Source organism: Lampris incognitus, chromosome 1 (genome assembly GCF_029633865.1).
Source record: "Lampris incognitus isolate fLamInc1 chromosome 1, fLamInc1.hap2, whole genome shotgun sequence".
NCBI classification, from domain to species: domain Eukaryota; kingdom Metazoa; phylum Chordata; class Actinopteri; order Lampriformes; family Lampridae; genus Lampris; species Lampris incognitus.
Genome location: NC_079211.1, coordinates 95,434,110 through 95,496,524, shown reverse-complemented (window position 1 = coordinate 95,496,524; position 62,415 = coordinate 95,434,110). Strand labels below are relative to the sequence as shown.

The 62,415-nt window shown below is 43.9% G+C and overlaps 3 protein-coding genes across 4 annotated transcripts; 2 read left to right on the top strand and 1 right to left on the bottom strand.

Annotated features, from left to right (window-relative positions):
• Positions 1-3,665: 3,665 nt before the first annotated feature.
• On the bottom strand, positions 3,666-36,311 carry rab3c (RAB3C, member RAS oncogene family). Its single transcript, XM_056287692.1, has 5 exons — positions 36,269-36,311; positions 32,742-32,966; positions 19,251-19,369; positions 4,082-4,206; positions 3,666-3,856 (listed from the first exon to the last, which is right to left on the bottom strand). The coding sequence occupies exons 1-5, from the start codon at positions 36,284-36,286 to the stop codon at positions 3,666-3,668; spliced, it is 678 nt and encodes a 225-aa protein (XP_056143667.1). The 5' UTR covers positions 36,287-36,311.
• A 375-nt stretch (positions 36,312-36,686) lies between these two features.
• On the top strand, positions 36,687-41,875 carry si:dkey-190g11.3 (uncharacterized protein LOC567059 homolog). 2 transcript variants are annotated; one of them, XM_056294362.1, is made up of 6 exons: positions 36,687-37,296; positions 37,924-38,108; positions 39,427-39,531; positions 41,248-41,388; positions 41,467-41,517; positions 41,671-41,875. In XM_056294362.1, exons 2-6 carry the CDS (start codon positions 37,935-37,937, stop codon positions 41,839-41,841), a joined length of 642 nt encoding a protein of 213 aa, XP_056150337.1. In that variant the 5' UTR covers positions 36,687-37,296; positions 37,924-37,934; the 3' UTR covers positions 41,842-41,875. The 2 variants fall into 2 exon arrangements, with proteins under 2 accessions (XP_056150337.1, XP_056150346.1); XM_056294371.1 differs by having other exon boundaries at positions 36,687-37,377.
• Positions 41,876-44,990: 3,115 nt separating this feature from the next.
• On the top strand, positions 44,991-51,262 carry plk2b (polo-like kinase 2b (Drosophila)). The gene is made up of 14 exons (XM_056296608.1): positions 44,991-45,269; positions 45,437-45,544; positions 45,668-45,784; positions 46,014-46,143; positions 46,404-46,587; positions 46,933-47,131; positions 47,315-47,462; positions 47,683-47,777; positions 48,096-48,228; positions 48,506-48,586; positions 49,070-49,229; positions 49,437-49,566; positions 49,745-49,855; positions 50,158-51,262. The coding sequence occupies exons 1-14, from the start codon at positions 45,090-45,092 to the stop codon at positions 50,347-50,349; spliced, it is 1,968 nt and encodes a 655-aa protein (XP_056152583.1). The 5' UTR covers positions 44,991-45,089; the 3' UTR covers positions 50,350-51,262.
• Positions 51,263-62,415: the final 11,153 nt, after the last annotated feature.

The window sequence follows — 62,415 nt, the reverse complement described above, 5'->3', positions numbered from 1 at the left end:
GAGAGAGAGAGAGAGAGAGGCAGAGAGAGTGAGACAGAGAGATAGTGAGACAGAGAGAGAGAGAGAGTGAGACAGAGAGAGAGAGAAAGAGAGATAGAGTGAGACAGAGAGAGAGAGAGAGAGAGAGAGAGAGAGAGAGAGATGAGGAGAGAGAGAAGAGAGAGAGGAGAGAGAGAGACAGAGGAGAGGAGAGTGTGAGGACAGAGATGAGAGAGAAAGAGAGATAGAGTGAGACAGAGAGAGGAGAGAGGAGAGAGAGAGAGAGAGAGAGAGGAGAGAGAGAGAGAGAGAGAGAGAGGAGAGAGAGAGAGGAGGAGAGAGACATAACAATCACTTAATGTTATTTCTACTTTGTTTTTCAATTTATATACATTGTAACTTATCAACAGCTTTGGCAACACAGATGAACAATTTGTCATGCCAATAAAGCGAATTGAGAGAGAGAGGAGACGGGAGAGGAGAGAGGGAGGGAGAGAGAGAGAGAGAGAGATGAGAGCGAGAGAGAGAGAGAGAGAGAGAGAGAGAGAGAGAGAGAGAGAGGGAGGAGAGAGAGAACAAGACACTCCATGAACAGAATTTCTTTTATTTCATGTGGTCTCAAAAACACACCTTTTACAACGCTTGCTCTCCAAGAAACAAACAGGCTAGTACAGCAGATCCACTTCCTGCCAGGCCACAGTTTACCAACATTGTGATGGGACCGCAGCGCCTGGCGTCTTCACTCGCCACCTGTACGTTCTACCCCATCATTGCTACTCTGAACATTGACTTGAACTTTATAGATTTTGTTTTTCTTTTTGTTAATGGCTATTAGCGTAAAATGACATCGCACACGTCTCTGCGCGCAACACACGCGAGGGTCCTTCCAGATAAAGTGTGGCCCCCTTCTTCCGCTTACATCACCGCGGCATATGGCATGAGCTAAGTTGTTTCCCTGACTATCTTTTACAACAACACTGCATTTCGACATGATAACACGGGTTCGACCAACAACCAACAGTTAGCAGGAAAAGTGTACAGTACGTGAATACATTTGTAGAAAAGGTATACACTAACGATACACCATACATGTATAGGTACTTTATATGATCACCATGACACACACGCACACGCACACACGCACACACACTTGCATACTCACGCACACTAAGTAACACACTCAGTGGCTGCAGCTAGTGGACGAACACACTCCTTAGAGATTGTACATTGTGTGCAGAGTGCCGGTCAGTCCAGCATCATCAGCATTTGGCCAAACGGACACTTGCCTACTGCAGATATAGCTATTGTACTTGGGGGGGGGGGACAGGAGAGAATATGTACAGGAATTTATTCATAAAATATTGCACTTATTGGCCCATTGCACCTCACAGCAAGTGCTATGATAATGCTCTTAAGTCTGTAACACAGAGTGATATATACACAAGTCTTAGAATATAAAGCTACGTAGACGAGTCAGCGCTGACTTCATGCAAATTTTTTTAATTTTTCTTTTGTGGAACTTTAAATCTAACTATGCCAAAAAAAAACAAACAAACAGCTAACAACGCACAGTGAACAGCTAGGGTTTTTTGGCACAACTGTGTTTTTTTTTTATGAGGGGTTTGATCAAAAGGAACCCGTGGGTTTGATCCCTTTTATCGGAGGCCAGAGTGTTATCAGCAGGACCACCGCGTCCCCGCTTGGAGGGGGCGAAAGACCCTACCTGATGTTTCCTAAACTTCTCAGGGACATGGAAAAACTTTCTAGAAGGACTTTACTTCACACTGTTGATATGAACCACTGGCACGCTGACCCAGCGGTGAAAAAAAACAAAACCCAACATTATCTGAGTATATGGCTGAATATTCCATGCCACAGCTAATCACTCGTTTTCCGTTCTCTACCATGTTGTGCCGTGAGATCTTTATTTCCTAAAAAAAAAAAAAAAGTTTGATCACATATATGACATGGGTGTGGATGTGGCCGTAGCAAAACCGATGGTTGTTCAGGCTGAGGCTTTAATAGAAGAGGGCCTGGGTAAGACAGCACAGATGACTGGAGTTTGGCAGCATGCTAGTTGCATCGCACTATAAAAGGTCACCTCGGGGAGACTAAGCACAAATCACTATCGGCTCTTATGCTTTACACATATACTTCAGAGGACTCACACGCGCACACCTATAGACGGCAAAAATGTGTTATAATACACCAACATTACATATATATTTTCTCTCTTTTTTATCATTATTCATTCTAAAAGTAAAGATGGCAAAGGAAGTAACGGAGGCCGGTGTCGGAGAGGCTAAAAGGCCACTTATCTTTTTTTTATCCAAGGTAGAAGATTTTAAGGTAACAAAAACACACACATCTACGGACCTACAGACGTAACACTCACAGTCATGCAAAACCACACACACGCCACACACACACTTACAGCCACGCCACACCCAAGCACGCAGTACCCAGTCACACTACACAGAGGAAAGCTGCTGTGTCCTATACAGTGCACTAAACCAGTGTTTCTCAACCCAGTCCTCAAGGACCCCCTATCCTGCAGAAATTCTTTGCAACCTGAATAGGTACCTGTTTGTAGTTATTCAACCAATCAGCAATGCATTTTGTCAGACGTTGCACACCTTGCATAATTAAGTGCTGCGAGATGATTGGTCGAGTAAGTACAAGCAAGGCTACCTATGCAGGGTTGCAATGAGAATCTGCAGGATAGGGGGGTCCTTGAGGAGTGGGTTGAGAAACACTGCACTAAATCATATATTTGGCAGCTTTAGGAGAGCAAATGAACTTATAAAAGACTGACTTGCCGAGTCTACTCCCATTAACAATGATTTGTGTGTGTGTGTGTGTTGTGTTTTTTTTTTTAGACTTTAAGACTAGAGGTTTCTTTTTAAGGGCAGCTGTACAAGCGTGAGTATAAGTCTATGTATGTACTAAAACTATGCTCGTTTTCGCAGCATCGTCAGAGACGCTCGATCAACAAAGCATTACAGGTGGCAGAGGAACGGGACGACCGACCGCGACGTCCCCGACAGCTATATTTTAGATATCTGGTAATGTTACACGTTTTACAACAGCCGTGTCTACGGTGTCCATTTCGCTAATCTGGACATGCGATGTACGGCGCTAAAAGGGGTACTACTTCAGAACATCGCGAGACTCCTGCTTAGAGGGAGGCGTGGGGGATCCTGGTCCAGAGGACGCGGCGCCGTCGTGCGTGGGGTGACAGCGCCGCTCGTGAACACAACCCCGCGCTCTCTGCCAGCCTATAAGATCGCAGCTGCCCCCCCTCCCCTCCCCTCCCCTCCCCCCCCTCCCCCTCTAGCCTGAAGCCGGCCACTAACAGTTGCACCCCGGCTGTTGGAGGAGCGGGGCGCTGTCTGTCAGCCTATAAGATCGCAGCTGCCCTCCCCCCTCCCCCCTCTAGCCTGAAGCCGGCCACTAACAGTGGCACCCCGGCTGTTGGAGGGGCGGGGCGCTGTCTGTCAGCCTATAAGATCGCAGCTGCCCCCCTCCTCCTCCCCCTCCCCCTCCCCCCTCTAGCCTGAAGCCGGCCACTAACAGTGGCACCCCGGCTGTTGGAGGGGCGGGGCGCTGTCTGTCAGCCTATAAGATCGCAGCTGCCCTCTCCCCCTCCCCCCCCTCCCCCTCCCCCTCTAGCCTGAAGCCGGCCACTAACAGTTGCACCCCGGCTGTGGGAGGGGCGGGGCGCTGTCTGTCAGCTTGGCGGTGGGAGCCCCCGTGGTGACGGCCGGGTCGGTGTCCAGGCTCTCGGACATCTTGTCACAGATGAGGTCAACCAGGCGCTCGAAGGTCTGCTTCACGTTGACGTTGTCCTTGGCGCTCGTCTCAAAGAACTCGAAGCCTGAATGCGAGAGAGCACACGAGAGGGACAAAGATGACGGCGAGCGTGGCGGATCGTCGCGTGACGTCGTTTAGCAGCAGCGGCCAGCGTTGCCGCTTAGTTGCACACAGGGGCCAATGAGTGAGAGCCGTGCTAAGAAGACACCACAAACCCCACCCCCACCCCCACCCAGATTATATTCTGGTTTCTGTCGAGCGATGCCACGCATTGCTATCAAAGACTTACCCAGCTGTTCTGCCAGCAGTCTGCCACTGTCCACAGACACCACCCTCTCTTCCTCCATGTCACACTTATTCCCAGCCAGCACCACCTGTGCATTGTCCCATGAATAGGTTTTGATTTGGGTTGACCTGCACACAGTTGAAACGACACAATAGGGACAAAGGAGAAAAACAGATCAAAATCACATATTAGTATTTCCGTGTGCTCTGCGTTGAAAGGGTTGTATTTGATTAGATATTGTGCTTGAGAGACGGACTTGAAAAGGCATTTGCAAGGGGTGGGAAATGGACAAATTGCAAAATGGTGACACTAAACTGCGGTGATTATGGCATTGTATTGAATTCGGGGGGGGGGCAGCCCGGCCGGACCGTCACAGCCGGGACGCGAATCCAGACCTCCCGCACCACGAGCGAGAACGTTAACCAGTCGACTAAAGGATCCGACACGCTGGCCAAGGGCTAACAAGGCTATTGATCCGAGATCGTTATTTTGAGCCACTTCCTCCGGGAAGGGCCTCCCTGGCCGGACCGTCACAGCCAGGGCGCGAACTCGTGTACTCTGCACCGCGGGTGACAACGTTAACCAGTCAACGAAAGGGTCCGACCCGTTAGCCAAGGGCTACCGAGTCTATTCATCGATGCATGTTACACCAGTGTTTGCAGCAGCCTAGCGGTTGGTTAGCTGGCTGCCACGGGAGATTGCGCTGTACCGGTGTCGTTTCGTGTGGCGAGTAAACGGGATTGACTCGACTCGATCTCTCCGTCTCCTCAGCGTTATTACGAAACCCACTGCTTTTCTGGGCACTCTGTCTCTGATTGGCCAGCACTCGTACCCGTTTTCCGCGAACTCTGCCTCTGATTGGCTAGTACTCGTCGCCTCCGTTGGTTAAGGTTAGGGATAGGGTTAGCCAATCAGAGATAGGGTAGGGGCGGGTCTTCCTAGTCTTGCCCAGAAAAGCAGTGGGATTCATAATAACGCGTCTCCTCATCCCTGCACTCCCACCATGTTATGTTTGGCGGACATTACGGTGGACTATGGCGCAAGGGCTTGTGGGAATGTGTTGCTACGTATATAAATACGTGCTCTGGCCCATTACAGCTTAGTCCGCCTCTATGTGGCTCATCTCAGTGGCTTTAGCCTTTCTTCAATCGGGCACAGACAGACAGTGATGTTGTTGCTGAATGTTTTCACAATGTGCTGCTGCATTGGAGAGTGGAGACTATTTGTAAGTAACGTGTGTAGGTGGTTATCAAACACATTTTCTTAAGGAATGTCATGTTAGAAACGTTTTTATCGTTTAAACGTGCGCTCTGCTAGTTAGCAGTTGCAGTTAGCTCAGTTCACTAATGACTTTTTTGATCTGTAGTTTGTTGGGGAGGTTGAGCTGTGTTTCTATACAGTACATTGCTGCTTCATATTTTGGCAGGACTTGTGCATTTATATAGTTACTAGAAGAACCCCGCTACAATGTAGCGGTTTGGTTCTCCACCGGTCTAAATCTCCCTCCTCTTCATCCTGCCAGCTAACCGCCTTCCCCCTGCCCCTAAACCCCCCCCCCACTCCAACTCCCTCCCCCCACATGCTCAGATTCATCTGAAATGCCGAGAAAAGTGGTTTTTAGCCATTTTTTAGAAAATGCATAATTATGCATATTTATTATAATTAGATTTTAATTTTCTGCTATTTTTCAGGTCCTCTCTGGAACAATACCTACCACCCTCCAAAAAAATTATATAGGATCATAAGTGCATTTTTGAAAAAATGCATATATTTTGCATAATGCCAAAACATTTCTAAGGCCCAGAAAAAAGTTTATATAGGTGAAAAAAATCAAAGATGCTCAGAATCATCTGAAATGCCGAGAAAAGTGGTTTTTAGCCATTTTTAGAAAAATGCACATTTTGCATATTTATGCACAATTATGCATAATTTTAATTTTCTGGAATTTTTTCCCTTACTCTCTGAGACAATACCTACCACCTCCAAAAAGAATTAGGATCATAAGTGCTTTAGTTTTCGGTCCCGCTATCTACACTAACACACACACACACACATTACGAACATATATGAGTGCTGTGTGTAATACTTACTGTCAATATGACTATGTTGGAGTTTGTGTACCGATTTATTTGATCAGGAACGCTTCATTTGTCGTTTCACTTCATGCACTTGCGTACATGAAATGAAGCGAAATGCCGTTTCCTCCAACCCACAGCAGTACAATACATAGACAAAAACGCATCCAAAAACTACTGTAAACTACTAATAAGACATGTTAGCCCCTAGCTAACGGGTCTGACCCTTTAGCCGAGCGGTTAGTGACGTCGCCTTGTGGTGCAGTACACCCAATATCGAATCCCGCACCGGCCAAGAAAATGACCGGTTACATTGGTGACAGCGGTGGGATCCGGAAATGTGCAGATCCTCAGAAGTCTCTTCGGAGCGCGGGAATAACAAAGCGCGAGGGCGCACTTCCGGGAGAGGGTGACGACTGTAAACTACTAATAAGACACGTTAGCCCCTAGCTAACGGGTCTGACCCTTTAGCCGAGCGGTTAGTGACGTCGCCTTGTGGTGCAGCACAACTCGTATCGAATCCCGCACCGGGCGAGAAAATAACCGGTTACACGAGGAACCAAGACTTCAGCAAAATGCAGGAAAAGTCGAGCCTTGTGTGTGTACTGGAGGCCTTTCGGATGTTAACTGGCTAGCTTTGCACTAGAGTACCTGCTGCGAGGGCAGTGCCTGTAGTAATGAATGAGTGACTGCGTTTCCAAAGTCCAAAGCGCCCTACTAATCTGACATCACAGTGCTTAACAATACAATAACTGCATTACATTACTGCATCCAAACAATCACTTAAAATATTTTTTGGAGGGGGGGGGGGTCATGAGGTTGAGACGCTGATTACAATTTATATTTTCATTATTATTTCAATTTAAAACTGAGGGTTAGCAGTTTTGATTTTAACAAACTGGCATTTTACTGTGCTTGAATGTTTGACATGGATACCGACTAAAATATGACAGAAATTGGTGATGGATCCCACGTCTGAGCGTTGCATCATGTTCTGTGTGAAGGGATATCTGACAGTGCAGGTTCGCAGCATGAGCTATGGCCCACTGGTGTACTCCGATGCTTTAACAGAAACATTTATTCCTGCACCCCAATGCCAAGATTGTGTGTGTGTTTCAGTGCCAAGATTAGGTGTGAAACGGTACAAAAAAATTACATTTTCATTCAGATTTATAAAAAAACCAAAGCCGCTGAAGTGGAAACATGGAATTCTCCAACCACCCAACGTAATCCGAGAAAATCTCCACCGTGTTGCAGTCTGCCGGAAAGTAGGGCACCTAGCATGGCACCCCAGCAGCTGAACACAGACAGACAGACAGACAGACAGACAGACAGACAGACAGATTGAGAGTGGTGAGAAAGACGGGTTGAGGGAGAGCGAGCAGTGTGGTGCTCGAACTCCTGCTGTCTCTGTCCAACTCTGACTGGTTACACAGGTTCAGGTGTGGGTCGCTTCACATCCGTCTGCTGATGATATTCACTCTGACACCAAACCTAGGTGAAGTCAATGGCTGCCCTGGGTCGCTGTCAGCATCAAGTCTTGCAGTGCTACACGTGCACATTATACGCGAATACAAGTCGACAGGGAATCTAATGTTTTCAGGTGTGTGTGTGTGTGTGTTTTCTGTGATGTGAGGAGAGAACGGGACAGAAAAAAAGGAAAGATTAGGCTGTGTCAGGCTGTATACCTGTACAGGATCTCATCATTTACCCACGAGGCTATTTTCAATTTGTTTACAAAGGTTTTGTGGGTGGTTATGGCTACCTTGCGTTAGGGCAGCTTATAATTATGTTTCCCCGCTTCCTCTCTTTATCACAGACAGGAAATGAGTATGTCCGAAGCTTATTCAGGCATAGTCAGGGAAGGAGCCGTTGCCATAGGAACTGCTATTTTTTTCCTACAACCTTGTCTCGTGGAACAAGGCGCAGAGAACATGGAATTGAAGTCGGTGGCAAAAGCAAAAAAAAAAAGCAAAAAAAGGAAGGGCTACAGTTTTGTGAAGGAAAAAGACAAGCTCTTATTCTGTCTGTTACTATGTGATTTGCACATGGACTGGTGGAGTAAGCTCCCAGTTAACTTAAGGATTTCAAAGCCGCCAGCACAAGAGCCGACTTGAAATAGACTTGACGAGACAGTCCCCCTTCAGTATTACGTTAGCGTAGAAAAGTCTCTCTCTCTCTCTCTGCTCAGCACTGGCTTCTTCCATTATTGCATGCAATGGAAATAAGAGATGAGCAGACATGTAGTACTGCCTGCTGGGGTGGGCGCAGCAAGTCGCTGATGGTTTCATCCTTCCATCCATTATCTTAACCGCTTAGCCTGCTCTCAGGGTCAGGGGATGCTGGTACCTATTCCAGCAGTCATTGGGGGTCAGGCGGGGAGACACCCTGGTCAGGCCATCACAGGGCCCCCACACACACACATTAATTCCTAGGGACAATTTAGTATGGCCAATTCACCTGACTTACCTGTCTTTGGAGTGTGGGAGAAAACCGGAGGCCCCCGGAGGAAATTCCCGCAGACACAGGGAGAACATGCAAACGCCACACAGAGGATGACCTGGGATGACCCACCAAGGTTGGACTAACCTGGGGCTCGAACCCAGGACCTTCTTGCTCTGAGGCAACCACGCTAACCACTGTGCCACCCTGCCACCCCTGATGGTTTCAGTCATGCCCAAATGAACAACTGAACCTCAAATGGGCGTTTGAGGATGTCAGATAGTCGTAACTAGGGCTGGGAACCGAACTTCGGTACTTTTATGGCACCGATGGAATTGCTTCAGTATTACCGAGTATTGAAAAACTTCTTGTCTTTCGGTACCTGAGGAGTTAATCTCATTATCAAGAGCTAATGATGCTGTTGGTGATTGGCTGTCTAACGTTACACGGCACGCGCCCAGAGATGGGCTCATGTGATGCATGTGTGTCTGTGATGCTGATTACAGAGTGGGTCACAACAGTGTAAAAATGCCAAAGAAATCAAAAGTGTGGCTTCATTTTACCCGGCAGGATGCCGACAGTGCACAGTGCAATATATGCCAAAAAGTCATCATTGCCAAGACCGGCAACATGACGAATTTGACGAGACACTTGAACATGCATGGAATAAATTTAAGAGCAAAATGTTGCTCGGTATTTAACTGCATGCAGAAGAGCAGGTTGCAGCCATCTACAAGTCCACCAGAGTCTCCCTGAAAATCTCTGCAACCGGATTCCCCCTCGTCCGGGGTTACTGAGGATGGCGCATTGTCTGGGATTTTAGCAGGTAACGTTTAGCAAACATAAAAAAATTTGGCTAACTTGTACATGGTTGTTTACTAAAGTTAACATTACTGCAATAGGTGTGCCACGGTCACTTATACTGGGACCCATGTAACATTAGATATTGTTTGTGTGTAGCTTTAGTTTAGGGCTATAAGATAGCTAGCTAAATCAAAAGCTGAAATGCATTAGATTGGCAGTAACTGATACAAGTTAGCTTGTTCAAATGTGATTATTCATTAGGTCGGCTGGCTAAAAAGCTCAGCTGTCTTTTTCTCTTCAGCCTCTGCCCCTGTCCATCCTGGTGTGGAGACAATGCCAGTGAGTTTCAATCCATTCATACTGGCAGAAAGAAGAAAAATTTCCATGGAAACAAGATGAGTGCCACAGGGCAGTCACCAACTTCATTGTTAAAGGTTTGCTGACTTTTTCTGCAGTGGAGGCTCCATGGTGGAGGTAAGTGAGCTGTAAAGGGTGTTGTAACTTAAAGGTAGTTGGCCTATAGCCCAGGTAATCTTTTAGCCTAGATAATGTTTTTTGACTTTTGTAGTAAGTAGGCAATATTAATGCAACCACATTAATACAACTATTGCTGATGTTTTGTGTTCTAATGTCAATTATAGGGAGATGATAAGAACCCTCAACCCCAAGAATCAGTCCCCCAGCAGAGACATGCTGTCAAATACACTCATAACTACATGGTATGCAGTAGAGAAGGAAAATGTCAAGAGAGTTGCAAGACGTCAGGGATGTGGCTGTGACTGCTGATGGGTGGACCAGTGTGGCACAGGGCCCACTACTTGACAGTTTCAGTCCACTATATGAAAAAGGGTTCCATGAAGGAGAAAACCCTGCATACAAGGGCAGTGTACACATCCCAGACAGAGGATGTTAGAGCAGAGGAGATAGGAGATATTCTGGATGAATTCAGCGTAAAGGACAAAGTAGCTGCCATCATTGCAGACAATGCAGCAAATATGGACATGTTGCTGATTACAGCGTGGGTCGCAACAGTGTAAAAATGCCAACGAACTCAAAAGTGTGGCTTCATTTTGTCCGGCAGGATGCCGACAGCGCGCAGTGCAATATATGCCAAAAAGTCATCATTTGCAAGACCGGCAACACGACGAATTTGACGAAACACTTGAACATGTATGGAATAAATTTAAGAGCAGAATGTTGCTCCATGTTTGATTGCATGAGGAAGAGCAGGTCACAGCCATCTAAAAGTCCACTAAAGCCTCCTTCAAAATCTCTGCCACCGGATTCCCCTTCGTCCGAGGTTACTGAGGGTGGTGCATTGTCTGGTATTTTAGCAGGTAACGTTTAGCAAACATAAATAATTTGGCCAACTTGTACATGGTTATTTACTAAAGTTAACGTGACTGTACACATGGTGGAGCGATTCCTGGAGCAGTTTCCTGCCATCCAGGCAACGTCCATGGACCCTCGGATCAAGAAATCAATGGAAAAGGACAGGTATTGTAGAGAAGGGTGGACATTAATATTAGCTTATTCCATTATCAGTGTGAACTATTGTGCTCATAAGACTGTATTCTAGCTAATAAAACAATGTGTACATTTTTTCAGACTGGAGAGACTTCCTGATAATGATTATAGAAAAGCAGAACAGTTTGTCAGAGTTATGAAGATACTTTATACTTCAACCATCTACATCTCTGCTGAAAGGAGTCCAACCCTGGGTCAGATTCTGCCCATCTTGGGGAAACTCCAGCACCACTTCACAGTTACTGATGAGGACTCCTCCTTTACACAGACCATCAAGGACAAGGTCTGGGGTGACTTCTCAAAACGATACCAAGTATGTCGTGAAATCCTATTGATTTCTCAGTTGTTTTCATTAGGTATACTCAAAGACCTCACTACTATACTATGGTTTTGTCTTGCAGGACGAGAGCATCAGTCAGTTCTTGGAGGAGGGCACAGCCTTCGACCCAAGATTCAAGACCAAAGTGGCAGATGGAGTGTGGACCAGACTAGAGGAGGAGCTGATGACTAGGACCTCACAACAAATGTTTATTGGTAATCTTGTACTACTCTTCCATTGTAGACCAATATGTCCCCCATAATCTATTGAATACAGAATAAAGGTGAACTGGCCCAGGCCCAGCAGTTGGAACAGGACCTTGGAGAGACAGCTGGTGAGCGTGATCACAACTCATCAGATGAAGACAGTACAGTTACAGTAGCAACACTGGTAAAATATATACTGACATCCTGTTTCCCCCCCCCCCCCACTTTATTTACAGTATAAAATTAACTTGTTTGCATCTACCCTGATAGTGTCTTATTTTTTCTTTTTTGTTTGCAGAAGCAGCCAAAGCTCTCTGCCCTTGAGGAGCTATTTGCTGAAGAGGACATGGCAATTGAAGTAAGAACACAGGACATTGTCAGCACTGCAGAGAAGGTTCAGGAAGAGATACAGCGCTACAGAGGTCTATCATCTACCCTAACATTCGGGAATCCAGTGACCTGGGGCCTCATTCATCAAGCATTTGTACATACAAATTTGTTCTTACATACCCATGGAATTTTTTAGCCCTCCAAATTGTCTGGCAGGCACCAGCAAAGCCTCGTGGTTATCTGTAATTCCTTCCCCCTAACATCTATTGTCTACCTCTTGCAACTTGCAAGCAGGGCTCGAAATTAACGATGTCCCGGGGACAGGGGCGGATCTACGGGGTGGCAAGGGGTGGCAGCTGCCACCTCTGGGACACAGTCTTGCCACCCCTGTTGCCACCCCATTTATAAATCAGATAATATGTTTTTAAAGTATATTTTATGTACATGCATGGTGAAGGTTAATGAGACCCGCACCAAACTCATCTCAAACAGAAGTCGCCGATTTAGAATCCCCCTCCCCCTCACAGGCGCAGATCTACAGGGTGGCAAGGGGTGGTAGGTGCCATCTCTGGGACACAGTCTTGCCACCCCAGGAAAAAATCTCTAGATCCACCACTGCCCAGGGACCATAAAAAATCCTACTGGGACACAAATATATTTTGTCTGGGACAATTCCGGGACAGTGGGAAAAAAATGTCAAAGTAAACTTCGAAATAGGCGTTATTTGCAAAGTCGTTAATTATGAGTATCTAGACGTTACTTTGTCATTTGAATAATTTGATAAAAACGCGTGAACGGTGAAACTAGAGAAGGCTTACGTTCTTGCGGCACCTCACCATGGGGCAGTCAATCGCCTGTTCGTGCAAATCATAGAATGCATTCTATGTCATCCACCCTGCCAGTGGCTGCTGCTTGACTTGTGCCAATGCAACATTCATAGAGCCAGAGCGATGGACCATCATCATCGACAGTTAAAAGAAGAAGAAGAAAGAAATGCTGAGGTGGTTGAATAAACAGCCCCCTGATGCAAGCCCCAATACCGCCGCCTCCGGAAACGATGACGTCCCAAGTCCTGGTCATCATTCATCATCTTCCCCTGTGGTAAGTTAGTTGTCTTAACTGTCAATGTTGGCTAGTGCTCAGCGATAGCTAACACTAGCAACTGAAATGTGCCTTACAATGCATAGCAGCTACAAATGTCCTAAAATGCGGCCTCGTGTTCTTTTGATGTTTGCGAAAAATTCTGTGAAATACAGTTGATCAGAATAAGAGGTGTAGCCTATACTCAGTGGTGGATCTAGAGATTTTTTCCTGGGGTGGCAAAGGGGTGGCAAGACTGTGTCCCAGAGGTGGCAGCTGCCACCCCCTTGCCACCCTTTAGATCCGCGCCTGTGAGGGGGAGGGGGGATTCTAAATCGGCGACTTCTGTTTGAGATGCGTTTGGTGCGGGTCTCATTGACCTTCACCATGCATGTACATAAAATATACTTTAAAAACATATTATCTGATTTATAAATGGGGTGGCAACAGGGGTGGCAAGACTGTGTCCCAGAGGTGGCAGCTGCCACCCCTTGCCACCCTGTAGATCCGCCCCTGCCTATACTATCATTTTTGTATTTTCTTTGTTCAGTCAGTCAGTCAGATCGGTTGCCGATTAGAAAGGGGGTCGCAAGGTGATTTTAGTTTGTCAGTCAACTCCGGTATGAGAATAATGTGTCATGTTAAGAGAGAGTAATGTTCCAGTTGTTGTAGTTTTTGTGTCTGGCTAATCGCCCAGTAGATTTTGCACGCAGAAGCAAGGCTACAATTGAATGTGCATGTCTGCATTTCTTTTGGATCGGGGCTCCCCCAACAGGCCGAAAAAAATACGCGTATTTCTGTTGAAACCAAAGACTAAAATAAATAATGCTGTAGAAAAATATCGAAATGACTAAGTTTATAATGCTCATGTACAAATGTTGCGTTTCACCACTTTTGTAATAACGGTGCTTCTACAATTGATAATGTTTTTGTCTTCTACATCTATATTAAAACAAAAGAGGGGTCTGGCTCAAAGACATCATCGGGGCTTTAAGACAAAGTTTTATACAACATTATACCATACTATGTTATATTATTATAACATGAACATGTGTTTTGTCTTAAAAACTAAATTCAGGAGCTGCGAGTGTCCAAGGATGGAGGAGGCTATGAGGCAAAGAGGAAGTGGCTTCCTGAATGGAGGCAACAATACCCCTTTGCCGAGTTTGATCCAGCCGCCCAAATTATGTACTGCTCAACATGCAGATCCTTCCCAGCAAAGGCCAAAGACAGTTAAATCCTGCTGCAAGAGGTAGAGGCAATAGTGACCAACATTTGAGATCGTCCTGTAACCGGGTTAAAAGACAGGTGAAATTAAACTTAAGTCCTCAAATTTATCTCTTACTTGAATGCTGATGTATATGAAGCCATGTGGGGCAATCTTGAATGGGAAGTTATGCAGAGGGTAGTTATGTGCTGCTACATTTAAAGGAAATGGTTCACTTTTATCCAGACTAATTTTACAACCTGATATGGCCAAATGAAGTGAGTATGTCCAATGTGGCTGGGATAGATATGGAGCGGTTGGATGGGTATAGAAGTAAATCATCGGCGTAAAGTGAAATCTTCTGTTCGGAACCACTCCTAATTACACCTGTTGTGCGAGGGTCTGACCAAAGCGTGATGGCCAGCGGCTCAATAGTGCTGTCGAACAAAAGCGGACTCACCCTGCAGCCTTGCCAGGTGGAGCAGTGTAGGGAGAACTGTTCTGAGCAGGTATTGTTAGTATTAACTGAAGTTGTTGGAGATGCATAAAGCTGCTTTACCCAGGCAACAAAATTCTCTCCAAACCCAAACTTCTCCAGTGTATAAAAAAAAAAGATACCTCCACTCCACCCAGTCAAAGGCTTTTTGCACATCAAGCGAAATCACAGCTTCTGGTACATTTGAGGAGGAGGGATTATATACTACATTGAGGAGACATCTTGCATTGAAAAAAGGCATGACTGTTTTGGATGAACTCCGTCTGATCTGGGGACATGATAATGGGAAGGACAGCTTCTAAACACGTAGCCAATAATTTGGATAGAAGCTTTAGGTCTACAGATAGCTTGCACAGGATAAAGGGTCTTTATATTTTCTTTAATAATAATGAAATGAAGGCTTGGGTAAGTGTTGGGAGCAATCTGAGTGAACGGTCTAATCCCGGGCACTTCCCTGATTGCATTGAGTAAGCAGCTCATCTATGGGATTGGTTCCTCCAGCTTCTTGGCTGCTTCAGGGCTTATCTTAGATATTTCTAGTGAGTCAAAGAAATTATCGAGAGAAGAAGAATCAGGGTTTTGTTCAGATGTATAGAGAGAGGTAATAGAGCTGTTTAAAATGTTAATCGTTTAAGATCTGTTGTTAGGCCCGAGTGGGTCTGAATTTGAGGAATCTGACCGGTGGTTGATGCTTGTCGTAATTGATGGGTAAGTAATTTGCTTGCTCTATCCCCGTGTTCATAATAAGCACATTTGGATTTAAATAATTGGTCTTCCACTTGAGCCGAGGAGAGAATGTCAAATTCTGCTTGGAGGGAGAGGTGCTGTGTGTGTGTGTGTGTGTGTGTGTGTGTGTGTGTGTGTGTGTGTGTGTGTGTGTGTGTGTGTGTGTGTGTGTGTGTGTAACTTTGTTAAAAGAAACACTCAACAGTAGGGATAGTGCTCAACAATTAAGGAGCAAAATAATCCAGTTAAGTAAATTCTCTATGTTGACAGCTGATGATTGCTTATGGCATGAAACAGGCTTGTACTGTCTCATAGATAATTTACTTGACCAACTGGATGATGGGGAGGCAGCATAGATGTCTAAGTGGCTTACTTGCATAGTCATATGAATATTTTTTTCCTAAGTTTCCCTCATATGCACGATATGAAATTATTTCCCCTCTTAAATATGCCTTCAATGTTTCCCATAACAGCGATGCGAAGAGTATTTTATTAACCACAATGAAAAAATCAATTTGACTCGATACAAAATTAAAAAGGTCCTCATTTGACAACAAATGAGTATTTAGGTGCCAAGGAGGAGGAGTACTGTCATATTCTTAAACACTCAACTCCAGTAGTACTGAGGAGTGGTCTGATAAAACAATAGCATAATAATAAGGTGTGGTGGACTTGAGAGAAGAAAGAATATTGTCTCCCAGATGGATTAAGAAACTGTCAGGGATCTGAAACATTAAATTCACCCATAAAAGATTGAATAGTCTAGGCAGACCTTGAGGGTACACTATTTCTGGTGGAGGAATGATCTAATTTAGGTTTGAACCAACAATTGAAGTCCCCCCTCCAGAATGAGTAATTTAGAGAACAGTGAGTGGGAAAAAATTCTCATTATCTCAGTCAGGGCCATAGATATTGGCCAGGATCAGTTGAATGCCATAGAGCTGCCCAATGACAAACACACACCTCTCATTTGGGTCCGTAAAAATATCAGAACAGGTTAAATTAATTGCTTTGCGAATTAAAGTGCTCTTCCTCTGCATTTCCCTTGGAATGATGAACAATATACTTGACCGACCAATCTCTTCCATAGTTTGACATGATCAGCTGATTTTAAGTGCATCTCCTGGAGGTAGACAACGTCATTGCCTTGGTGCTGGAGATGGTGGAGCACTTTGCTGCATTTAGTTGGTTGATTTAAGCCTCTATTGTTTCAGCTGCTAAACTCATCTTCATCAGGGTGCAGGGTTTTGTTGCGTACTGCACTCATGGTGTCAATTTTCCATGCAGCAGCTGACATTGTAGGTCCCCAAAGTACAAAAGTGTGCTTAATACGTGAAATATGTTATGTAAAATATTCGCTCAACAAGTGTCATAAAATTGTGCCAGTGAATAAAAATTTGTCAAAACTTCTCAGAGCAGCTAGGAGGACACGTCCACCATATTTTATGCCAACCCGGAAGTCCACAGTATATCATTCTTTTAATGTAAGCGACAAATCTGAAATGAACATTTTAAGGTGCAGATACACCGGATCCATTGACGGATGTCAAGTCGACGGGTCCTATTCATTTTTTGTGGAGAGCAGGAGAACCAGCCGCGCCGTGCATGATGAGCTGACAGGCCATTTGCCGTATCTGAATTTGCATAAACGAGACTCGACCTCAACTTTATGCAAATAAATCCGTCCAGCGCAACACACCCAGGTCACAAAACTCAAATCACACTGTCAAACTAGGCAGTGCTGATCAAATGTAAATCAAGATTATGTTACCTAATTGCCCATTTCTCACCTTAAATGTTTTCAGAAACATATTGTAACAATCACAGATGACTAGACTCGCTAGCCCTTGGCTAGTGGGTAGGACCCTTTAGTTGACTGGTTAGTGCAATTGCCCGTGGTGTGGGCAACCCAGGTTCGCGTCCCAGCTGCGGCGGTTCCCGGCTACCCGCTGAATATGCGACGTTGGTATCAGAAGTGGGATGATGAGACCGTGAGGCCATCGGAAGCGCATGTGCCCAGAGGCGTGAAGGAACTGGTATGGCGAAGGAGGAGGGTAGTGTAACAACCACGGATGACTAGACTCGCTAGCTAGTGGGTAGGACCCTTTAGTTGACTGGTTAGTGCAATTGCCCGTGGTGCGGGCAACCCAGGTTCGCGTCCCGGCTGCCCGCTGAATATGCGACATTGGTGTCAGAAGTGGGATGATGAGACCGTGAGGCCATCGGAAGTGCATGTGCCCAGAGGCGTGAAGGAACTGGCATGCTGAAGGAGGGGGGGTAGTGTAACAACCACGGATGACTAGACTCGCTAGCCTTTGGCTAGTGGGTGGGCCCCTTTAGTTGACTGGTTAGTGCAATTGCCCGTGGTGCGGGCGTCCCAGCTGCGGCGGTTCCCGGCTGCCCGCTGAATATGCGACATTGGTGTCAGAAGTGGGATGATGAGACCGTGAGGCCATCAGAAGCGCATGTGCCCAGAGGCGTGAAGGAACTGGTATGCCGAAGGAGGGGGGTAGTGTAACAACCACGGATGACTAGACTCGCTAGCCCTTGGCTAGTGGGTGGGACCCTTTAGTTGACTGGTTAGTGCAATTGCCCGTGGTGTGGGCAACCCAGGTTCACATCTCGGCTGCGGTAGTGCCCGGCCGCCTCCTGAATTTGCTACAATATTTTAGAGTGAAATGAGAAAGTTTGTGACCCAGCTGACATGTTGAATACAGACAAACGAAGACCAACATAACCAACCAAAACAGACAACCCACTGGCCGGCACGTTCAGTGGTCCGGTGCGTCCAGATGCATCTTTGCCGGATTCTGTGCATCTGCACCTTTAGGAGTGCAGTAATGATTCAGATACCTCCCTATTGATGTAATCCCGCTCCCCGGATGTAAATCGATGAGCGTATAATGAGTAATAACAAATTTAAATCGGAACACAACTATGTTTCACAGGCTCAAGATAAAATTCACCTGTGTTTTACAACAGTTTCCCCGTTGCACAGTCAGTATAGGAATGTGCTTCTGGTAGAGTTAGGCTCCTAACCTAGAAACCCAGTTTCTGTGCCTGATTGAATATAGCACTCCAGTACTTGTTTGTGACATGAATGCATCATCTTAAATCAACAACATTTGGGGTTGGCTCAGTCTTTTGCAGTCTGGCTTGCTACAGTATGTGACTCATGAATGGACTGTAGCCATGACCTTGACAGGTTTTACACAGAACCCTATGACAGAGAGCCATAACTGCCTACATACAAGCCCGTTGTACTCATAACAGGCAAGATGCGACATAATTCTGGAACAGAGAGAAGGAAGCAGAAGGATAGAAAGCAGAGGATGGAGGAAGAGAGAAATTAAGCTGACCTATATCAAACAGTGAAATCAATACCATACCATTAGGTGAGGAGATACAGATGGAGGGTATTGTCAACGGTTTGGCTCTGTTTTCTCAGAGGAAGAAACTAGTGGGTAGGATGTTGTCTCATTACATTACGGAGAGGAACAGTTCTTTGATACAGTATGCTGATCTAGTGCATGCAGTCGTGGGGATGGATAAAGTTAGTATTGACTATCATTAGTCTGCTGAATAAAAAGGTTGAGAAAAAATGTTCATGTAAAACGGGAAAGCATGGCACAGCAGGTAGAGTGGGACATTTAGTAATCAGAAGATCGCCGGTTCGATCGCCGGCTCCTCCAGACTGTTGAAGTTTCCTTGTGCAAGACACTGAACCCCTAACTGCACCTGATAGGCAGATTGGTGCCTTGGATGGCAGCCTCCACCATCAGTGTGTGAATGTGTATGTGAACGGGTGAACGTGAGGCATGCATTGGAAAGCGCTTTGAGTGGTTGGTAGACTAGAAAAGCGCTATATAAAGTCGGTCCATTTCCAGTTTATAAAATAAAAATCGATCAGGGCGATCACGAGCAATGCCTCCAGCATGAGTAGAGCTCAAAGCGACTCACCAGTCCTGCACGGCACCAAAGGACTCCTCGTTGGTGATGTCATACATAAGGATGAACCCCATGGCCCCACGGTAGTAGGCAGTGGTGATGGTCCTGTACCGCTCCTGGCCTGCTGTGTCCTACACAGAAAACGTCCCCATTAAAACAAGCATTGTTGTTAGATGGCTACATGACAGTATCACTGACTATCTCTGAAGATAAATTTCATTATTATTATTATTATTGGTTTTGTTGATATTGTTAAATAATTTGTTTTTTTATGTCCTTTGCAAAACTTATATTTTTCATATCTTCATTATGGGCATATTATAGCAATTGTCATGTTATCTGCTTCACTGGCTTGCACTGATAAGATACCAAAATGTCTTCTGATAGGCCTGATGGATTTTTTCCCCCTTTCCCCAGTTTATCACGTTTGGCTCTTAAAATTACAATCCTAAAGATTGTTATTTTAGTTTAATTTATTGACATCTGCAGCGATTCATTGTAATTTCCGTGGTAATTTGTGTTTGAGCACTCCAAATTCTTGAAACCAGAGTCGAAACAAGAGTTGCCATCGCTGTTACATCAGCAACATCCCCACCACCAGAAGAACAAAATTAACATGGGTTAACCCTGGACTTTAGCTGCTGATGAAAATGTTCTAAAATATGTTTGTAAGAGTCTTTCAGAAGGCTTTTTCTGGCATTTCTGCTTCTAGCCAAAACAACTATGCTACTTCATCGTCAAACCTGCCGTCTTTACCATTTGTCTTCTACACAGAAGATGTGAAACACTATCCACAATGTTATCGGGCAAATTCCACCTGATAGTAAATGTTAAAATTATCAGTTAAAAAGGCATTCATTGTTTATTCATTCATGGACTAGTTATAGTTTTAAAAACAACGTCAATAACACGTATCGAAATTGACATTTGTTTGCATGTAAATCATCAGGATTGTACATTAGCCTCAAGTTTTTCTGTAAAAAAAAAAACAAAAGATATTTGACATTTGGTGGGATGAACTTTGGGGTGACACATCCTGTTGGTGATAGGACTTGATAAATAGTCATTGGCAGCCGATAACATAATATTTGGAAAGTAAAACACCTACACAGTACCTTGGACATCAGTCTAACAAGTATGCTTAGAAATGTCTATGCAAATATCACATCTTTGAGTTGAAGTGGGTTAATCTACCATTTACAGGGTAATCAAATAAACGATGAAGAATTAACATTTTTACATTTCCTTTAAACTTTGAAATATCAAATTTTCAGCTTTTCTTTGATGTTGTTTTTCATTCCTATTTCGTGCTTTCAAATCTGCTTTTCTTTAATGCTGATTTCCACTCCTATTTCATTTAAATTGATCTTTAGTGAATTTTAGAAAATTGCTCTGCAACGTTGACAGTGATGTCAATGCATTATCATAATCAATATTAATATTATCATATTCTCTGTGACTTAATATTTTCTATAGCCATCATTACTGTTATTATTTTTTAGACTTTATCTATAGGTTTTAAATATAATACAAAATTATGCACAAAGATATCTCGTCAACAGTGTTATTTCAGACAGCAGACAAAAAAAGTACCGTTTCAGAGGGTATTACACATCCTAATAATCTCAGTAGTCATAGTAAAAATAAACAAGATAAAGAAAGTAACATACAGATAACTGTGTACTGTTCTGGGATATGCGTGTGCATGCATATACATACAGTGTGTATGTAAGTACATTGGGCATGTGTTTATGTTGGTAAGCATACGTGCAAGTATAACGATGTGCGGGTACATCTTGGACTGTGGCCTCGTGTGGTGTAGGCAGCGGTCGAGGGCAGATTGACATGTTGATTTGGTGTATTACCTTTTTTTCGTCCATACCTTTTTTCTTCTCTTTTTTATGCTATGTACGTTTTATGTATATACAAGTATTTTGTACTTTTGCTTATTTAATTCACTCATTTATTATTAGGGGTCCAAGCAGCGAAGCTGGTGGAACCCTATTGTATTTGTTAGGATTATTATTATTTTTCTCCACTAAAAGTGTGTGAGGCTCAGCAACCGTAAGTCCTACACCAACCAACGTTGGTACGTGGATTCCTATGGCCCCCCCACTACTCAGGCACCACAAATCACCTATGTCAGCCAGATGGTGGCGCTATAACAAAGGGTCATGCGTAATTCCCACACCATAAGTCAGATCAACACAAAACTGCACAGACCTATGCATCTGAATGTGCTCTACAACTTTGTTATTGGGACCACATATGTCAGCCATATAGTTTGCCCGCCATTTTGACTTGTATTAGTTTGGGTGCGGTTTCTCAGCTAAAAGTGTCTGAGGCTCAGCAACCATAAGTCCTAGACCAACCAAATTTGGTAGGTGCATTCATACGGCCCCCCACTGCTCTGGCACTACAAATCACCCATGTCAGCCAGATGGTGGCGCTATAACAAAGGGTCATGCTTAAAAGGCCATAACTCCCACAGCATAAGTCAGATCAACACAAACTTAATCGACCCATGCATCTCAATGTGCTCAACAACTTTACTATTGGGACCACCTATGTCAGTCATATAGTTTGCCCGCTATTTTGACTTATTTGGTGTGGAAGCGCTACTTTTTCTTTTTACGGCAGTCGGCTAGGACGCAGGAAATCAGACACCGTCTGGTCCAGTTTTGGAAACTCTGGCACATGTTTCTGAAGCAATGGAAGTGTTACGACATTTTAAAAAATTACGGTAATCGTCTAGGACACAGGCGACCCAAGTAATCCGACATTGTCATATCTAGTTGGAAACTCGGGTAGGCTGCTGTTTCTGAAGCAAGATTCTTCAGTCTTTATTACATTACCAACAGCGGTTTAGTGTCATGTTGAAACAGTAGTCTATTACAGGCTAGGTGTATAAAAGGCCCCTACGTATCATAGCGTTAATTATTTACGTTGGGTGAAGGTATATGATCATGAGGACAAAACCATTCAAATTGCTCCATAGGGGGCGCAACAGGGCCAATGCTTGGGCCCCTCCCAACGCCGCTTGCGGCTTTATTATTTGCTTGTTTTTCGCCCATAAAAAATGTATATATAGTGACATTGGATAATGGGGGAAATTAAATAAATAAATACATTTAAATATGTCAATAATAATAAAACTAAAATGCAATAATAAAACAATAACGCTAAAAAAATAAAACATCCATCCAAACGGTAAGTCCAGATTTAATGGAGCTTGTACTGTCTAATAGGAGACCTAAATCTAGACCCTTATGCTATGGGAGGGAGCTCAGTTTTAGTCTGCCTACATAAGATAGAAATGGCTGCCATAAACTACAGAACCTGTCAGTTGAACCTCTAAGAGTATACTTTATTTTTTGTAGGTGGAGAAACTGCATAAGATCTCTCATCCACTGAATAAATGTGATGGTGACGATTCTTGCTTCCATCTCAGCAGAATTAGGTGTCTAGCTACTAGAGAAGCGAAAGCCACTGAGTTAGCCTGTTGTTTGGATAAAGATAAGTCCTTTTGCACAACACCAAAAGTTGCTGTTAGAGGGGAGGATTCAAATGGTATTCCAAATACCTCTCTGTAAGTGTCTCAGAAACGGAGGCCCAATAAAGTGATAATCTTGGACAAGTCCAGCAAGTATGGATAAGAGGGCCTATATGTGATATACATCTGTTACAGTTAGGATCTAAAGCAGGGAAAATCTTAGAAAGCTTTTCATTTGAAAAGTGAAGGTGATGTACTATTTTAGACTGTATGAGCATGTGTCAAGAGCAAAAAGGAAGTATGGACTCTTTCTAGAGCAGACTTCCAATCATCCTCTGACAATTCAACTTCTAAGTCATTTTCCCAATGAGACGTGATTGTATCAAGGGAAGGGCAATTAATGGCTGAGAATATGTCATATTCTAGATATAACTCCTTTATTCTGGGGCTTTGTTTCTAGATCTTATATCTAGAATGGATTCTTGTGGCAGTTGTGGAAATTGGGATGTTTTATTGCGTATGAAGTTATGGATTTGTAGATATAGGAAACATTTTGATGGGGGAAGATGGCGTTTTTGGGATATCTGATTAAAGGAGGCAAAAACATTGTTGACATATACACTACTGTTCAAAAGTTTGGGATCACCCAAACAATTTTGTGTTTTCCATGAAAAGTCACACTTATTCACCACCATATGTTGTGAAATGAATAGAAAATAGAGTCAAGACATTGACAAGGTTAGAAATAATGATTTGTATTTGAAATAAGATTTTTTTTACATCAAACTTTGCTTTCGTCAAAGAATCCTCCATTTGCAGCAATTACAGCATTGCAGACCTTTGGCATTCTAGCTGTTAATTTGTTGAGGTAATCTGGAGAAATTGCACCCCACGCTTCCAGAAGCAGCTCCCACAAGTTGGATTGGTTGGATGGGCACTTCTTGCGTACCATACGGTCAAGCTGCTCCCACAACAGCTCAATGGGGTTCAGATCTGGTGACTGCGCTGGCCACTCCATTACCGATAGAATACCAGCTGCCTGCTTCTGCTCTAAATAGTTCTTGCACAATTTGGAGGTGTGTTTATGGTCATTGTCCTGTTGTAGGATGAAATTGGCTCCAATCAAGCGCTGTCCACTGGGTATGGCATGGCGTTGCAAAATGGAGTGATAGCCTTCCTTATTCAGAATCCCTTTTACCCTGTACAAATCTCCCACCTTACCAGCACCAAAGCAACCCCAGACCATCACATTACCTCCACCATGCTTAACAGATGGCGTCAGGCATTCTTCCAGCATCTTTTCATTTGTTCTGCGTCTCACAAACGTTCTTCTTTGTGATCCAAACACCTCAAACTTGGATTCATCCGTCCACAACACTTTTTTCCAGTCTTCCTCTGTCCAATGTCTGTGTTCTTTTGCCCATCTTAATCTTTTTCTTTTATTGGTCAGTCTCAGATATGGCTTTTTCTTTGCCACTCTGCCCTGAAGCCCAGAATCCCGCAGCCGCCTCTTCACTGTAGATGTTGACACTGGTGTTTTGCGGGTACTATTTAATGAAGATGCCAGTTGGGGACCTGTGAGGCGTCTGTTTCTCAAACTAGAGACTCTAATGTACTTATCTCTTTGCTCAGTTGTGCAACGCGGCCTCCCACTTCTTTTTCTACTCTGGTTAGAGCCTGTTTGTGCTGTCCTCTGAAGGGAGTAGTACACACCGGTGTAGGAAATCTTCAATTTCTTAGCAATTTCTCGCATGGAATAGCCTTCATTTCTAAGAACAAGAATAGACTGTCGAGTTTCAGATGAAAGTTCTCTTTTTCTGGCCATTTTGAGCGTTTAATTGACCCCACAAATGTGATGCTCCAGAAACTCAATCTGCTCAAAGGAAGGTCAGTTTTGTAGCTTCTGTAACGAGCTAAACTGTTTTCAGATGTGTGAACATGATTGCACAAGGGTTTTAATCATCAATTAGCCTTCTGAGCCAATGAGCAAACACATTGTACCATTAGAACACTGGAGTGATAGTTGCTTGAAATGGGCCTCTATACACCTATGTAGATATTGCACCAAAAACCAGACATTTGCAGCTAGAATAGTCATTTACCACATTAGCAATGTATAGAGTGTATTTCTTTAAAGTTAAGACTAGTTTAAAGTTATCTTCATTGAAAAGTACAGTGCTTTTCCTTCAAAAATATGGACATTTCAATGTGATCCGTAACTTTTGAACGGTAGTGTAAGTCTTTAATTAATTGTAGCTTGTCTTTCCCATAACTTAAACGTAGAATCAGTCAAAGACGGTGGGAACATATGATTCCTGTTAAATGGAGCAAGTTTCAACATCGATTGCAGACCAAACTTTTTCTGAAATCATATCCAACTTCTTAGAGAATGGTATACTAATGGATTATTACTGAAAAGTGTGACTGTTAGCGGGAGTGCCATACAGAGCAGAGATGCTAGTGAGGTCTGTTTGCAATACAGGGATTCTATCATAACCCAACCTGGGAGTCTGAAGCAGAGCTATTAAGCCAATCGAATAAATTGTGTATACTTGCAGCCCAATAGTAGAACTAGAAGTTGGGCAGTGCTGGGTCACCAGAAGTTTTGGGGGGTTTTTTTGCAAGTATTCGTTATGAATCCTAGGGGGGTTACCATTACAAATGTAAGATATCACTTTTTCCAGTACATTAAAGATGTTTTAGGAATAAAAACGGGAATCACTGAAAAAAATAAAGAATTAGGCAGTGTATTAATTTTTACAGAGTTAGTACGACCAGCTAAAGATAGTGGAAGGAGTGGCCATCTGCTGAAGTAACATTTTTTGTGCGTGCTAGTAAAGGGGGGACTGTTGGCTCCACATTTTTTATATGATCGGGTTACTTTTATTCCTAAGTAGGTGAAAGGTTCTGAAACAATTTTAAATGGGACGTCTTCATCACGCATAGCTTGTTTTGCTAATTCATTGACTAAAAATAATTCGCTTTTGTTTAAGTTTATTTTGTAACCTGAAATGACACCAAAATGCTCCATGCTTGATAGAAGTCAAGTCAAACTTTAATTATATAGCACATTTCATACACAGGGTATGAGAAAGGGAAGCAATGGGGTGCAAAATGTAGAGGAGGAGGTCATCGGCATACAGCAACACCTGTTCACGCCCACATCTCTCTATGCCTTTTATTAATTGCTCATGTTGCAGGCCTACTTTGAGGGGTTCAATAGCTGTCGCAAATAACGGAGGAGAGAGCGGACAGCCATTCCTGGTGCCTATCTTGACTGAGTATAGTTTGATTGGACAAGAGCCGTTGAGGCAGTAAACAGAGTGTTTATCCAGGATAGGAATTTCTGCCCAACTCTGCCAAGTGTTTGGTAAAGGTATTCCCACTCGACTTGGTCAAAAGCTTTTTCTGCATCTAATGCGCGAATCGTTTCTGGGTGAGGACAGGGTGAAGTGTATAGACCCTTTTATGACCTACATCACGCATAGTATGCATGCACATTTTGGCAGCAAAAGAAGCAACTTTTCCATCTCCAATCAATGCAGAGTGCAAGTGGATTTTTGATCGATTGATATTTACATTTTTAAAATGTCATCTTGTTGTGTTGTGGGTTGCCAGAACAGGTCTAGCAAAACTAAAGGTATTAATTTCTACCGCATTCTATCGGGGAACAGACCATTCTATGCAAACAGGCGAAGATTGTGGCTACAAGCAATAAAACGAGTCTGGATAAATACATAAGTGGCTATCATAACAAATAGAAGTTATATCCTAGCATAAATAAGAGGTTATACCATACAGTTGTATGGTCACAAATAATAAAATCAATTTTTTGCTGCCAAAATGCACATGCATATTAAATCACATGATCACTGTTTACCAACTGTAGAAGGGTCTATAAGACATTGAATAACTGGTGAAGATTAAAGAACCCCTGCCTGTTCTTCACAAAGCCAGTTTGATCCAGTGAGAATATTGAGGGAAGATGAAGTCTGCGAGCTAGAATTTTAGAAAGTATTTTAAAGTCTACATTTAATAATGATATAGGATGACATGAAGCACAATTAAGTGGGTGTTTATTTGGTTTTAGGAGTAGTGAAATAGTAGCCTTTCCTGGAGTAGGGGGTGAAGTTTTATTGTTGAAGGAATCTATGTACAGTGCATCCGGAAAGTATTCACACCCCTTCACTTTCCCCAAATTTTGTCATGTTACAGCCTTATTCCAAAATGGATTAAATCCCTTTTTTCCCCCATCAATCTACACACAATACCCCATAATGACAAAGTGAAAAAGGTTTTGTAGAAATTTTTGCAAATGTATTAAAAATAAAAAAACTGAAATATTGCATGTACATAAGTATTCACACCCTTTACTATGACACTCAAAATTGAGCTCAAGTTCATTCTGTTTCTACTGATCATCCTTGAGATGTTTCTACATCTTGACTGGAGTCCACCCGTAGTAAATTCAATTGGTTGGACATGATTTGGAAAGGCACACACCTGTCTATATAAGGTCGCACTGTTGACAGTGCATGTCAGAGCAGAAACCAAGCCATGAAGTCAAAGGAATTGTCTGTGGACCTCCGAGACAGGATTGTATCGAGGCACAGATCTGGGGAAGGGTACAAAAACATTTCTACAGCTTTGAAGGTCCAGAAGAGCCCAGTGGTCTCCATCGTTCATAAATGGAAGAAGTTTGGATCCACCAGGACTCTTCCTAGAGCTGGCCGCCCAGCCAAACTGAGCAATCGGGGGAGAAGGGCCTTGGTCAGAGAGGCGACCAAGGACCCGCTGGTCACTCTGACAGAGCTCCAGCGTTCCTCTGTGGAGATGGAAGAATCTTCCAGAAGGACAACTATCTCTGCAGCACTCCACCAATCAGGCCTTTATGGTAGAGTGGCCAGACGGAAGCCTCTGCTCAGTAAAAGGCGCATAACAGCCTGCTTGGAGTTTGCCAGAAAGCACCTAAAGGACTCTCAGACCATGACAAACAAGATTCTCTGGTCTGATGATACCAAGATTGAACTCTTTGGCCTGAATGCCAAACGTCATGTCTGGAGGAAACCAGGCACCTCTCATCATCTTGCTAATACCATCCCTACAGTGAAGCATGGTGGTGGCAGTGTTATGCTGTGGGGATATTTTTCAGCGGCAGGAGCTGGGAGACTAGTCAGGATCGAGGGAAAGATGAATGGAGCAAAGTACAGAGAGATCCTTGATGAAAACCTGCTCCAGAGCGCTCAGGACCTCAGACTGGGGCGAAGGTTTACCTTTCAACACGACAACGACCCTAAGCACACACCCAAGACAACAAAGGAGTGGCTTTGGGACAAGTATGTGAATGTCCTTGAGTAGCCCAGCCAGAACCCAGACTTGAACCCCATTGAACATCTCTGGAAAGACCTGAAAATAGCTGTGCAGCGACACTCCCCATCTAACCTTACAGAGCTCGAGAGGATCTGCAGAGAAGAATGGGAGAAATACCCCAAATATAGGTGTGCCAAGCTTGTAGCTTCATACCCAAGAAGACTTGAGGTTGTAATCACTGCCAGGGGTGCCTCAACCAAGTACTGAGTAAAGGGTGTGAATATTTATGTACATGCAATATTTCAGTTTTTTATTTTTAATACATTTGCAAAAATTTCTACAAAACCTTTTTTGCTTTGTCATTATGGGGTATTGTATGTAGATTGATGAGGGGAAAAAAAGAATTTAATCCATTTTGTTATAAGGCTGTAACATAACAAAATGTGGTGAAAGTGAAGGGGTGTGAATACTTTCCGGATGCACTGTATATATCTCTTAATAGGGGTGAAAGGCTATCATTGAATGTCTTATAAAATTCAGTGGAAAATCCATCAGAGCACAGATGCTTGCCACTCTGCGTTAACTTAATAGCTTCTTTTCCCAATTCTTTTGCTATATACCGAATCTAAAGTTTGAATGGGGAAATTATCAAAGAACAAGTCCAGCAGGTCTGGGTTGTTCAGTGACCCTGAATTGTAAAGATTACAGTAAAAATCTCTAAAAGTATCATTTATTTTCTGTGGCTCTGTTGTCAGGTCACCTCACTGAAGTCTAATTTGAGGAATGAGCCTTGAGCTATTTGACTGTTGCAACTGATTAGCGAGTGTTTTTGAGGCCTTCTCCCCATATTCATATGTTGAGTGTTTTGCTTTGAAAATTTGCTCCTCTGCTTGCTTCGTGGAAATAAATTGAATTCTGTTTGTAGGGAGAGCCTCTGTTTATAGAGTTCAGGAGAGGGCGAGGATGAGTGCAGCTGATCTAGTTGTAGTAGGAGGCCAGTTAATTCTTTTAATCAGTCCCGCTTTCTTCTGTTAAGGAGTGAGCTATACAAGACAATGTGATCATGTAAGAATGTTTTATTTATTATTATTATTAATAATAATAATAATAATAATAATAGTATTAATGTTTAGGTATATTAATATTATTTACATTTTGTACCATTTTTAGGAGCAATATATAACTGGCAAATAATCTGTCGCTGTTTAGTATGTAAAATAACAAACAGCACTGAATAAAAACCTCCCTAATGTACTGCGAAGACCGTCTCTTGAGTGAAAACTAATAATATGGCTTTACAGTAAATCTAGTGAAGTCCCAGTTTTATATATTGTTGCTTTATTGCTGTTGGACTGTTGTTCCATCCAGAATAGGAACTGTTTGGAAAGCCCTGTAGCACTAATACCAGAAAGACACAGGATGGAAAACTTGTGCCTACAGCTTTGCAAAGCCGTTGTTAAAGAAACAGCCATCCAGGCAACAATATTTGGTCTTTCTACAGTGGCTGGTTCTGTGTCAGTCTGGACATGGCTGTAATAGTGTGCCTGTTACAGCCAGAGGACATCTCTGACCTTCACTCACAAGAGACAGAGCTAATAGCCTGCCTAGCTACTATTCACAACAGCTGAGACTGTAGGTCAATATATAATATATACTGTCTACAAGTGTATAGAATGTGTAAGTGTGTGCGCGTGTGCACACACAAACCTACCTTTTGTTGTACCATCTACTGTGCACTGTGTGAATGATATTCAGTTTGGATGTGCATTGTGTACAGCTTACATAAGAATACGGAATATGTTACATGAAAATAGTCATAATGCATTTCACTGTTGAAGAATGATCTACGTTGGCAGACAACTCATTTGGTGGGCAGTCATTGGACCAATGATCTAGATGACGCTTTGCCCTCTTGTCTGAATTCTAAAGACTTGGGAACTCGCACTTTTCATTAGCCTATCGATTTATGGCCAAGTGCTTGACAATGACCTTTGCATTTTCCATCTATTTCGGTTAGCAGTTTTGCGTATTCTCAGTTAAAAAGACGAGAGCAAGACAGAAAAAAACCTGCTGAGTCTTGTGAACAGGAGCTCTGTTGGAAGACTCGCTTGTAGTCTGCAGCTCAACAGTAATCAATCCAGAGAAGCTGACTGTTATTAAATTGAAGTGATAAAGTAAGTGTAGGCAGACAAATGTCAGAACTACCAGACACGCGTTGATTACACAATATGAATGCCCTTATACAATTAATTTTAGCCAGACTTTTTTACAGTGAACGCTACATAATGTAATGCTGTGACAATTTTATCTCATAAAAGGTTCATTTTTTAACATCTACAATGACACTAGCTAAATGACACTAGCTAAAAACCATCACAGTAAACATCCATTTACTGCAAGACTCAGCTCTCACAGAGCCCAATTAAAAAAGACGAGCATATGTAAGAGGCACGGCGATTCTTATGGTCTTTGTCTGAATATGTATTTCTTTGTTAATGACAAAAAACAGTGTATGGGTTGGTCACTCATTTGTCTGTTTACCTTCAACCTGTTTTTGTGCTCTGCTGAACTGTTTTGTGTTTTTATGCTAAGTGCTGCAAGAAACGGCGATTATGATGACAGGAAGAAACAATGCAATGTCCTCACGAGGATAGTGGGAACTTGGTGCAATATATATTCCACTAAATTCACACGTTCCTCGTGGGAATATCTATGTATATGTACTGTACAGTGTATGCTGTACAGTATGTTTCAAGAGAGATGGATCATGATATTTACATTTCTACCCTGTCACTATCTGAGATGTGTTATGAGATAATATCTTTAATCAAATCGGAAGGACTCATAATTCAGCATCCTTGGACATTTTTTCCGTCTCCCTCAGGCGTATACTCAGATTCTGAAGAAAGTATTGCTTCTGTGTCCTCTCCCACTGTGTGCCAAGCTAACACTTCCTAGCCTGCTGTCAGGAATGGTGAGTCTTCCATCTGTCTCTATTTTACCATGTTAGTGTGTCTGGCTAGAGGGTGGAAAACATACAACTTTTCTTCAGAACTTCTTAAACTACTGATAAACAGAGCCACGGCCCAAACCTCAGATGCTCAACATGAAGGAACAGGGTGCTGATCATCATGGTTCTGTGTTAAAAAAACAGAACTATTGAGGATTTCCTTGGACCTTATACAAAGCTGTGTAATGGTATAAGTGTACTTAGATATGGCTAACGTTTTTACTTTGCCATAGTCTACAGGATTAAAGCTATGTCCCACAAATTTGCAAGAGTAGAACATGAACATTCTTTGGCTTTTCTCTGTTCATCTCAGAACTGATCCGAAAGCTGATCCTCAAACATGCTGTAAAGTGATGTGATATATAGCCCATCAAAATCCTGTACTGTACTCTACTGTACTGTTGTGGTTTTCTGTTAGTTTTTTTTTTTTTACTTCTAGTTATTGTTTTGAAAAAAATTGGTATGCGCTCTGCAAGCCTGAAGGGCAAAAGTAAGACTAACTGCACAACTTATTGAAAATTTGACTGAAGTGTGTGGTATATAAAGACTTACCTAAACATCCCGTACCTAAACATCTATCCAAACATACAATAGAGGCACAACCTGTCACGGTCCTTGCTACATAGTGATCAACAAATAAAGGACAAGGTGCAACTGGGACTGACAGGGATTTATAGCTTAATAGGTTTTACAAATGTGGGTCACTCTCCGAAAAGAAAGACAATCAGAGTGGGAAAAGAGAGGGGCAGAGTACATCTAGAGAGCCATTCCCCTTGTGCATGGTGGGTAAAAGCATAGATCGACCCCCTATAGAGTTTAGCTAGTCCTCCAAAGGACCTTGGAAGACGATAGAAATTACTTTTTTCTGCCAGGCAGATACTAATTGTATTCAAACATGATTGCACTCTTCTCTATTGGAGATGAATAGGAATGCATGCATGACTGGAATGACAACATAGAAGAGGGACATCAGTGAAATGGATAAACTGCCCTGTACTGTGGCGTTGAATTTTAAATGCCATCAGTTTTTTCTGACTTTTTTCCTTCTCTTTATAACAGTTCATTATTTACAAGCAGGTACTAAAGATCATAAGGAGCAGTGGTGTCCAATCATGTGTCTTTGGGGGCCAAGAAGAGTTACCCTTAAATGAACCTTCACCCAAATTGGGGGGGGGGGATTGGGTAGATCACCTAGTGTAGCATTTAGTTGAAGGAGACCCACCACATATATGTAATCCTTGATGGCACATGGTTGTAAACTACTGATAAATTTAATTTCTGTGCCTCTGAGCTCTTTCCACATATTCTCATCATATGATTGGCTCACTCTACCTCGTGGCATCATAGGCTCTTCAACAGTTAACAGTGTACGGAGTTGGTCAAAAATAGAAGGAAATGCAATTTATCATATTAACTTACATCCTGCTGTCGAGATGCAGATAGCACAGTGAGTTACACTTTGATATTGTCCAGTCGAGGAGTTCAGGATATGGATAAATTGAGGGGAACATGGTCTTGATTTGCTGTCATGATAAATGCAGTTTCCTCCAATAACATGACCAGTTTTTCCATGGATCAAATTTGCCAGAGCATATTTTCAATTTGGAGAGATTTGTAAAATCTCTATTGTGCTGTTCCTCGACCAACTGGGCCAATCTACCTGAACCACTCCCCAAGTGATCCCACATACCCAGATCTGTAGTTTGATCCTCTTGTCATTCTTGTAGACAGTCTTCACTTTAAAGTCAATGCCCACTGTGCTGACGAAGGCTGAAGTGAAGGCATCGTCTGCGTAACGGAAAAGGAATGACGTCTTGCCAACACTGCTGTTTCCAATGATCAGCAGCTTGAACATATAGTCAAAGTTCTGGTCCCCTCCCTCTCCCTTCCCTTTAACATCCTGAGTGGCAGCCATCTGCAAAACACCAGAGGACACATTGTGCAATAAGGATCAGGTCCTAAACATGAAATACACGTGTAAAGATTTGTCATGTAAGTGTGCTACTTATTCAGCATGAGAATAGGGTTTTGTCACATAACAAATTCCCTATCTATATACTGCGTCTTTTCTGTGACGGCCTTCCACACTTCGACTCCGTTTTGCACTCATGGAAGAGGGGAGGAGACAACCGGGAGGCAGGAGATGGTGTCGTGCAGCCACACATGCAAGTGTATGGGTGACAGGAGGTTGTTTCAGGTAAACCAGAGCAATGACCACAGACACATTAGGCAACCCAGAGGCTTCAGAAGTGGCAGACTACAATCACTAGTCATTCGTCAGTGGAAGATTGTGTCGCCTACTTTCACAGAATGATTGCCGGTGTGAAGATAAAGCTTGCTGTGGTGTAACATGGGAAGCCTTACATTTGAAGGAGTGTGCATCGGACATCTGTTTAACGTGTAGGCTATCATTTTCCAAAGTTTTGAAATCTCAAAAGGATGAGACCGCACCGACCGCAGCGCCCAGTTTAAAATACGCTAAAACAGCACCAGCATGAGCTTTCCTTACTCAGTGCCGATTCCCTTAGTACACATCTGACATGAAAGAGGAACACAATTTCAACACAATCAAATTATTGTGATACAAACCTTTGGTGGCACTGGCACACGTAAAAACTTCTGCAGCTTACTGGCACAACGATAAACGAGACGCGGACTAATCGAAGACATTTTTGATTTTACAGCGTAATACGTGGAGCGTCTCAGTCATGACTGCTAGCGTTCATTGGCCCTGTGAAGATAAGGGTACCCAAAAACATCACGATGAGAACACAGTCATCGTTGCCCCCCCCCCAAAAAAAGGGTCTTCACAAGGAAACGGTCTACGGCAAGTGTACCGTCACCCCCTCCCTGTCTAGTTACTGAAGATGCCCTACCTCCATCCCGTGTCCGATCCGATACGCTGCTGCTACACAGCCTCTTTTAACACTGGCAAGGCCACCGAGCCACGTTTCCATTGACACCCATGCAACTTAATATGCCATATCTTAACACAGCCAAAACGATGGACATCTTTAAAACCCCGACCCTGGATGTACCAGGGAGGATGCTGATGCAGAGGCGCTAAGACCAGCGGTTCTATTCCGGGCACGAGGTCTTTTTCTTTTTTTCTCTCCTTCTTCTTTTGATTAAATAAGAAAAAAACGCATGAAATTCTGTCACATTACCGACGTTAAATGGATACGAACAAATGGTGTCGACCAACCTTTTTCTGAAGGCCTGTGTCTCGGTGTGTGCGTGTGTGTGTGTGTGTGTGTGTGTCAGTCAGGCGGTGGTTTTGGTCTGCGGACCAGATTCAGAACCCGGGAGCTGTCCCCTCACACGGCTCGTGACACGCACGCGCTTTCCCCCTCCCGACGAGGCTGCGCGCGAGCGGAGGCGCGTCGCCACGCGTCTCGCCGACGTCTTCGACGACGCGATGGGGGTTGTAGTTTTTTTGTTTTTTTCTTCTTACGACGTCGGCTCCAAACGCGGCGGCGGATACACACTACGTTGTCCAACGTGCACGGCGCCCGACCGCCGACAGCCGCGAGGGCCGTCGCCGTACGGACCGTCGCTGTGGCGTATTGGATCGAGCGCTCGGTGCTCGATTGTGTTGGCCTGTCGCCGCTACGGAGTTCTGTAATACAGTGTTTCTCAACCAGGGGGGGGGGGGGGGTCCGCGGACCCCTAGTGGTCCGTGGTGTAATTGCAAGGGGTCAGTGAAAATAAAATATCTTAAAAAAAAAAAGATCCTATGACATTTATAGAAACAGGATTATTTTACTCAGATGTGACTGAGACCTTTATCTACCTAAACTATAAAGGGTAACAGGACTTTTTTCTCTAATTACATCTGTTTCACAAGTGTAATTTATTGTATTTTAATGAGATCTCGCTCCCGTCTGCTCGTTAAAAGTTACTGCATAAAAATTTTGTTGTTACATATATCTGAAAGTTACTGAATACATATTCTGTTTTGTTACATATATCTGAAAGTTACTGCATACATATTCTGTTTTGTTACATATATCTGAAAGTTACAGCATAAAAATTCTGTTTTGTTACATATATCTGAAAGTTACTGAATACATATTCTGTGTTGTTACATATATCTGAAAGTTACTGAATACATATTCTGTTTTGTTACATATATCTGAAAATTACTGCATAAAAATCCTGTTTTGTTACATATATCTGAAAGTTACTGAATACATATTCTGTTGTTACATATATCTGAAAGTTACTGAATACATATTCTGTTTTGTTACATATATCTGAAAGTTACTGCATACATATTCTGTTTTGTTACATATATCTGAAAGTTACTGTATACATATTCTGTTTTGTTACATATATCTGAAAGTTACTGAATACATATTCTGTTTTGTTACATATATCTGAAAGTTACTGCATAAGAATTCTGTTTTGTTAACTATATCTAAGTTACAACTGAAAGCTCTTATTTTTGCCCCAAAGAGTGAATAAATGCTATAATGCAATTTAAAATGCAGTTTCTACTGTTTCTATCAAATTGCAACCCCCTGCCCCAAGATCAGGTGGAGGGGTCCTCAGGGTAGATCAAAAATACGCAGGGGGTCCAGGACCCCAAAAAGGTTGAGAACCACTGCTGTGACACACTGGTCGAGCCTGGAGTGTGCGACGTCTCCGCCAGTAAAGATCCGACTTGTGCCGCATCCTCGTCTCCGTGTACTTATATATATATTGTAGCGAATTCGGGGGACGACGCAACCACAGGAACTGCCGCGGCCGGGGCGCGAATCCGTATCGCCCGCACCGCAGGAGACATCGCTAACCGCTAGACTAAACGGGCAGACCCGCGAGCCAGCGGCCAGCGTGCCTTCTTATCCATGCACGCTACAATATATATTAATGATTAAGTTGGTAACCCACGAATAGTAACACTACAATAGTGTACATAGTCACAACGGTCGCCACTTCCCCAACCCCGGCGCAGCGTCATGCGTAAAACCCCGCTGTATTTACGGAGACGTCTCCCGGTTCTGTGCCGTGGGACGACGCGCGCGACGTGTCAATCAAACATCGTAACGAAGCCCACTGCTTTTGTTTTTTTTGTTTTTTGTAAAGCTGATTCAGAGCAATCAAGGCCGGGCGTGTACACGACGAGCTTATTATAGAAGCGCAGCGAGGTTCTCGTTTTGTCCCCTTCATTCGCAGCCTCCTCCGCTCTATCCAGTGAAACCTTGCGCGTCTTACCTTTCCATACAGGTCCATGATGTATGTCTCTGGTTATCTACAGTGTGTATCGCATACAGTGCAGTGGGGGTGGGGGGGGGGACAGTTGGGCTTACTAGAATAATACAGCCCTCTGAGAAATTAATTATTTGGCGGCGACGGCCACTCCTTTTGCGTCACTCTCGATCCGGCCGCTACACCCCCCCCCCCGCGCAGAAAGAAAGCGCTGCTCGAGAGATAAAAGCGTACGGCGGCTGAAACGGGGGGGTGCGCGCGCGCGTGTGAATATTGTAGTCCATTCAGTGGAAGCCGTACGTCATACGTCATACGCAATATGCCTGCGCAGACCTAATCGGCAAATCCCCCCCCCCCGCCCCCGGCCCACTGCGTTCTCGATTGGCTGGTAAAATGGAAATGAAACGGGTTTGAAGGGGTTTTATTGTCGACGCGTGCATGCGTGTGTACGTTGCGCGAGCGCGCGCCTGCGCATGCGTTGTTTTTGTCGGGTTTTAAGGTTCCGATCGCCAAATCCCTCAACCATGCGGGGCGTAATAGCGCGCGTAGACTTGTGGGGCTGTAACCTGCGTCACCATACGCGCACGCAAGCCCGCGTGACGGGGGCGGTCAGTTGCAGATGTTGTAGGGCGGGGTTTGCCGTGGCGTCGCGTTGTGATTGGACCGTTTCCGTATCCGTACGGGCCGGTGAGAGGGAGCCGCGTGCGGACGAGGGGGGGCGCGTGCCAAGCGGCGAGCGAACGCCGAGGTGCTCGACTTGGCGAAGTCTTAGTTTTGTGCATGCGTGTCTGTGCGCAAGGGTGGTAGAAGCAGTTTTTGCTTGAGGCCTAGGAAAATAATTTGTCATCTCATTTCCCTCCCCTTGAATATCTGGACTGATCCAGGTTCTGCAGAGGAACATCCGTCGCAGTTCCCGAATTCGGGGCTACGTCCACCACGCCGTATCTCACGGTTGGATAAAGACCACCGAAAGTCTCTGCGTAAATCATTTCAAGGAGGCTCGTTTCTCGTGGTTTCTGTCGAATTTAAGCTTGGTAAACAAACGGTTCTAGAATGTATTCTGCATGGGGGGGGGGGCTACAATGCCTCTGTGTCGCCATCTGCTGTTAGAATAAGTAAGCACTCATTTTGGAATAAAATGAGCTGTTGCCAGAAGCACAAAACCTGAGAGTTGTAACAAAGGCAACATGATGTCAACAGCAATACAATGAGGGTAGCTTTACTGCCATTAGGAAACTGAAATCACGAGTTTTTATATATGTATGCATAGCCTAACCCAAAACGCTTTTTAAGTCAATGCTGTTTCACTGGCCAGTTTAACCTCTTTTGACGAACGTTTGGTTCCCAAATTATTATCCTCAAGACACTATAGCACAAAAATTGTTCAAACATGGATGGTAACATAAGTAGTGCAAATTTATAACATCTCAGCAGGTATAAATAAACTAGATAAGATTTTGAATGACTGACTTTTGCTTTTAATCTTTACATTGGCAGATGTAATAAACCGTGACACTGCTTATTATTGCATATCTGAATGAACACCATCCGTGGACTATTATTTTAGGGGTCACCAGCATGCACTCATTTTTATTCATTGGGTGTTGGTTAATCTGGGGTTAATTGCAAATTTAATCAGCTGTATGTTCATGCATTTAAAGGGTAATTTGCAATGGAGGACGCAATAGAGGTGCTTCTTGAAGACCAATGCTCCGGTTTAGCCCCTTCGCACACCAGAGACCACCCCATCCTGACTGCCTCCACAGGGGCTCTGCTCGCTGGCTTGTACGGGGTGTGGAGTCTCTTTACCATGCCGGGCTTTCGCAAAGTCCCTAGAAGCCTCAGGGTATGCAACATTCCGTTTTTCTGTTTTTACATGTTTGCTTTGCTGTTCTTACACCTTAATCAAATATTGTGTATGTGTAAAACAAGTTTTGACTGTACATAACTTGCACAGTAACAATATTTTGCTTGTCCTGGAGCATAGAGCTCCACACTAGCAACAAAATGGGGGGAAAAAAGAAAGTGGTAAGTCATGGTGGTATAATTTGAAGTTAATTCAGTATCAAGACCCATCAGTATTGCATAATGAACCATGCACATACCTTTCTCCACTGTCAGCACAAGATGATGGACATGAAAGCACCCTGATAAGCAGATTATAAGCAATTGGGTAATAATGAAACTCCAGCATTTGTTGTTCCAGGGGGATTTGGCATTTGTTGGGATATGAAATCGTAAAACATTCTCAATATTATATTCAAAAAGAGAAAAAAATATTCTAAATATTACGTCCTCGCAAGAAATCTCTTACCCATGTTCCATGGTGTCATGCAGTGTTTCTCCAACAAGTAATTAGGATAATTCATTTGTAATGCTGAGCAAGTTTCTACCAACCACAGTGTTTTTTTTTCCTAATCAGACTGGATCTACCTTACCACAGCAGATTTCCCACAAAAACTGAAAGGAAAAAAATGGAACAGGTGTACTGACAGTGAATGAAGGCTATTTTTGGCTATAATAAATGCAAATGCAATTTGACTGCTTTTGCAGATATTTTAGCAATTGCCAGAATGAAACTCCGGTCAATGAGAGCGTTAAGCCATGGACATCTATAGTAGCTCTGACAACGACTCCAAAGAGGATAAATTCTGAGTCTCATCACCAGCCAGTCAGACTAGCTTGGTCTAGTCAGAAAGGCAGGAACTGAGGGAGCCTCTTGGATGAGAGGCAAAACGTCGTCACGGATATATACCAAGTCCAGTTGCACTCGATTCAACTCCTTTGGCTAACCATGACCTGGATGAATGGGAACATTCACAGACATTAGAGCGTTAACGTTTTCTTCCTTTTGATGACTGTATGAACCATATGCCTTTGCTTGCTATTGTGTTCATATTTGATTCAACTTTTCTGAAAGGGTTTGTCCAAGACAGCAAGAATAACAGATTATGTGTAAGACTCTTGAAGTTTAACTTTTAAAAAAGCCTCGCTGCTGCTCTACAATGGGGACCAATTGAATATTATATTTGTACGGCTTATCTTCCAACCATTATTGTGGCTCCTACCTAATGCCTCAGTAGTAATAAAGTCATATTGATTGTAATACAGGAGCCCTGTATTACCGATTACATATATTGACTTGCGTTATCACTGTCGTTCAGGTGCCTTATTTGCCCTCCAGTAAAGCTCAGACTGTAAATATTATGAAGTTGCTTGAAGGACGGAGAGGTCGCCTAGCAGACCTGGGCTCTGGAGATGGAAGGCTGGTAAGTGAGTCAGAATTCACTTCCTGTCTTGTCAAACATTGCCTGTGCAATTGCCCAAGTTTAAATCAAAGCGAACATCTGACTGTTCAGCGGCTGAACCCTTGAGAACTTGATGGGAATTTAGAAAATATTCACATGCCTGTCACAGAACATTACAAATGCATAATGGTATGACATGAGAGGATGCAGTTAACCTCACAAAGCCAGCCCTCAAATTTTCCTTTGTTTCTGTTGGTGAGCTGAGCTGAGCTACTGAGGTTTGCACCAGCCTCACAGGGCTAGGATGCATTGGCAGATTTGAAAGGTTATGATTGACATATTCCAGGAATTAAATTCCAGGAAAATTGATAAATCTGGCCAAGTTGATGTTCTTCAAATCTAGACCAAAACATTTTTATATCTTTTCTGAAACTTCAAATTGATGATATAGGTGTGGTGACCATAGGACTGTAAATTCCCTCATGTAAGCTCTCTGCTGTTTCACAACAGAAACACCTTCATCTGAATGCATCACCAGTTGAATCCTGGTGGCAGTTGATGTATTTAAAACCTGTGCTGTCGGCAGACTTGGCATACAGCACAGGGACTTTGCTTGCCAGTGTGTCCTACACAGAGTTAATCCGCCAGTGGAGTCCAGGATCTCCACCTGCAAAGGCAATCTGTTAATTATCAAGAACTGCTTATAATAACTCCATCCTTTAGATGATCTGTGGGATGGCAAAAGTACAGGGTTTTTGCTATACATTTATAGCTGCCACCAGTCCCCCTCTTCAGCATGTTTGATCAGCTAAACAACCAATTAGCATCGCTTCTCCCAGAGGGGGACAGTCACCACAAGTGAGACAAGGAAACTCAGAAACGAAAAATGACATGTATCTGATAAGACGTAGACATAGAAACAGATGCTCACGTGTTTGACAAAACATAATTAAATCGAGCTTATCAATATCAGTTTAGGATGGCAGCTATGGTGATAAAGGAGAAGACAAGAGAAAAAAAAGGAAGGGGGATAATGGACTAAGAAGAAGGATGTATTCCAGAGAGTGTGTGAGGCAAATGCTAGCAGTGTGTGTGTATGTGTGCATGTGAAGTGTCCACCTGTGAGTGCAGGCAATTAATCCCAATACATTCTGGTGGCCGAGCCGTGACTTATCGTAGTGCCTCTGAGCAGCAGACAGGCTCTGCGGCCACCTACGGGCCCCACAGTCATGCAGATACCCCACAACCAAGAGAACAGCTGGAGCCCAAAGCACCGCAGCCCCAGGGTAGTTTACATTTCTGTCCAGTTCTGCTTCTGTTGTGTGTGCATGCTCGTAAGGATGCACTAATAATGTTGCTGGTATCAGATACTGGTCCGTTACCAGGCTAAAATGGAATATGGATATCAGAGACTTTACCCAAGACTAAAATTTGATACCAAAAGCCATAACATTGGGCATTTTTGGCACATGGAACCCTTTACTATTGTGGGAAAACAGTATCTCTCTCAATTATTTTGCCCATTAACCCCAAACTAGTGGTCTAAGTCCGCATTGTTCAGCAAAATGAATGAGTTGGATCGATACTCTGTATTGGCCAGTAGTTAAATATTCATACTCGGAGTCAGTATGGGCTTTGAAAAACTGATATCAGTGCATCCCTACATTGTTGTGTTCAATGCTGCTGTTTGTAGGTTTTCGAAAGCTGTCTTTTACATGATTCGATATTCTTCCTCAGGTCTTTGCAGCCTGTTCTACTGGTTTCCAATGCACGGGTTTTGAGCTCAATTCCATGCTTGTGGCATATACCAGGGGCAAGGCCTGGTGGATGGGTGTTCCTTCCAGTCAGGCAACATTTTTCAAGAAGGACTTTTGGATGGTATAACCTTAAAAATGATTACTTTCTTTGATGGAAATCAAATTGTTGTATTTGACCCTTCTGTGTCTGTTTTTGTAGACTGATCTATCAGCTTACCACAATGTGATGGTTTTTCTTGCTCCAGGAGTGGTGAGTTTCCTTTCTTGTGGAAAAATTCTTTTTCTCAGTTCAGATCTTTGCTGCCTCTTTGTTATATAGAGAAGCAGTTAAATCAGTTTTCTCATTTGTCGTCTTGCAACTTGTTTGTTGGTGACTCATGAAGGGTTTGTGATTAATCGACAGATGGAGGTACTGGGGGACAAGCTGCTAAAAGAGCTTCCGGATGAAGCGTGTGTCATTGCCTGTAGATTCCCATTCACCAACTGGCCCCACCAGTCCTCTGTTGGCTCTGGTCTTGACCAGACATGGGCCTATAACATCAGCACTGTACGCTCAAGCCTGGCAAATGAGTAGATCACAGAATAATAAAAGCCCTCTACATTAAACTACTCCATAATTGTGTCATCCTCAGCAACTTTTACTCCTCGAGAACCTTTTTGATGCCTGATACAACCTGTAAATATAGAGAAATTTGCACAAGATTCGAAGCAACCATGACAGAGACGGTGATGCTGTTGTTTAGAAGACCTCATCGCTGATGTGCTGTTGGGACATTACAAGAGCGCTACAGTGGAGACTCCTTACGTGAGCACATTTTTGGGATGATTTCAACAGGAGCTTGTCCCGGCAGCATTTGCACTAATCGTGAGTCCTGCCAAAACAATGGTGCCCTCAAACTCAATAACAATCTTGTTTCAAATACAACCATCCACTGTTACTCAAAATATGTCCATTTAAATGGTTGCCACTGAAAACAGCAATGAATCACTCTGTCTTTCACTCCGCTGCCTACTGCTCTCCCACTGACCCATAACACCACCGCCTTTGTGTGTAATTCATTCTGATACAGCGATAATAAGATGCGTCTCTGAAATGGTATCTTTTGTCAAACATAGTCCCTCTTATGTTAATGTTAGACATGAAAGATGGCAAACATTGAGATTCTGTGTTCATCTGCTAAGCTGACAGCGGGTCTAGAATCTGTCAAAACCAGCTGGAATTGAGCTATGAAGGGCGTTCCAAACTTGGAATTGAACTAGAAAAAACTCACGAAAGCTGCGACACTTTTTTCCATTATGTTGATCAAGTGATATTTCCAACGCTTTATTTCTATTGACCTCATGTCAGATCCCCAATGTGCAGCAGTTCTCTGTGTGATTCTGTCACAGTGGTAGCGGGGTCACGATACATGTGGGGGAGAGACTTGTCAGGAGGTGCCGTTGCCCGGCCTGGCCCCCGTGCTGCGGGTTGTCCAGTGGGATCGGCTTCAACTCACCCCCTCCCAGTGGCGGATAGTTGACGAAGACAGGTTGCCTTTGAATTCCCTGTACGATTGCTTCTATTTCAAGTCACAAGTCCCGAATTTGTGTTAGTGTTCACATGCCGCATAGACTTGCTCATCCCTAAGTTGACCCTTGCTACTTAGGAGAGCAATTTTATAGTCTTTAAAGGGTACTGTTCAGGATATGCAGCACAAGCATCTCAAGCCAAACCCCAGCCCCCTCGCGTTCTTGGCTATTATTTTGTTGGGTTCGGTTGGAATATTGACTTGTACAATATAGTTTTTTATTGTAGTAGTCGCAGAGCTGCCGGGGAAGAGGAAAAGAGGAACGCCAAAGAGGAGGTCCATGGATGAAGTGAGGGAAGCCATGCACGTGGCTGATGTGACAGAGGAAGATGCAGAAGACAGGAAGATATGGAAACGGATGATCCGCTGTGGCGCCCCCTAACGGGGAGCAGCCAAAAGTAGTAGTCGTAGACCGTACAGTTATTTTATCAACATCAGTAACGCATTCGCCTTGGTAAGGAGTAATTTCTTCGAGCTGCCAATTGACCTAAATCCACGTTAGCGTAATTATTAGCCTACTAGTGCAACCGATTATTTTCTTGCCCGGTGCGGGATTCGATACGGGGTGTACCGCACCACAAGGCGACATCACTAACCGCTCGGCTAAAGGGTCAGACTCGTTATCTAGGGGGCTAACGTGTCTTATTAGTAGTTTACACTAGCTATCCCGCTAACGCCGGCTACCTCACGTGCACGCGCGGCCGGCCCGTCTTCCAAAACAAAGAACAGATACTGGTGACGACACACAGGGGGGGCGTGACGTCATCCTCTGCCCAGGACACAATGTCTCCACTGCCTCTTCACACAGCAGATGGTAGTTTGCGGCTATATTAATGTTCGAAATCTCGTATATAGCACCTTTTAATAAAAAGCGCGATGCTCTTGAATTTATGCAAATACTGACATTAAACCCCCACTATCCTTCTATAAACTACTAATAAGACACGTTAGCCCCTAGCTAACGGGTCTCACCCTTTAGCCGAGCGGTTAGTGACGTCGCCTTGTAGTGCAGTACACCTCGTATCGAATCCCGCACCGGGCAAGAAAATAACCGGGTACACTTCTAATCCCACTGCTACATTGGGATTTACAACATTACACACATTGGGGCGTCCAGCTGTCTGAGGCCTAGTATCAAACCTGCCCCTTTTGGTAGATGCAGTCTCGAGTGCACAAAAAGACAAGGTCGTATGTGAAGTCTAACAAGTCCAAAGCTTAATGCGGCGTCTCCACCTGATGGTGCTGGTGCTCCAAATTGAGATATCAAAAAAAAAAAAGAAGAAAAGAGCAAGACGTGAGTCTGCGCAGCACCACATCTGCCATCAGCTGCATGGCGGGTATCTTCAGTGAGGCTTGTTAACGGACTCGATACATTTGTTATTGGTAAATGGACTGACTGTGTGTGCGTGTGTGCGCGTGTGCGTGCGTGTGTGTGCGTGTGTGTGTGGCGCTGCTCTAGCTGCAACAGCCGCTCAAAGCGCTTTACAATCAATGAGTACCTCACATTCACCCATGAGCACACATACACACACACACACACACACACGCGCGCGCGCGCGCACACACAAACCCAGCCATGCAGGGTAACGGCTCGCTCATCGGGAGCAGGAGGAGCTGAAGCTCGAACCGGCAACACTCCAGTTAGCAGACGTCCCGCTCTACCTCCCGAGCAAACCATCGCCCCCATAGCAATGTAAACTACTAATGTCAGACCCTTTAGCCGAGCGGTTAGCGACGTCGCCTTGTGGTGCAGAACACCTCGTATCGAATCCCGCACCGGGCAAGAAAATAACCGGTGACATTAACAATACGGACATTTCAAAGGTGGCCTCAAACGAGCACGCTGGCTCGTCACAAATCGATAACCAATTAGTACAGGGACAAGGCCAGCTGGTCATTGATTTGCGCGCCCGCTACTGGGATTAGTCCGCTGGTGAGGTGGGTGGCAACTGGGAGGCTCGATCCCCTTCTGTAGTCATTCACACTGACGTGGTGAAATGAAGGTTTAACTGCAGAATCCGCGACACGAGCCAGAGCTCTCGCCGGCTTAGACGCCGTGACGTCAGAGAGAGGGAGGCCGACCCAGGGAGTGGCTCGCGGACGAGGGTGGGCTATAAAACCTCTCTGACGGGACGCTCGCCACCGCATTCCCGGCACGAGTCTCGAAGCCTGCCTCCTCTCTCTCTCTCTCTCTCTCTCTCTCTCTCTCTCCCCCTCCCTCCCCTCTCACACACACACACACACACACATACCGATGGAGATACTGAGGAATATCGGGCCGACCAACACCAGCGGCATGTGCGAGTCGACGCAGAGGTCCAGCGAGCCGCGCCGGAAGAGAGCGGATGACCGCAGCGCGCCTTCGGAGATGGCGAGAATAGTCACGGATCCCGCCACGGGGAAGTGCTACTGCCGCGGGAAAGTTTTGGGAAAGGTAGCCCCCCTTTGCTCCCCCCCCCCCCCCCCCCAGAGATGGGCCGTTGATTCAATTTGGCTCTGGGATTTACAACGCGTACAGTGATGGACACGCCATGTAAATTGTTTTTTATTTATTCTCTTTCTTTTTTTTACATTTTTTTATTTTTTTAATTTTTTTTTTAGGGGGGGTTCGCCAAATGCTACGAGATGACCGACCTCTCCACCAGCAAAGTTTACGCAGCCAAAATCATCCCGCACACGCGCGTCTCCAAACCGCACCAGCGCGAAAAGGTGAGCGCACAGGCCGTGCGTCGGCGCGCGCGCGCGCGCCAGTCGCCCGAGACGTCCAGAGTAAGTAAACCGCACGCTCGCACGCTAATAACCCGCAACATGTGTCTCCTTCCTCCCCCGCAGATTGACAGGGAAATCGAGTTGCACAGAGCGCTCCACCACAGGCACATCGTGCACTTCTATCACCATTTCGAGGACAAAGAAAACATCTACATCCTGTTGGAATACTGCAACAGAAAAGTGAGTGGTGTCATGTCTTGTCGGATCATAACTTTCTTCTAGTTCTCTTTGCCGGTGGTGCATATCCCCCCCCCCCCAAGTGCTCCGGATAGCACCTGCATTGCACCCTTTTTTTTTTGGTTACTGTTCTCGTGTAGACAAAAGTCAAAGGTTGACCTGGAGTTTGATGAAACCGTCTCTCAGAGCCTAACCGCCATTCTTTTCTGTGTCGTGTTTTGTCTTTATCCAGTCATTAGCCCATATCCTAAAGGCACGCAAAGTGCTGACCGAGCCTGAGGTTCGTTATTACCTAAGACAGATCGTCTCTGGACTGAAGTACCTGCACGAACAAGAGATCCTGCATAGAGACCTCAAACTGGGTAAGGGGGGTTGCTGCACGACTCATTGCTGAGGCACCATGTGTTCTTGTAAAAACAGACAAAAAACATTCAGGGATTTCCACACTTCTAAATGTTGAATTGCAATACCACCTTTGAGTCGCCCTCCACGCTTTGTCTTTATGGTCTTGTCTCGGCTGCGTCCCGGTTTATCGATCCATTCGACAATCCGTGCAGTATTTAGCCTTTGATCCAGGTTGGAATATCGGTGTTGCTCTTCTCATGCTTTTTCTCCCCCCCAGGTAACTTCTTTGTGAGTGAGTCTATGGACCTGAAAGTAGGGGACTTTGGTCTGGCTGCCAAGCTGGAGCCGGCTGGAAACAGGAGGAAGACGATCTGCGGCACTCCCAACTACCTGTCCCCCGAGGTTCTCAACAAGCAGGGCCATGGCTGTGAGTCTGATATCTGGGCCCTGGGCTGTGTCATGTGAGTAGGCTTACTGTGCATTCCCTGCAAAGGACTTCATAATTAAGGGGGGGGGTGAAATGTCACTTGTTAATATACTGTAAAAATATTCCCCTCACCCAAGAACATAGAGTAAAATAACTATGCCAGTTAGTCCACCTGAAGGGCCATACCACGTGGCTGGATATGTTGTTCTTCCGAAAGATAGGAATACCTAGTAGTTGAAAATGCTAAGTTACATGGTAGAAAATAGGACCATGCACTTCTCTTACTTCCAGTAGTTTAGAAGTATTGTGTAATATAATGACATTTTAACGATCACCATCAGCTCACTTTTGCTTTTCCTTTTGCATCCTCCTGCTACAGGTACACTATGCTGTTGGGCAGACCGCCATTTGAGACAACCAACTTGAAAGAGACGTATAGGTGTATCAGAGAGGCACGGTACAGCCTGCCCTCCTCCCTGTCACTGCAGGCTAAGCAGCTCATCTCCAGTCTATTAGCAAAGAGCCCTGAGGACAGACCCCACCTGGACCACATTCTGCGGCATGACTTTTTCACACAGGTTAGGCAGCAATTCATCCACACCTGAATCCCAGTTCTCTTCTCTACACCCTTTTAAATGTTATTGTCTTGTGCAGCCACGTACAAATACAACACTGCGTTTGGATTTTTGATTGACAGTTCCTCCGCTGACTCACAATACCACCCCCTCAAACACACACTAATCTACTTTCTCTCTCTACAGGGCTTCAGTCCAGAGCGTCTGCCTGCTAGCTGTTGTCATTCTGCACCAGATTTCCACGTCTCCAGTCCAGCAAAGAGTTTTTTCAAGAAGGCTGCGGCTGCGCTCTTTGGTGGAAAGAAAGACAAGGTCAAATACTACGAGACGCTGAGTAAGTGGCACGGCTGCCAATGAGCCCCAACCACCACCACCCGAAACATGTTCTGTTATAACAGCACTTTATCCTCTATTATTTTATGTCCTTGTAAAATATTTCTTGACAATAAATGACCAGTGGCTAATCTTGGTGGTCCACTCACAGTTTTAGCAAAGGGGACTGGTGATGAATGAGGTCATGTTCTGACTGTATGTGGCATTGTTGTCTTTGATAGACAAGCTGACCAAAGAGGAAGAGGAGATCTACAAACTACAGCAAGACCTGAAACGGACTGTTATCAACCAGCAACAGATTAAACAGCAGGCTGAGGTAAGAGATGAGTCATTCTACATAATAGTGCAGTTACGTGTATGCAGAGGCAGTGAAGATGCATGTTGAAAATGGACAACTAATGCATTAACTAAATAAATATAAATAGAGTTATGTTGGGTAAGCAGTAGTGAGTCATACTGATGCTACTCTAAAACTTTGTAACAAGCACACTTGCAGAGAAAACTCAAAAGTAATTATTTTTAGCTTCTCTACCCGCCATTTTTTTTTCTGTGATTTTAATTCCTGAGTCATAGTGGGAAGAGATTGTGTAAGTTCACATCTTCTGAATCCTTCTGTCATTTCTTCCGACCTCAGGATGGAAGGCCACATCCGCCATCTGCTGAAAGGCTTGTTGCCCCGGCAACAGAGACCCGGTCCCCTACGACGCGAGATACTATCCGTCTGATCGTCAGAGGTAGTCTGGGGAGCTGTAGCAGCAGTAGTGAATGTGAGTTACCCATGCATCTGTTCACACTGATATGGTCCAGTGCTGACCTAGAACCTTATATCGGTTTATTATTAGTTCTGTTTCCACTTATAACTGCTTATGCAGATATATACTACTTGCCACTGGAATTCATACTGTAGTTCTACTAAGAATTGTTACAAAAATATGAAATGTTGACAAATTTGTTGGTAAAAAGAACTTAGTTATGCAACTACGGTAACAATGTCCTCTACAGCATGACGGCAAACTAAGTAAACTAATCTTGTTTTCCCTTAAGGTTTGGAAGACAACACAACTGGAAGCATGGCTGAAACAGTAGCTAGTGTCTTAAGAGGCTGTCTAGAGAGCATGCCTAAAGGTGAGTGTACTTGAAATGTATGTTTTTGGTTTTGCTTTGTTTTTTTTGGGGGGGGGGGTTATCTGACACTATAGATCGGATTTTTCTGCACTCTGCACATCTCACAGCAATCCACACATTGTACATTAACACACGTTTATGTCTTTTACACATTAATACAAGTGTAGACTCTCAAAGTCAAGTTTTATAACACAACAGAAGCTTATCATTTGTATCTGAAAGCCAAACAATGAAAGAGTAATGAAACAGATATTCAAGAATTCAAAATTATTCCTCTCAACCGCAATCCATGTGTTTAAACAGACATCAAGCGATAAAATGCAGACATATGCTAGAACAAGTTAACATACAGCATCTCGGCATTTAAATACGGTGATGAATTTTGAACAGGGACGAGAACATTTTAAACTGCTGTGGTAATTGTTTCCTGGTATGCCAGTTAGTTGCATACTGATCCCTCTGCTCTGTTTTCCCACCCTGAAGCTGACGACATTCCTAAGGGCTCAGGAAGCTGTAACCTGCAGTGGGTGACTAAGTGGGTGGACTACTCCAACAAGTACGGCTTCGGCTACCAACTTTCTGATCACACCGTGGGAGTTCTCTTCAACAATGGCACTCACATGAGCCTTCTGCCAGACAGGAAGTACGGACTATTCTATGCTTTCACTCACATTTTTTAGGTGATTATAGCTTTTGAATAGAGGTGCTTCTCTAAAATATATCTTTTTAGTATGTTGAGGGAAAAATGCTATAATTACTCTAAAGAAATCCTTTGTACTGTAAGTTATAAAACTTTTTTTTAACTCCTCGTGTCTCTTTCTCCCCCCCCTCCCCTTTTCTTCCTATCCAGGACCATCCATTATTATGCTGAGTTGGGCCAGCGCACTGTGTTCCCAACCTGTGAGGTTCCCGAACACTTTGTGGGTCAAGTGACTGTGCTCAAGTACTTCTCCCACTACATGGAGGAAAACCTCATGGATGTGAGTAATCACCTCTTCTCATTTTTTGTTTCTCTTCTCTGACTTTTTCCCATCTCTGTTTTCCATTATTTCTTTTCTCCTGTTCATTTCTTCCTTTTTTTTTTCCATGTTGAGTCTGACAAATGGTGTTTCTTACGCCACTTCTAATCCTGATATGCTTTTTCTGTTGCCTACTCAGGGCGGGGACCTGGTTAGTATGACAGATACACACATGCCCAGACTCTACCTTCTGCAGTGGCTTAAATCCGACCGCGCCCTCATGATGCTCTTCAACGATGGCACCTTTCAGGTATATCGCAATTTCTCAAGAAAGATGCTTTTGCTGGGCGTGTTCATAGCCGTGTGGTTTAGGTGAAATTTTGTCATACTTTTGCCAGCGATATTCAAAGCAACACAGGAGGAGTGAGATTCCTAAAAGAGAGGAAGAAAAAAAAGTTATGCGTGCGCAACGCAATGCTTTCAAGGGGACAAATTCCACCTGTGTTAATTTTCAGAGCGCACATTTTGGGATTCACGACGCATTAAGTAATGCGCTATACAAGAACATGAAACGATCCAGTCAAATAATTATTCATTTCGCTTCCTCCAAAGGTGAACTTTTATCACGACCACACCAAGATCATCCTGTGCTGCCAAAGGGATGAATACATCTTGACATACATCAACGAAGAGCGTGTCTCCACCACCTTGAAGCTCAGCTCCCTGCTCACGTCTGGCTGCCCTGCAGACCTGCGTGAACGCATGGAGTACTCGCTCAACATGCTGCTGCAGAGATGTAGTTAAAATGGAAATAATGTGCGAGGAACTGCGGACTAAGATGACCTCATCTCACTAATGCCGTCGAAACCAGGAAGAAAAAGAAAAAACCGTGTGGGGACGGGTATCGAGGACTGAGCTGTGTAAAACAACAACTCAACTGTCATTCCTACACCTTTGCTCCTTTGTGGCTCAGCGTAGGTGCAGTTGAACACGTATGGACCAAATCTTGGAAAGTAAAAATGTGTGTAGCACAAGTAGTTGGACAGGGGTAAAAAAAAAAAAAGAAGAAGAAAAAAGGGCTGATTTGTATGTCGATTGTGGGAGGAGAGCAACAACGAAATGTTTTGGAACTGTGAATGTAGGTACGAATGTGAACCCCATACGTCAAGGACAGAGATGGATGCTTAATGGATGGAAGTGAAGAGAAAAACACTGGGCGGGCACCAGATGACTTGTTTATAATGTTGTTGACTTTCTTGTTGTTTGTAGTTCATTCCTAAAAGGCTGATGCTGAGATTGTAATCAGAGCCAGGCTTTGGGATGGTGTAAATTATGTATTGTGTGTACTCGGCCAGCTCTGCAGTGCAGAGGAAGAGGCTGTTTGTGAGTGTGCGTGTATACAGGTGGGGTGGGATGGGGCCAGTGAGAGGGGACGGGGGATAAAATTACACTAATGATAGTGGGGGGGGGGGGAGATAACTGTGATTCATTCTCTTGATGGCCAGATGGACTCTTTTGAGCTGGGAAGAAATGAGATGACAAAAGTGGGGGTGGAGTGAGAAATGAGAATGACATTAAAAATAAAAGTACTACAGATCCACTAAGGATCCTTTTAGGAGACATTATCGCCTAAAAAGAATGTGTCATAAATAACTTATTGTGTACAAAGTGCAGTATTTATTTATTTAATAATAAAGAGCATTTTGTAAAAACATTACCATTTGAATTATTGTGCCTTTTTTCATCAAATGCATTTCTCTCTTTAGTTTTTGGGTATAACTGATGTCAGTCCTTAAAAAAAAAAGAAGAAGATATTAACCTGACAACAGCGGCTATATTTAGATGAACTGTGTATCGCTGCCACTTCCTGCATGTACAACAAGAATATTTTCCTGATGGTTTTTGTGCAGGTTCCTGTAGAGATGCTGATTTCCAGCAGGCCTGCTGGCACCATGCACATTTGTTTAAAACCTGTAAGAATGACCTGCAATCGTTGCAGCTTCCCATACAGTCAGTCCATATCTATGCCATATTGTTAGGTTAATGCAAGAGCAATTTGGAAAAAAAAAGTTAAATTTCACTTAAATTACTTAAGAAGCAGTTGCACATTTGACTGTAAATATGGTCACTGGGGTGAAATCCTTCCCACCATAAAGAATATGTATAAACGGGTCTGTTTAAAAGCGGATCTTAATCTTAGCAGTAGCCATCAGAATGTCATGGGACTTCCACTTGCGCTGAAAAAGGTGTTTCTTCCTTGGTGAAGTATGCAAGACGTGTTGGTCAGGTCTTGGGCTGTCTGATTGATGTTAGACACACAGATCTGCATAAGCACACATGCAAGAAAGATGCTAGGCCAATGGACTATGATAAATGGACTCTTACATGGATGAGCAGACAACGTTTAAAAGAGACAGAGTAGATTGTCAGACAGGTACACAATCAGTCAGACATAAAGGTGAACCTACAGTCAAAAATGTAGAAACACAGATAAATGGACTGCATTTGTATAGCGCTTTTCTAGTCTACTGACAACTCGAGGCATTTTACAGTGTATGCCTCACATTCACCCATTCACACACCGATGGGGGAAGCTGCCATGCAAGGTGCCAACCTGCTCATTGGGAGCAGTTAGGGGGTCAGTGTCTTGCTCAAGGACACTTTGACACGCTCTCTGCAGGAGCCGGGGGATCGAACCAGTGACCTTCCTATTACTAGACGACCCACTCTGCCTTCTGAGCCATGCCGCTCCCGGATAGTTAGACTGGTTGATGGGCAGATATGCAAAGATGGACAGATAGGTTGACAAATGAAGACAGGGCGGCAGAGAGAGTTTGGGTATGGAAAGACGTGGGACAAAATGAGGCTAAAAACTGTGGGCAGATGGATAGAAACCGAGACAGACGACTTTGTGAGGTCAAAGCACCATCCATTCATCCATCCATTAACCAAGCCGCTTATCCCAATTGGGGTTGTGGGATGCTGGAGCCTATCCCAGCAGCCACTGGGCAGCAGGCGGGGAGACACCCTGGACAGGCCGCCAGTCCATCACAGGGCCGACACAGTCACACCTCAGGACAGTTTAGTACGACCGATTCACCTGACCTACATGTCTTTGGACTGTGGGAGGAAACAGGAGTAGCTGGAGGAAACCCGCAAAGACACGGGGAGAACATGCAAACTCCACACAGAGGACGACCTGGGATGACCCCAATGTTGGACAACCCCAGGGTTCGAAACCCGGACCTTCTTGCTGTGAGGGGACTGTGCTAACTACTGCGCCGCTGTGTCACCCATGTTAAAGCACCATCGCACAATAAACCTATCAGGGCTTTGGAGACTCTTGGACTTGGACAATATCTTTTGAAATCTTTTCATCTTGCAGGATTATTACCGTGGAACCAAGCAGCTGGCGACCAACTGAGAGCAGATCGATTCATAGCTTTATCAATTCAACACGTAAATATCGTATAAGGTACATGTGATGAGACATTTCATTTCTCACCAAGTCATCAATGCTTGCGATATTTGCAAGTTCTCTTTTTTTTCCTTGTCATGTTCAAGTCAAGTCAAATCCACTCTGTTGTTATGTACACTACCGTTCAAAAGTTTGGGATCACCCAAACAATTTCGTGTTTTCCATGAAAAGTCACACTTATTCACCACCATATGTTGTGAAATGAATAGAAAATAGAGTCAAGACATTGACAAGGTTAAAAATAATGATTTGTATTTGAAATAAGATTTTTTTTACATCAAACTTTGCTTTCGTCAAAGAATCCTCCATTTGCAGCAATTACAGCATTGCAGACCTTTGGCATTCTAGCTGTTAATTTGTTGAGGTAATCTGGAGAAATTGCACCCCACGCTTCCAGAAGCAGCTCCCACAAGTTGGATTGGTTGGATGGGCACTTCTTTGAGCAGATTGAGTTTCTGGAGCATCACATTTGTGGGGTCAATTAAACGCTCAAAATGGCCAGAAAAAGAGAACTTTCATCTGAAACTCGACAGTCTATTCTTGTTCTTAGAAATGAAGGCTATTCCATGCAAGAAATTGCTAAGAAATTGAAGATTTCCTACACCGGTGTGTACTACTCCCTTCAGAGGACAGCACAAACAGGCTCTAACAGGTACTATTTAATGAAGATGCCAGTTGGGGACCTGTGAGGCGTCTGTTTCTCAAACTAGAGACTCTAATGTACTTATCTTCTTGCTCAGTTGTGCAACGCGGCCTCCCACTTCTTTTTCTACTCTGGTTAGAGCCTGTTTGTGCTGTCCTCTGAAGGGGGTAGTACACACCGGTGTAGGAAATCTTCAATTTCTTAGCAATTTCTTGCATGGAATAGCCTTCATTTCTAAGAACAAGAATAGACTGTCGAGTTTCAGATGAAAGTTCTCTTTTTCTGGCCATTTTGAGCGTTTAATTGACCCCACAAATGTGATGCTCCAGAAACTCAATCTGATCAAAGAAGTGCCCATCCAACCAATCCAACTTGTGGGAGCTGCTTCTGGAAGCGTGGGGTGCAATTTCTCCAGATTACCTCAACAAATTAACAGCTAGAATGCCAAAGGTCTGCAATGCTGTAATTGCTGCAAATGGAGGATTCTTTGACAAAAGCAAAGTTTGATGTAAAAAAAATCTTATTTCAAATACAAATCATTATTTCTAACCTTGTCAATGTCTTGACTCTATTTTCTATTCATTTCACAACATATGGTGGTGAATAAGTGTGACTTTTCATGGAAAACACAAAATTGTTTGGGTGATCCCAAACTTTTGAACGGTAGTGTACATATCCAAAGTACCATGTACCTTCAATTGCAATGAGATGTATGTACCCTGGCTCTCTCTCTCTTGTAACAAAAGTTATGTATGTGTAACGTGCATGGATAAGTGGACACGTTGGTCCTTGACTAACGGGTGGGACCCTTTAGTCGAGACTGGTTAACGTTCCATGCACGTTACATATGCACTTTCCATTTCTGATAAATTACTTTGGTGTTAACAGAGGATTTGGTGAGGCAGCGAGTGAGATATAATAAGTTTGCCATTAACCTTGCTGCTTCCACTGCTCAACAAGATGGGCACTATTAGAGAGAATTCACCGTATTCACACCTGACAGCTCTGACTCACTGTGAGCCTGGACAATTAAAATAACTGACCCGGCTATCTTTCATACCGCCTTCTACTTCCAGAGCTGAAGAGCAAAGTTAAACACAGATTTATAATGTTTTTTTTCTTTCTTCTGGATATTCACTTGGAGTATCTGTTCTTATGGAGTTAAATAATTCATGTTTCATGCATGCACATACTCGCAGAGTGAGACAGAACAGGAAGTACAAGAGGAAGGAGCAAGAATTATTCATGACACCACCTCCAGGTTTGAGCTCATGTGGTTTGACAATAATGGCTGCGAGAGTGGATGCTTTAGTCAGGCAGGCAGAAATAGATCCTGATCCTGACGTCAAACTCTCTAGGCTGCTTGGACAAAAAAATGTTTTTTTCTTTGTTGGTCTCGGCATCCAAACTGGAAAGTGCAATATCAAAAACATCACAAAGCCATTTGTCCAAAATGAAACGGATAAAAGACTGCACGGGCCTCCATTCAAGACAAACTGGTACAAAACTGATGGGATGCTATTCTGATCAATGGGCTTAAGGTAACTGGTGGTTGCAGACCACTGTGCCCGATCTCATCCCGTCTTGGTCGACAAAGGCTAAGGTGTAGCAATAGTTAAGTAGGTAAAATGGAAGTCATAACAGGACCTCTGCAGTCATAGCAGGACCCCGGCAACTTTAAAGCCTCATGAGAATTTTCTGAATTATTATAGAAAACACGGAGAACAGCTAATTGAGAGAAAACATGTCTCTCGAGGGGAAAAGGTCAACGTAGCAACGCCAAAGGATGTTGGCAGAGCACTCGGATTCTTCTTTTTTTTTGTGCACCTTATGCTGCAGGTGTTCTCCGTTACTTCGTATCATGTCAAGGGAGGGGAAAGCCTTGTTTGTGCAGGCGAGCTTTCTCCACGGTGAGTTTAAGCTGGAGTGACAAAGGGGATATTTCTACCACAGCTCCCGCTGAAAACTTCTACAGGCAAACCAATGAGTCAGGCCGGCTTTGGAAGTTACAGTAGGGTTGCTCAGCTGTAAAGAAATACTCTTTGATATATGCACACACTGAGATGCACTTGAGTGATTACAGGGCCTTTCCATATCAAATGTGAGTGCTTCGCCTCCTCCCACTATGTGGACAAAAAAAAAAAAAAACAGATAGAGAGAGAGCTTGAATGACTACATCTCAGCTAGGCCTCTCTCGCCGCTGTGGCCTACAGCGCGCTCACTGACCGACCGCACGAGGGATGAGCAACAGTCAAACTTGAAAAGTTGTCAGACTTAATGTGGAGAAATCATTTTACAGCAGCAGACTCTGAGTGACCCTTTCCATGTCCATGTTTATTCTGCCCTCTCCACACGCTTTCTTTCCTCTCCTCTCTGTAATTTTGAAGGTGAGTCATGATATGAAATGCTGGGGCCCGTCTTGACATTCAGCTGGATGATGTTAATCCTTCCTGGTGGCATCCCTGTAATTTCCTACCATCAAGGCTTTTCAAAGCTTTTAACGAGTTTCTTTGCCTCACTAGAAAATATAGAATATGATATCAAATGGACCATCGCTACTTCCCTCTGGTTTATTCTTAGAAATGAGTCCCATCGATGAGTGTTTGCATAACTATGAACACAGTCAGCAGGGTGGAGGGAAATTCAATAAAAACATTAACATACTTGCTGTGTGGCACTTTCCTAAGAACAAATAATATGCAATTGCAAAGTATTAAAAATGGGGGGGGTTTTTGCACCATTTTTACAATTACTCATCAAATGTTTCGACTCGGTTCAATGGTGACTCGTAGCATGCATCTGAACACCAGCAACAGACAATATGGACATTTGGTTTGTGCATCAAAGGTAAAATTCTGTTTTTTCCCCCCCTTATAATTTATTGAAAGGCAGGAATAACAGCACACTTAAATAAGTTTTTGAGTGAAAAAAAGGACTATATTCGTTTTTTGGTTTGTTTTATTTTGATGGCGTTAACCCTGGATGAAATGTAAACGTTTTTGTGCAAATCTGATAACAGCCGCATTTCCTGTGCTAAATCTGTCAACATCTGCTGGTTAAACTCTGTCGCAGGTGTGCAGTCTCAAATACTGCTGTGTCAAAGCACTTTTGTTGCACATGCAAAAAAAAAGCATGGCTGTTTCTGCCCCCCCCCTCTCATCAGAGCCACCGTCAAATAAGCTGTTCTTCTCTAACCTTGTAACACAAGCCTCCACCTTTTCCATTCTGGGCATTTTTTAGAAGATAAACAGGGTGGAGGACAGCTGATACCGGCGGTTTGATGTTACTCTTGAAAAAAAAGAAGAATGTCTGCATTGATGGGCTCTCTTTATTTCGACTGATCAGTCATATGAATCATATCTCAATCGTCATAGGACCTCAGTCATGGTTTATTGAATTGGAGCGACATCGAGTGAACCGTTGCACACAGTCTTTACGTACTCGTGTCAGAGTGTCACAAAAGCTGTTTTCTTGAGCACAATCATTGCAGGATTAGCATTATTTGCAGCTGGCTGATATGAAGAATTGCCTCAAGAGCCTTTCTCTTTCCTCTGCCAGCACAGGCAAACACCCGCCTCCCCCCGTCTGTGATGTCAATAGAGAATGTGACTTCCTTGGGTGATTTCCTGCTGACTTTAAAGAAAACATTGCATGCTTGTGTGTTGGTACTGCTTTCCCGGTGAAGCAGGGGAAAGGCTCCAAACGCTGAGAGCGCAGAGCACTGTGTTGTGGTAAAGCCATCATTTTGGCCAACAGTTTTTCATTACATTACAAGTGACCGTCATCATACCAAAGTAAATACTTTGACCATGATACACACAATGTTTTCACAGCATTGCACAGCATGCCAGCCAATGAATCAAATGATGGTTGGGGATGTGAGGTAGTGACAGGATGGTTGCTGGTTCAAATCCCAGCTAGGACAGCCTTGATGCGTTAAAAATGCTGTAACTATTCTACATTCACGACTACTGACAAGACACCACTGAACAGGGCTCATAATCTCCATTATCTTGCTGGAATCCAACCAAGGGAGTGGTTATAAGAGACGGGGCATGGCTGAAATGAGCATGTGTGCCCAGCAAATGCTTTCCTGAATAAATCCAAGCAAAACAAATGATAACTAGCCTCCCATTTTATCTCTTAGCCAGTCCAGGGTATATTATTATTGCCTTTTTTCCTCTTACCTATATCAAGCAACAGTGCAAAAAATACTGCCACATTGACTCTCAGTCTTCTTCCCCTCAAGTTAGAGTAAATCCACACTGACCATGAATGCACTGAGCACTGTAATGTAAAGTGTTTCATGTTAAAGGACCAATCTGTGATTTATTTGACCATTTGAGTTAGAGGTATATTTGCATCCTTGATTTACAATAAATAACTGAGGAGCTTGAGTTATGGATAGAAAATAAGCATTTTGCGTCTTTCTCAACCAGTCATTACTGAAAATATCAGCCTGTTCTACTCCAATGCTTAACAAACCTCTCGTGGCATGAGAAAACAACAGAAACTCAGATTAAGTCGTTGTGTAGTGTTTGTCCTCGTTTCGAGAGGCCTGTCAAGCAACCCTGAGCAGCGAAGCTTGGTCGCGGGGCGACCCATTACACCTTTAACTACTAGCTCTCCTTTTGAAGACGTGTGACAGAGAAGAAATAGCAATTCAAATGAGAGGATATGTCTAGGTTGACCTTCTGATGAAACCCTCCTTAATAAGATTTCTTTCCTTTTTTCCCCCCCTCAGAGACCAGGAGAAACTGTAAACCGATACAGAGAAAGGTGACGTTGCGGGGTCTATGAGCAAAACGGGCCACCTTCTCCTAAACCCGTAACAATCAGCAGCTTTTAACGTAAGAAGAGTAGCCTGCCCCTTCTCTAAATACTGCTCTGTGAAGAGTTTACTTTTGTTGTTGACCTTTTTGTGGCCCTTTGATGGGAATGGCATATGCTGAATTGCCAATAAGTGTCAAGACAGGGACATCTCGATGGAATAAATGCTCAGCGTGCAGTAAGATAACGTGCATGATAGGTATGAACTCTCCAAACAGAGAGAGGGAAAAAGAGGGGGGGGGACACGTGGTCAGTCACACTGACCACGTGATTAGCAAGAAGTGATTAGCGAGGCATCAAGCGAAGACGTGTTAAGGGTGCTGGCTGTTTTGGATGCAGTCCTGTCTTGGCAAGGGAGGAAACGCCACGAGCTTCAAAGCAGCATTTCGATCCTTTGACTCACACTGGAAACTGAAAGGCGAGACTAATCCCCTACGCATCCTGCACCTCTCCTCGCAGCGATTAGGACGGGCCCCGTTTCTCACAAAGTTACCGGCTGACTTTTTAATGCGCGTGTTCACGTCGCGTTTCCGCATCCCACTTGCACCGGTAGTTACAGAAAATGGGTGGTGGTGGGAGGGGGGCGAGATCCGCAAGAATATTGTAACGTGCACGGATAAGAAGACGCGCTGGCGGGCCTGACCCTATAGTCGAGCGGTTAGCGATGTCTCCTGCGGTGCGGGCGATACGGGTTCGCGCCCCGACCGCGACAGTTCCTGTGGTTGCGTTGCCCCCCGAATTCGCTACAATATATAATAGATCATTATCAGCTAATGCGGCTGACTCACTGTAAATACAGTACCTGCCAGAGATCCCGCGCTCTTTTGCACCAAACCCCCCATCCCTTTACTCGCCGTTGTTGTTTCACACATATGCCACAACTTGTCAGCGCACCTCTGTGGACTTTACCAAGCCGGTAAAACAGAACACGTTTCCTCCTGCCCCCAAATGAGGAGTATGAAAAATAGGACACAGGAGTTCAAATTTTGACAGCGATTATTGGCGTTGCGGGTGTGATGTTCTTTTGTATTACAATTGTAGCGCTATCTATCCCTTTTAACTGTCAAGGACAACGCTCCTGAGTTCTCTATACCAGTGGTTCTCAACCTTTTTGGGGTCCTGGACCCCCTGCGTATTTTTGATCTACCCTGAGGACCCCTCCACCTGATCTTGGGGGAGGGGGGTTGCAATTTGATAGAAACAGTAGAAACTGCATTTTAAATTGCATTATAGCATTTATTCACTCTTTGGGGCAAAAATAAGAGCTTTCAGTTGTAACTTAGATATAGTTAACAAAACAGAATTCTTATGCAATAACTTTCAGATATATGTAACAAAACAGAATATGTATTCAGTAACTTTCAGATATATGTAACAAAACAGAATAAGTATTCAGTAACTTTCAGATATATGTAACAACAGAATTTTTATGCAGTAACTTTTAACAATGCAAACGGGAGCGAGATCTCTTATTAAAATACAATAAATTACACTTGTGAAACAGATGTAATTAGAGAAAAAAGTCCTGTTACCCTTTATAGTTTAGGTAGATAAAGGTATCAGTCACATTTGAGTAAAATAATCCTATTTCTATAAATGTCACAGGATCTTTTTTTAAAGATATTTCATTTTCACGGACCCCTTGCAATTACACCACGGACCACTAGGGGTCCGCGGACCCCCGGTTGAGAAACACTGGTCTAGACACCTCAATGTGTCACCGAGTAACTTATATTAAAACGGTGGACTAGCCCTTTAAGGTTCTAAACTATGGTGTATTAGCCCTTTAAGGTTATATACTATGGTCTACACATCTCTGGGTGTCACTAGGGTACTTCCAGTAAAAAGGTGGACTAGCCCTTTAAGGTTGTGAAAATATGGTGGACGACCCCTTTAAGGCTAACTCAACATGTCACTTACCATAGCCTACCAATCACAACAATGGTGTTTTCAACAATAAAAGTAAATGCATTTCACATTGGTAAACAACTGTTTTGCCGAACAATATCAAGAATATAATATATTCATATTCAAAAGGTAAACAAAATAACAAACATAGGCCAAACTCTTATCTAATAGTGCAATATAATATATCTAAGGCCTATAATTTAACCACAGGGTTATACAATCCACCGGTCCGAGCCGAGACTGAATCTCAAATAATTTCGACTCTACACGCTGACTCCAATAAGGTATGACCACAAATTGGAGCTGGAATGTCTCTGACACAACTCATGCTGTCATGGCATTTGTCCAGGACCACAAACGCGCTCCAACCCCTGGGAAATGTCAAGTGGAATGTCACCGATGTGTGGCTTACCAACAGACCACGTGACAGACACATAGACACAATGGCAGATGAATGTGCTCTGGTGAGTTTGCTGCTTGACGTTTGGTTTGTTGGCTACTTGGAAAGGAGTCTCGGCAGTGCCAATTCTTAAACCCAGGTGACACATCAGAGAGCTGGTAGATGTACAGGCACGTCACACAGTTTCGAAGGAGCTGAAGAGCCACTGGAGCGTGTCGCTAGACCAAAGACAGCGACCATATTTTGATGTAAGTGTGTGCAAGGGTGTAGTACTGGGAAAGAAATTGAGCCCTGGACTTATCTGCTGGGCCCGGCCCGGACGAGAGGGTGGGGTCGGTGAAGGTTGATGTCATATTGTAACGTGCATGGATAAGAAGACACGCTGGCCGCTGGCTGGCGAGTCTGACCCTTCAGTCGAGCGGTGAGCAATATCTCCTGAGGTGCGGGCGATACGGATTCGCGTCCTGGCCGCGACAGTTCCTGTGGTTGCGTTGTCCCCCGAATTCGCTACAATATGTACAGCAGGGGTCCCCAAATACTTTTCATAGCGGGCCACTTTTAAAACCACGGGCCACTCAACCCCCAGCAGCATGCTGTTCGTTAGTTAGTTTTGGTGTCGATACGCAAGTGAGGGGGGCTGGACTAGCCCACAAGGGGAAATGCGGGGTGGAATTGATAGTTACAAGGTAGCATTTCTTGTTGGATTGATTGCTGAAATTATGTTTGGAATAGTGTTCCCAAACAAAATGTGCAGAAATACCAGAAGGAAGAAACAATTTTTTATTTCCAAAAAAAAAATTAAAAGGTTTTTTATTTTTTTTATTTTTTGGTAGGGAAATAAAAAAAATCTTCCTTCTGGCATTTCTCCAAAAATTCTCGCGGACCACAAATCAGCCCGTCACGGGCCGGACGTGGCCCGCGGGCCGCCTATTGGGGACCCCTGATGTACAGTATATAGCTGAGGGGGGGGGGCTCGAGTCGCAAATTTTAAGACTTGATTGAGACTTGCTTAACGCCGATGTTGGTAAATAAGGGTGTACCGCTTTAAGAGCAAGATCTGGGGTCGGACTCTGATTGGTTGTTAGGGAGGGGGGAATGAGGAAGTTGCTGTTGTTGTGTGGCGCGAACGGTAGTGGGAGCTCCGCGCAAGTGAAAGGAAATATTATCACTAAGAACTGTGATATATTGGACATATGTCAACGTTTTGTGCAGCTGTGAAGAAGGATTAAATGTGTTTCCAAAGAGAGAAGACGGCGTCCTCGCCATTTTCAGACGAAGTGAACTGTTGAACTGTGTTGGGTTGTGCTCCGGAGTTTAGCTAGCTAGCTAGCTAGCACCAGGAAGTGACGGGCAGCGCCAGCGACCTTCGGCCCTGGGTCCGAAATCAATCCGGTTCCCCTGTAACTTCCGGCGAAGGTGGTCAGAAGACGGAGACAGGAAAAGTAACACCGATAAAAGACTCGACTTGACTTTGACTTGGTATTCGTGACGTGAGACTTGATTTAGACTTGGGACAGATGACTCGGAAGGGAGTTGACTTTTTCTTTAAAATTAAGTATTTGAAATTTTCCAGATATTGAGCGTAGTAGACCGACAGCGCTACCTAGCGGT

Coding starts and splice junctions, on each gene's coding strand:
- si:dkey-190g11.3 (XM_056294362.1), top strand. CDS start 37,935: ATGGAGGACGCAATAGAGGTGCTTCTTGAAGACCAATGCTCCGGTTTA. Junction 38,109..39,426: donor AAGTCCCTAGAAGCCTCAGG/GTATGCAACATT, acceptor ACTGTCGTTCAG/GTGCCTTATTTGCCCTCCAG. Junction 41,389..41,466: donor TCAAGAAGGACTTTTGGATG/GTATAACCTTAA, acceptor CTGTTTTTGTAG/ACTGATCTATCAGCTTACCA.
- plk2b (XM_056296608.1), top strand. CDS start 45,090: ATGGAGATACTGAGGAATATCGGGCCGACCAACACCAGCGGCATGTGC. Junction 45,270..45,436: donor GCGGGAAAGTTTTGGGAAAG/GTAGCCCCCCTT, acceptor TTTTTTTTTTAG/GGGGGGTTCGCCAAATGCTA. Junction 45,785..46,013: donor TGGAATACTGCAACAGAAAA/GTGAGTGGTGTC, acceptor GTCTTTATCCAG/TCATTAGCCCATATCCTAAA.
- rab3c (XM_056287692.1), bottom strand. Junction 4,207..19,250: donor TTTGGTGCCGTGCAGGACTG/GTGAGTCGCTTT, acceptor AACTGTGTGCAG/GTCAACCCAAATCAAAACCT. Junction 3,857..4,081: donor ACTGCTGGCAGAACAGCTGG/GTAAGTCTTTGA, acceptor TCTCGCATTCAG/GCTTCGAGTTCTTTGAGACG.